Source organism: Bos taurus, chromosome X (genome assembly GCF_002263795.3).
Source record: "Bos taurus isolate L1 Dominette 01449 registration number 42190680 breed Hereford chromosome X, ARS-UCD2.0, whole genome shotgun sequence".
Lineage (NCBI taxonomy): Eukaryota > Metazoa > Chordata > Mammalia > Artiodactyla > Bovidae > Bos > Bos taurus.
The window spans coordinates 37,878,856-37,946,548 of NC_037357.1; the positions used below are offsets into that span (position 1 = coordinate 37,878,856).

General features: G+C 50.5%; 7 protein-coding genes and 1 non-coding gene across 18 annotated transcripts; all 8 read right to left on the bottom strand.

Moving 5' to 3' along the window:
* Window positions 1–6,852: 6,852 nt before the first annotated feature.
* On the bottom strand, window positions 6,853–9,123 carry LOC100847713 (EKC/KEOPS complex subunit LAGE3-like). The gene is made up of 3 exons (XM_024988678.2): window positions 8,595–9,123; window positions 7,977–8,102; window positions 6,853–7,761 (listed from the first exon to the last, which is right to left on the bottom strand). The coding sequence occupies exons 1-3, from the start codon at window positions 8,933–8,935 to the stop codon at window positions 7,632–7,634; spliced, it is 597 nt and encodes a 198-aa protein (XP_024844446.1). The 5' UTR covers window positions 8,936–9,123; the 3' UTR covers window positions 6,853–7,631.
* Window positions 9,124–12,689: 3,566 nt separating this feature from the next.
* On the bottom strand, window positions 12,690–14,461 carry LOC112445106 (cancer/testis antigen 1-like). The gene is made up of 4 exons (XM_059883944.1): window positions 14,276–14,461; window positions 13,821–14,181; window positions 13,203–13,328; window positions 12,690–12,987 (listed from the first exon to the last, which is right to left on the bottom strand). The coding sequence occupies exons 1-4, from the start codon at window positions 14,367–14,369 to the stop codon at window positions 12,858–12,860; spliced, it is 711 nt and encodes a 236-aa protein (XP_059739927.1). The 5' UTR covers window positions 14,370–14,461; the 3' UTR covers window positions 12,690–12,857.
* Window positions 14,462–17,939: 3,478 nt separating this feature from the next.
* Window positions 17,940–20,288, bottom strand: LOC112445100 (EKC/KEOPS complex subunit LAGE3-like). The gene is made up of 3 exons (XM_024988636.2): window positions 19,070–20,288; window positions 18,452–18,577; window positions 17,940–18,236 (listed from the first exon to the last, which is right to left on the bottom strand). The coding sequence occupies exons 1-3, from the start codon at window positions 19,408–19,410 to the stop codon at window positions 18,107–18,109; spliced, it is 597 nt and encodes a 198-aa protein (XP_024844404.1). The 5' UTR covers window positions 19,411–20,288; the 3' UTR covers window positions 17,940–18,106.
* Window positions 20,289–23,164: 2,876 nt separating this feature from the next.
* On the bottom strand, window positions 23,165–26,226 carry LOC112445067 (EKC/KEOPS complex subunit LAGE3-like). Its single transcript, XM_059883593.1, has 4 exons — window positions 24,751–26,226; window positions 24,296–24,656; window positions 23,678–23,803; window positions 23,165–23,462 (listed from the first exon to the last, which is right to left on the bottom strand). Exons 1-4 carry the CDS (start codon window positions 24,842–24,844, stop codon window positions 23,333–23,335), a joined length of 711 nt encoding a protein of 236 aa, XP_059739576.1. The 5' UTR covers window positions 24,845–26,226; the 3' UTR covers window positions 23,165–23,332.
* A 2,185-nt stretch (window positions 26,227–28,411) lies between these two features.
* Window positions 28,412–31,444, bottom strand: LOC132344268 (cancer/testis antigen 1-like). Its single transcript, XM_059883592.1, has 3 exons — window positions 29,541–31,444; window positions 28,923–29,048; window positions 28,412–28,707 (listed from the first exon to the last, which is right to left on the bottom strand). The coding sequence occupies exons 1-3, from the start codon at window positions 29,879–29,881 to the stop codon at window positions 28,443–28,445; spliced, it is 732 nt and encodes a 243-aa protein (XP_059739575.1). The 5' UTR covers window positions 29,882–31,444; the 3' UTR covers window positions 28,412–28,442.
* A 2,452-nt stretch (window positions 31,445–33,896) lies between these two features.
* Window positions 33,897–56,593, bottom strand: LOC783509 (cancer/testis antigen 2-like). Of its 11 annotated transcripts, XR_009493461.1 has the most exons (12): window positions 56,384–56,593; window positions 55,929–56,289; window positions 55,311–55,436; window positions 50,662–55,094; window positions 50,018–50,143; window positions 45,371–49,803; window positions 44,727–44,852; window positions 40,080–44,512; window positions 39,436–39,561; window positions 34,791–39,221; window positions 34,147–34,272; window positions 33,897–33,932 (listed from the first exon to the last, which is right to left on the bottom strand). It is a non-coding gene; the product is annotated as a cancer/testis antigen 2-like (transcript). The 11 variants fall into 11 exon arrangements; XR_009493462.1 differs by lacking the exon at window positions 56,384–56,593 and having other exon boundaries at window positions 50,018–50,140; window positions 55,929–56,365; XR_009493463.1 differs by lacking the exon at window positions 56,384–56,593 and having other exon boundaries at window positions 44,727–44,849; window positions 55,929–56,365.
* A 3,447-nt stretch (window positions 56,594–60,040) lies between these two features.
* Window positions 60,041–62,409, bottom strand: LOC107132012 (EKC/KEOPS complex subunit LAGE3-like). The gene is made up of 4 exons (XM_059883594.1): window positions 61,632–62,409; window positions 61,177–61,537; window positions 60,559–60,684; window positions 60,041–60,343 (listed from the first exon to the last, which is right to left on the bottom strand). The coding sequence occupies exons 1-4, from the start codon at window positions 61,723–61,725 to the stop codon at window positions 60,214–60,216; spliced, it is 711 nt and encodes a 236-aa protein (XP_059739577.1). The 5' UTR covers window positions 61,726–62,409; the 3' UTR covers window positions 60,041–60,213.
* Window positions 62,410–64,935: 2,526 nt separating this feature from the next.
* LOC783472 (EKC/KEOPS complex subunit LAGE3-like) lies at window positions 64,936–66,871 on the bottom strand. The gene is made up of 3 exons (XM_015461535.3): window positions 66,419–66,871; window positions 65,799–65,924; window positions 64,936–65,583 (listed from the first exon to the last, which is right to left on the bottom strand). The coding sequence occupies exons 1-3, from the start codon at window positions 66,757–66,759 to the stop codon at window positions 65,454–65,456; spliced, it is 597 nt and encodes a 198-aa protein (XP_015317021.1). The 5' UTR covers window positions 66,760–66,871; the 3' UTR covers window positions 64,936–65,453.
* Between the last annotated feature and the right edge of the window lie 822 nt (window positions 66,872–67,693).

The window sequence follows — 67,693 nt, forward strand, 5'->3', positions numbered from 1 at the left end:
CATCTATGAAGGAGCTATGTCTAAGGACACACACACACGTGCACAACACACACACAAACAATTTGTCCTAGGGGTCCTCACCCAGACTCTTCCCTAAAACAAAAAGGCCCGTAAGGATCCAACCAATGCACTCCCAGTGGCAACTCAACTGCCCTTGCTGTCTCCAGCCACTCTCCCCAAAGCAGGCCCTCCATTCATCTCTGTCTGGTTCTTCTTTCCTCCTGGGGAAGCAGGAGTGGCTGACTGAGAAGGTAAGTCACAAGGAGAGCCACAGCTCGTCCCTTCTACATTCTGTGGTGACCAGACAGCCCTGCAAATAAGTCATGTCCTTACTACCCCAGGCTGGAGCTCCTTGTCAAAGGTAACCAGTATGGTTTTAACCTTGGTTTTAACCACTGAGGGAGGCTGCAGTGCGTGATTCCCCATATTGCCTCTGGTCTTGTTGACAGATGTATTTCCAATGCTACCTACAGAAACCAGAAGCCATGGGGAGAGGAAACCGAACTGTCATCTCAGAATTCCTCCTCCTGGGACTGTCAGAGGTGCCCAAACATCAGCCCCTTCTCTTCTGTCTGTTCCTGTCCATGCTGTGGTGGGGAACGTACTCATCATGCTTGCCATTGGCTCGACCTCCAACCTCTACACCCCCATGTACTGTCTACCAGATGGATGTGATCAGATGCCCAGCTCGGCCCCAAATTTCTGCTGTCCTCACACCCATCTGCTCACTCAGCCACTCATCACTGAGTGACTCTCGTGTGCCAGGCCATGGGCGGAAAGGTGGGACAGCCTGTCTTCAGTTCAGTTCAGTCGCTGAGTCATGCCCGACTCTTTTTGACCCCATGAACTGCAGCACACCAGGCCTCCCTGTCCATCACCAACTCCCAGCGACCACCCAAACCCATGTCCATTGAGTCGGTGATGCCATCCAACCATCTCATCTTCTGTCGTCCCCTTCTCCCCCTGCCCTCAGTCTTTCCCACTATCAGGGCCTTTTCAAATGAGTCAGCTCTTCACATCAGGTGGCCAAAGTACTGGAGTTTCAGCTTCAACATCAGTCCTTCCAAAGAATTCCCAGGCCTGATCTCCTTCAGAATGGACTGGTTGGATCTCCTTGCACTCCAAGGGACTCTTATGTGTGAAAATTAGATACATCTAAATTACGTTGAATTGGTTCATGGTGCATTTCAGTTCTACTATTTCGTTCTACATTAGTGTATATTCATTCCATTAATTTTTCAGAGTTTGATATTGAAAGTCCAACTAAAATCCTTATCTCTGTACTGAAAATTAATTGTGATATATGTTGCAGAACTATATGTACCTTTGTTCTGTATTTTCCAAGTCTCTTGTAAAAAGATTATCATGCTTTCATAATTAAAAAAATAAAGAAGAGACAAAGAAAGAATGGTGGCCAACATTTGCATGATACTGACTTCATATGTACCCTAATTTTACCCACTTAATTCATGCTCACCAGTCAGTTCTCATGACAACCCTGCCAGGTAGGTACTCTTACTAACTTGAGGTACCAGACCACAAAGCCAAGGTCCAGAGCAAATACCTATGGGAGTGCAAATCAAAACCCCAATGTGATATCATCAAAGTCTTTCAGAGTGGCTGTCACCAGGCAGACAACAAATAACAAGTGTTGGTGTGGATGTGGAGAAAGGGAAGCCTTGTACGTTGCTGGTGGGAATGTAAAGTGATGCAATCACTATGGAAAACAGTATAGAGGTTTCTCAAAACGTTAAAAATTGAACGGTCATATGATCCAGCAATCTCACATGTGAGTATTTATTCAAAGAAAACAAAAGCACTAATGTGAAAAGATATATGAAGTCCAATGTTTGTTGCAGTGCTATTTACAGTAGCCAAGAAGTGGAAGCAACAGAAGGATCTGCTAACAGATGAATGAAAAACAAAATGTGGTGCATGTATCGGTTCAGTTTAGTTCACTCGCTCAGTCATGTCCGACTCTTTGTGACCCCATGGACTGCAGCACACCAGGCCTCCCTGTCCATCACCAACTCCTGGAGTTTACTCAAACTCGTGTCCATTGAGTCAGTGATGCCATCCAACCATCTCATCCTCGGTACATGTATATCTCAGCCATAAAATATGAAATCTTGCCATTTTGACAACATGAATGAATCTAGAGGGTATTTTGCTGAGCAAAATAAGCCAGACAGAGGAAGACAAATACTGCATGCTCTCCCTTATATGTGGACCCCCCCCCCAAAAAAAAAAAAGGAAAGCAGAATCATAGAGACAGAACAAATGAGTGTCTTGCAGAAGGGTGGGGTGTGGGGAAAATAGGTGTAGGAGATGAAGAACTATAAAATCTCCAGTTATGTAAAAAGTAAGTCACAGGTATGTATACAAGTTAGCCCAGCAATTGTACCCAGCTGACTGTCTGGAGAGAGAGTTTCCTGGTGGAAGCCAATGAATACCTGGTGTTTAGGAGATGGCACTGAAATTCGAAGGCCCTAGAGTTGGTGGGCAGAAGATGGGAGTGAAGGGACAAAGAGTGGGAGAGAAGCCTGCGTATGGAGAGAGGATCCCCCTGGAGTCTGCCACAGACCATTGACCTCCACAGGACTGTGAAGAAAGTACTCAAGGTTAAGGAAAGGGCCACTGGAGAAGATAAATGGTAACTCTGACCAGTACCCAAGCTGGACAGGGACTGGTGGCTGTCCCCACCGATCACAGTGAGAAACCTCATAATTTCAGGAGGCCTGGGGCAGAGAGCTCTCTCGCCTGAGTAGTGTGGGGAAAATATGAATCCTACACTGAAAGGAAGGATGTGAGAGTTGGACTATAAGGAAAGCTGAGCGCCAAAGAATTGATGCTTTTGAACTGTGGTGTTGGAGAAGACTCTTGAGAGTCCCTCGGACTGCAAAGACATCCAAGCAGTCCATCCTAAAGGAAATGAGTCCTGAATATTCATGGGATGGACTGATGTTGAAGCTGAAACTCCAATACTTTGGCGGCCTGATGCGGAGAACTGACTCATTTTAAAGACCCTGATGCAGGGAAAGATTGAAGGCAGGAGGAAAAGGGGACAACTGAGGACGAGATGGTTAGATGGCATCACCGATTCAATGGGCAAGAGTTTGAGTAAACTCTGGGAGTTGGTGACAGACAGGGAGCCTGCTCTGCTGTAGTCCATGGGGCCATAAAGAGTCGGACATCACTGGGTGACTGAACTGACGCTGAAAGGTGCTCTGGCCCCACCTAGCAAATCTTCAAAGCAAATATCAAAAGCTTCCAACTATTTCAAAGTCACTTCACAGCATCTCAGATCAAAGCTTATGCATATATTTCAGAATACAAAGAATACCCAGAACCCTGGGTGAAATCGTAATGCCTGATAGCCAATCTAAATTAACCAGGCATGCAGAAAACTGGGAGAGTCCAACCCATAATGAGAGAAATGGAGCAATAAGATGCACCCAGATTGTAGAGAAAGAAGAAAAACTGTGTTTATTTGCAGACATGTACACCCATACAGAAAATCTGATGGAGTCTCCAAAAGAAGGACTAGTCTAATGACGGAGTTTAGCAAGTTTGCAGGATGCACCACATTGTAGAAAGAGCTACTGTAAGAATGCACACAAATTAAAACTAAGAGGCTCAATATTCCCTGTTGAAAATAAGGGGAGAGGTGGCCCCTCCTTTCCTTAAATCATTTGTTTAGAAACGTATAAGTTGTTTCTGTGTCTCCCTTTGAAACTATGCATATAATTTCATTTTGTTTTTTCATGTTTTGTCTGCAGCATGAAGGAGGAAATGGGAACCCACTCCAGTATGTTTGCCTGGAGAATCCCAAGGATAAAGGAGTCTGGTGGGCTACAGTCCAGAGGGTCACAGAGAGTCGAATATGACTGAGCGACTGAGCACACACACACACACTGCACCATGATCTGCAGTCAGGATCTTGCTTTCCTGACCAGAGATCGAACTAGTACGCCCTGCAGTTGAAGCTCAGAAGCCTAACCACTGGACTGCCAGCAAAGTCCCTGAGAGTATGACTATAATTTTCAAGGCCATAAAAGCCTCCTGTTCAGCTTTACAACCCAGAAATGTCTTTTTCAAGGACCTAGCAAACATCTCTTTGAAATGTAAACATCAATCAGGAGAGCACTTTCTTTCTTCCAGTTTCCATTGGAGGGGAGACACCTAACTTCAGTGGGCACCTGGCTCCCAATTGCAAAACTGGCTCCTGTCATAAAGATGAGAGGCTAGTATTTCACTCGTATAAACCAATTGGCTTAGTATGCTTTAGATGCTGTAACAAGATGCCGAATCACTCCCCTGATCCACACTGGGTGGGCTAAAGAACTGAAACTTATTTTCTCACAGTTCTGGAGGCTACAAGTTCACAATCAGGGAGCCAGTAAATTTGGCTTCCAGTGAGGACCCTTTTTCTAGGCTGTAGACAGCCACCATTTATATAGCCTTGTGGCCTTTCCTCAGTGCACATGTGGAGACAGAGAGATAAGAAAGGTGGGGGCACGGTGAGAGGGAGAGAGAGAATGCATGTGCTCTCAGATGTCCTCTTATAAGGACACGGAAGTGTTTGTTTATGTGTGCATGTGCAAGTGTGCACAGTCGAATGGTTGTGAGACCAGGGCCTCATTCTTTTGGTAGAAATTTGAAGCATATTTGATTTACAATGTTGTGCTGTTTTCTGCTGTACAGCAAATAATTCAGTTATATATATTTTCTCATATTATTTTCCATTATAGCTAATTATAAGCTACTGAATATAGCTTTATGCACTCTACAGTAGAAACTAATTGTTTTTCTATTTCATATACAGCAGTCTGTAACTGCTAATCCCAAACTCCAAATGTATCCCTACCCAGCCTTTCCTCTTTGGTAATCATGAGTTTGTTTTCTATACATGCAAGCTTCTGTTTCTGCTTTGTGAATAAATTCTTTTGTATCGCATTTTAGATTCCACATATTAGTAATATCACATGATACTCATCTTTCTGTCTCACTTTCCTTCGTATGATCATCTCTAGGGCAGGGCTCCATTCATAGGACTTCATGTAACATTAATCATGTTCTTGAGAGCCCTCTCTGAGCCCACCATGGAGGCACCACCGTCAGGAGCTCATCTAGACCCTAGTACATCTCAAAGGCCCATCTCCAAACTCCAGCCCCTGGGGCTTAGGGCTTCAATATGGGAACTGAGGGTGGAAGAGGGACTCGGACACTCAGTCCACAGGCCAGTGTTACTGGCTTCCCTATCTATGCTTACATGAGCCTTTTCAGTAAGGAGACAGTGACTGATCAAACCAAGCATAGAAACCACATCTCTCCTGCCTAATAATCCACCTTAGCTATACAGACAGGTGTGACAGCCAAGGCCTCACAGGTCTCCAGCTGAGGGACAGATGGAAACAGGAAAGTAAGACTTCCTGACATAACAGCATTAAAGCAAGACAAAGCCATGCGTCCTAAGGAAGTTCCTGGAATCAGAGGAGCTGTGGAGGTGACACCAGCTGTGGTGACCTATGGTCACTCTACTTTCTCTCCAGTTCCACTCAGGGGTGCCCTCCCCTCCTTGTGTTCCCTTTTGTGTGGGCGGGCCCAGGCTTCCCCAGCTGTCCTGGCCAGTGGTGTGGACCCTCCCTCTCCTGAGCCAACAACACCCCTCTCATCTCAAGGCCCAGAGATGACAGGGCCTCTCTAAGATCCTCTCACCTATTTCCAGGCCACTCCTCCACTTGAGGGGCTGGTTCCCTCTGTCCCCAGCCCTGCGCTCCCCCAGAGGCTGCGCAGAGGTGCAGGTGTCACTCAAGAGGCTCCCACCCTCGGGCTTCTGGTGGCACTGTTGGAGCTTTAACAATCGGATCTCCACACACAGAAGGGGACCTGCCTTTGTTGATCTCTGTGCTGCACACTCCCAGGACAGTTGACTATAGGCCACCAACAAAAAGCCACCACCACCGAGTGCCTGGCTGCAGAAAAGATGCTCCCGGTCAGCTGCCATAAGCAGAGAACCCCCAGGGCTGCAACCTGCCTCTCCCCACACACAGGCACTCTACTCTGAGTCTCTGTGCCTCCCAGGAGGGGCACCGAGACTCCCATCTCATTTGCCTCCCACACCACGCACAAGGGTAACTAGCTGGCTCAACCTGGACCCATCTAGAGTGTGCATTCCACAATGCAACTTTGACTTCTCCAGCATACACCACAGAAGGGGCTCACTAGACAAAGATAGCAGATGGTGAGGGGCCGAACCACACAACCCACCAGCATCTTCCCTCTGCCTGTTGCTGTTCATTTAGTCATGTCCAACTCTTTACAAACCCAAGGACTGCAGCACTCCAGTCTTCACTGTCCTTTACCATCCCCTGAAACTTGTTCAAATTCATGTCTATGGAGTCGTTGATGCCATCCACCATCTCATCCTCCATCGTCCCCTTCTCTTCCTGCCTTCAAACGTTCCCAGCATCAGGGTCTTTGCCAAGAGTCACCTCTTCAAATCAGGTGGCCAAAGTGTTGGAGCTTTCATTTTAACAGAAATCCGTTAAAATGCATCAGTTGGAAAGAAATGTGTATTTATTTACAGACAAAAAGATTGTCTATGTACGAAGTCCAATGGGACTTAGAAAAGAGGTACTACAATTAATTAGTGAGTTTAGCAAGGTTTCAGGATACAAGGATACTCTTGAGAGAACTGGACTGCAAGAACAGACCAGTCGATCCTAAAGGAAATCAACCCTGAAAATTCATTGGATGGTCTCATGCTGATCCTGAAGCTCCTAAACTTTGGCTACCTGATGTGAAGGGCCAACTACCTGGAAGAGACCCTGATACTGGAGAAGACTGAAGGCAACAGGAGAAGGGGGAGACAGAGGATGAGATGGTTAGATAGCATAACCCACTCAATGGACATGAATTTGAGTAAATTCCAGGAGATAGTGGAGGACAAAGGAGACTGGTATGCTACAGTCCATGGGGGCACAAATAGTTGGCCATGAACTATAGACTGAAAAACATCATTCAGGTGTTATATGAAAAGTGAAAAGTGCACTTGCTCTGTGGAGTCCAACTCCTTGCAACCCCATGAATTGTAGCCTGCAAGCTCCCCTTTCCAGGATTTCTCCAGGTAAAAATACTGGAGTGGATTGCCATTACCTTCTCCGGAGGATATTCCCAATCCAGAGATTGAACCTGGTCTACCACACTGCAGGCAGATTCTTTACCATCTGAGCCACCAGGGAAGACGTCTGGTAATTTATCTTAACATTTAATATAACTATAAAATGAGAAAATTTTCCAAAATTAATACCGAATGACAGTATACAACTTTCTTATTCTCCCACTTCTTACATTGTCTTCAATTATGTTGTAGTCCTCGAATACCTGGATCTCAGAACCTCCCCTCCAACTGAAAGACAAATGCAGTATGAGGAAGTGCAGAAGCCAAAAATAAAGTCAGAGACAGCACAAAAGCTTAGTTTTATTTTCTGCAGTTAACAATCACCAAACAACTATGTAGACACTGAGCCCCCAAAAGCAGCACAGACATGAGATGAAGCCCGATCAAAGTACTGCAGAAAGCAATGCCCTGGGGAACGACACCTGAAGCTACGGCACACAGGGTAGGTTTAAACCCCTCTTCCGTGCCGAGAAACGGGGGCCCCATAGTGCTGCAAGGACCGTATCACCAGGGAAAGCTGCTCCAGACAGAAACCGATGGACCTCTGGAGCAGGCCAGGGTCTTCAGCAGTCAATCGGCTAAAAGGGAGGGAAAATGAAATTCAACTTTCTGCCGAGAAGGAGGAAGAGGAGCATGTCCTCCCTCTGTTCCCGCACACCGACAAGCCCAGAGCACCACACTTTTCCTTTAGGCTTAACCCGTCCATTATGGCTCCTCCTGGGCCCAGACTGGCCTTGGCCACCACCCAGCACCCACCACCCTCTCCCCGGCCCTGGACCCCTTTAGAACTCACAGAACCATCATGCGGCCATTAACGTAGAGCTCCTTCCGAATCCGCCCTCGCAACTGAGTACGTGTAGTCAGGAAGTGGCGGGCAAGGTCCGCTTCCGCGTGTGATGAGAAAGGCACACTGAGGCTTCTGGTGGACATATGGTTAAGGCACCATCCGCATTTCTCATTTTGCCTGTACATCAGGATCCTTGCTCCCTGAGGCCTGCCTTCTCGCACAAGGAGGCCGCCTAGAAAGTCCGGACCTTGCAGCCTATACTCTGAGTACACCCTGGATATCACTGCACAACCCTCTGGATCCCTTCAGGTTGCTTTTCCTCACTACCATCTGCACTACACATTTTGCCTGTATGACAGGCTCCCTGCTCACGGAAACATGCCTTCTACCACAAGGCCACTGCCAGACACCCTGGATATCACTGCCCGACTCTGTGGTTCCTTTCAGGTTGCTTTTCCTCAATATCTTCCACTGGCAGCCAGACCACCCCTGACCCATATCCTCCAGCCCCCCAGAGTACCCTCCTCCTACACTTTAGAACCACTTGCAACCCCCCAAACCACCCCTAGTCCACACCCGGCCCCCTCGGCTGCCTGACCCACCATGGTTCCTGGAATAGGATACAACTGGAGGATTCGGTTACTCAGAACTGCAGCTCCAGGTGCAGCGCCTTCACCAGGCCCTGGAGCGTGTGATGGCCCCGGGATCTGCGGAATGGCGCCGGCTGCACCACCTGACTCTCCTGCAGCGCTGGGGCTTCTGGGACCAGCCAGGACACGAGCGCCTCCATGAACTCCACGACTCACAGAGGAATCAGGGCAAGCTGGGTCTCTAGGGTCATCCTGGCCACCAGCGCCACCCGGCTCGCTGCAGCTGCCCTGTGCTGTGCCCGTTGCAAATTCCACGGCACCTGGGTCTTCATCTGCTGGCCTGCTGGCTCCTCCACTGTGCGTGTCGGACTCCATCTTGAACCCTCTCCCCCAACCTGTGGAGTGGGAAGGACTGAACCCCCCCTACAGAACCCAGGTGTGTACTGCGACCTGCAGCTCAGCATAGGCAGAGCGCCTGCGCACACTCAGCCTGGTCCTGCCCCTCGATTGGTTCCCACCGAACAGTTGTTCCCGCGATGACTGCAGGCTCTCGGGCAATGGACGCCCCCTGCTGAAATTTCATGTGTTAGTGTGCCGTGTCACCCCCTTCCGCTTGTGCGGACACACACCCATGTGGTCTGGGTGCTCTAAGTCAGCCCTGCCTAGGCCCAGAGTCCTGGTAAACGGCTTAGTGGTGATGCCTCTCGGGGCATGGGGGTGGGGGGTGGGGGGTGGGCAGCTCCTCAGTCCGCATGCTCAAGCAGACACTGCCACACTCCACAGCGCACGTGACTGTTTCTGGGCCAAGCCTGCAAACCCCAAGTGAGCCCTTGTCACTGTGCACCTCCAAGTCTGTGCCGTTGCCAACCTGGCCACGCTCACAGGTGACCATCCTGCTGAGCGCAGGTCCTTGTCATCAACTTCCGGAAGGCAGTGGGGCCCCTTTGGGTCACGCCTGGTCTGTCCCTCTTGTGTCCACACATAGCTCATGTGCGGATTTGTGTGTCTTTAAGTAGGTGCAACACATGGGCATCTTCCTGTCCAAGTCTGTATGTGTGTGTGCCCGAGAAAGATAGTGCCTACGCACATGTGTGTGTACCTGTGTGTGAGAGAGCATGTGGTCAGGTGCATGCACATGGGAGTATAAGTGTGTTTGTGTACAGGGTCATGCACTTGGGTGTGTGTGTGTGTGTGTGACAGAGAGCACGTGTCAGAGGCATGCAGATTGGCATCTCTGTGTGCTTTGTTCATGCACAGGCACCTTTGCAAGGTGGTGGATGGGGAACCGGTCCTGGAGTCCTGAGACTAGGGATGCAGAGTGGACTGTGCTTGGCCGCCTGAGGAGGGAAGCGAGGACTACTGTTGGACTCACTGGAGACGGCATGGGGCTGGGCCTCTTGGGGCTGTAGGCACACAGACGGCATGGAATCCAGGCTAGGGGCTTACCCATGCCCGCCAGAAGCACCGGTGCGAACAGCCTCACACAAGGGCTGCTGGAAGGACCATGGCCCCCAGGAAACCCCTAGTCGCATGGCCTCTGCTGGCACATCTCTCTCGGGCCTTCCGTCTCCAGGAACAAGGTCTTCTAGCTCTCTGGAGGGCTGTAGCTGCCAGGTGCCCTCAACTGGGAGGTGACCCTGTGTTTGCTGGCATGCTGGGTGCGAGTCTATTTCTGTGTCTGGAAGGGGTCAACAGACACAGTGCTGCTATGGGCGATGACGGGGCTCGGGCGCCACTATCTGATAGGGGGTGTGTGTCTGCTGGGGAACCACTGGTGCCACAGGAGGTGAGTGGAATAGGGCTACTGCCCAAGGAGGGGACAGGTACTTCAATCGGTCTGCTTGATCCTCACTGCCTAGCTGGATAGGCCTCTCGGTGGCCTCCAAAACGAAGGCCAGCAGCCTTCCCCACCCACAGTTGTAGGGATTAGATTTTCCTCCATTATCACCTTTAGTTGGAGGAGTTTTGTAGGTGACCTTGATCAGACTAAGAAAGTCTGTTTGTAGTCCTAGGTTTCCAAGAGTTTTTAAGATAGTGGTTCTCGAATATTGTCAAATGCTTTTGTGGCATCTATCCAAATGAACATATGGTTTTTCTCCTGTGGTTTCTTCATTGATGAATAATGCTGGTTGAAGATATGTTAATGCATAACCAATCTTTCATTCTTGGGATAGATCTCTTTTGGTCCTAATGCTTTATATATTGCTGGATTAAATTTGCTAACATTTCATTTTTTTGCTTAATGAAGAATAAGTTCTATAGTTTTCTTTTCTTGCAATGTCTTCAACCAGTTTTGGTATTTTGGAAGGCTGGCCTCATAATTATTTGAGAACTGTTTAATCTCCTCTACGTTATGAAAGAATTTGTATGGAATTGGTGATATTTCTCCTTTATGTGTTTCATAGCATTCACTACTTAAGTCACATGGGCCTGTAGTTTTCTGTTCCAAATCTTTGATAGACCTAGGGATATCTAGGGTTTTTACTTTCTTCTTGAGTTAGTTTTGGGCATTTTGGTCATTCAAGGAATTTGTTGATTTCATCTATTTCTGCAAATTTTTTTGGCTTTCCTCTTTTTACATTTATTTATTTATTTTAATCGGAGGCTCATTACTTTAGAATATTGTTCTGGTTTTTGCCATACATTGACATGAATCAGCCATGTGTGTACATGTGTCCCACATTCTGAATCCCACTCCCACTTCCCTCCCTATCCAATTCCTCAGGGTCATCCCGGTGCACCGGCCCTGAGCTCCCTGTCTTATGCATCGAACCTGGACTGACAATCTATTTCTCTTGTGGTAATATATATGTTTCAAAGCTATTGTCTCAAATCATCCCACCCTCACCTTCTCCCAAACAGTCCAAAAGCATATTCTTTATCTCTGTGTGTCTTTTGCTTTCTTGCATATAGGGTCATCGTTACCATCTTTCTAAATTCGATACATGTGCATTATTATACCGTATTGGCATTTTTCTTTGTGACTTACTTCACCCTGTATAAAAGGCTCCAGTTTCATCCACCTCGTTAGAACTGATTCCAATGTGTTCTTTTTAATAGCCATCCAACTGTCTCATCCTCCATCGTCCCCTTATCTTCCTGCCTTCAAACGTTCCCAGCATTAGGGGCTTTGCCAATGAGCCACCTCTTCAAATCAGGTGGCCAAAGTGTTGGAGCTTTCATTTTAAAAGAAATCAGTGAAAACGCATAAATTGGAAAGAAAGAAAGAAATGTGTATTTATTTACAGACAAAATGACTGTCTACGTATGAAGTCCAGTGGGACATAGAAAAGAGCTATTACAATTAATTAGTGAGTATAGCAAGGTTTCAGGGTACACGGATACTCTTGAGAGGACTTGGACTGCAAGGAGAACAGACCAGTCAATCCTAAAGGAAATCAACCCTGAATATTCATTGGACAGACTCAAGCTGATCCTGAAGCTCCTATACTTTGGCTACCTGATGTGAAGGGCCAACTACCTGGAAGAGACCCTGATGCTGGGGAAGACTGAAGGCAACAGGAGAAGGGGGAGTCAGAGGATGAGATGATTAGATAGCAGAACCCACTCAATGGACATGAATTTGAGCGAATTCCAGGAGATAGTGGAGGACAAAGGAGACTGGTATGCTACAGTCCATGGGGGCACAAATAGTTGGCCATGAATTATAGACTGAAAAACAGCATCATTCAGGTGTTATATGAAAAGTGAAAAGTGCACTTGCTCTGTGGAGTCCAACTCCTTGCAACCCCATGAATTGTAGCCTGCAAGCTCCTCTGTCCAGGATTTCTCCAGGCAAAAATACTGGAGTGGATTGCCATTACCTTCTCCAGAGGATATTCACAACCCAGAGTTTGAACCCAGTCTGCCACACTGCAGGCAGATTCTTTACCATCTGAGCCACCAGGGAAGGCCTCTGGTAATTTGTCTTAACATTTAATATAACTATAAAATGAGAGAATATTCCAATATTAATACCGAATGACAGTATACAACTTTCTTATTCTCCCACTTCTTACATTGTCTTCAATTACGGTGTAGTCCTCAAATATCTGAATCTCAGAACCTCCCCTCCAACTGAAAGACAAATGCAGTATGAGGAAGTGCAGAAGCTAAAAATAAAGTCAGAGACAGCACAAAAGCTCAGTTTTATTTTCTGCAGGTAACAATCACCAAACAACTATGTAGACACTGAGCCCCCCAAAGCAGCACAGACGTAAGATGAAGCCCGATCAAAGTACTGCAGAAAGCAATGCCCTGGGGAACGACACCTGAAGCTACGGCACACAGGGTAGGTTTAAACCCCTCTTCTGTGCCGAGAAACGGGGGCCCCATAGTCCTGCAAGGACCGCATCACCAGGGAAAGCTGCTCCAGACAGAAGACGATGGAGTTCTGGAGCAGGCCAGGGTCTTCAGCAGTCAATCGGCTAAAAGGGAGGGAAAATGAAATTCAACTTTCTGCCGAGAAGGAGGAAGAGGAGCATGTCCTCCCTCTGTTCCCGCACACCGACAAGCCCAGAGCACCACACTTTTCCTTTAGGCTTAACCCGTCCATTATGGCTCCTCCTGGGCCCAGACTGGCCTTGGCCACCACCCAGCACCCACCACCCTCTCCCCGGCCCTGGACCCCTTTAGAACTCACAGAACCATCATGCGGCCATTAACGTAGAGCTCCTTCCGAATCCGCCCTCGCAATTGAGTACGTGTAGTCAGGAAGTGGCGGGCAAGGTCCGCTTCCGCGTGTGATGAGAAAGGCACACTGAGGCTTCTGGTGGACATATGGTTAAGGCACCATCCGCATTTCTCATTTTGCCTGTACGTCAGGATCCTTGCTCCCTGAGGCCTGCCTTCTCGCACAAGGAGGCCGCCTAGAAAGTCCGGACCTTTCAGCCTATACTCTGAGTACACCCTGGATATCACTGCACAACCCTCTGGATCCCTTCAGGTTGCTTTTCCTCACTACCATCTGCACCACACATTTTGCCTGTACGACAGGCTCCCTGCTCACGGAAACATGCCTTCTACCACAAGGCCACTGCCAGACACCCTGGATATCACTGCCCGACTCTGTGGTTCCTTTCAGGTTGCTTTTCCTCAATATCTTCCACTGGCAGCCAGACCACCCCTGACCCATATCCTCCAGCCCCCCAGAGTACCCTCCTCCTACACTTTAGAACCACTTGCAACCCCCCAAACCACCCCTAGTCCACACCCGGCCCCCTCGGCTGCCTGGCCCACCATGGTTCCTGGAATAGGATACAACTGGAGGATTCGGTTACTCAGAACTGCAGCTCCAGGTGCAGCGCCTTCACCAGGCCCTGGAGCGTGTGATGGCCCCGGGATCTGCGGAATGGCGCCGGCTGCGCCACCTGACTCTCCTGCAGCGCTGGGGCTTCTGGGACCAGCCAGGACACGAGCGCCTCCATGAACTCTACGACTCACGGCGTAACCAGGGCAAGCTGGGTCTCTAGGGTCATCCTGGCCACCAGCGCCACCAGGCTTGCTGCAGCTGCCCTGTGCTGTGCCCGTTGCAAATTCCACGGCACCTGGGTCTTCATCTGCTGGACTGCTGGCTCCTCCACCGTGCGCGTCAGACTCCATCTTGAACCCTCTCCCCCAACCTGCGGAGCGGGAAAGACTGAACCCTCTCTACAGAACCCAAGCATGTACTGAGACCTGCAGCTCAGCATAGGCAGAGCGCCTGCGCACACTCACCCTGGTCCTGCTTCTCGATTGGTTCCCACCGAGCATTCGTTCCCATGATGACTGCAGGCTCTCGGGCAATGGACGCCCCCTGCTGAAATTTCATGCGTTAGTGTGCCGTGTCGCCCCCTTCCGCCTGTGCAGACACACACCCATGTGGTCTGGGTGCTCTAAGTCAGCCCTGCCTTGGCCCGGAGACCTGGTAAACGGCTTAGTGGTGATGCCTCAGGGGGCGTGGGGGAGGGGCGGGGGGCAGCTCCTCAGTCCGCATGCTCAAGCAGACACTGCCACACTTTGCAGCCCACGTGACTGTTTCTGGTCCAAGCCTGCAAACCCCAAGTGAGCCCTGGTCCCTGTGCACCTCCAAGTCTGTGCCGTTGCCAACCTGGCCACCCTCACAGGTGACCATCCTGCTGAGCGCAGGTCCTTGTCATGAACTTCTGGAAGGCAGTGGGGCCCCCTTGTGTCACGCCTGGTCTGTCCCTCTGGTGTCCACACGAAGCTCATGTGCGAATTTGTATGTCTCTAAGTAAGTGCAACACATGGGCATCTTCCTGTCCATGTCTGTATGTGTGTGTGCCCGAGAAAGATAGTGCCTATGCACAGGTGCTAGCACATGTGTGTGTACCTGTGTGTGAGAGAGCATGTGGTCAGGTGCATGCACATGGGAGTATAAGTGTGTTTGTGTACAGGGTCATGCACTTGGGGTGTGTGTGTGTGTGTGTGTGTGTGTGTGTGTGAGAGACAGAGAGCACGTGTCAGAGGCATGCAGATTGGCATCTCTGTGTGCTTTGTTCATGCACAGGTGCCTTTGCAAGGTGGTGGATGGGGAACCGGTCCTGGAGTCCTGAGACTAGGGATGCAGAGTGGACTGTGCTTGGCCGCCTGAGGAGGGAAGCGAGGACTACTGTTGGACTCACTGGAGACGGCATGGGGCTGGGCCTCTTGGGGCTGTAGGCACACAGACGGCATGGAATCCAGGCTAGGGGCTTACCCATGCCCGCCAGAAGCACCGGTGTGAACAGCCTCACACAAGGGCTGCTGGAAGGACCATGGCCCTCAGGAAACCCCTAGTCGCATGGCCTCTGCTGGCACAACTCTCACGGGCCTTCCACCTCCAGGAACAAGGTCTTCTAGCTCTCTGGAGGGCTGTAGCTGCCAGGTGCCCTCAACTGGGAGGTGACCCTGTGTCTGCTGGCATGCTGGGTGCTGGTCTATTTCTGTGTCTGGAAGGGGTCAAGTCAACAGACACAGTGCTGCTGGGGGCGATGACGGGGCTCGGGTACCACCATCTGATTGATGGTGTGCATCTGCCGGGGAACCATTGGTGCCACGGGAAGTGAGTGGATCAGGGCCACTGCCCAAGGAGGCGACAGGTACTTCAATCAGTCCACTTGATTCTCACTGCCTGGCTGGATAGGCCTCTCAGTGGCCTCCAAATCGAAGGCCAGCAGCCTTCCCCACCCACAGTTGTAGGGATTAGATTTTCCTCCATTATCACCTTTAGTTGGAGGAGTTTTGTAGGTGACCTTGATCAGACTAAGAAAGTCTGTTTTTAGTCCTAGGTTTCCAAGAGATTTTAAGATAGTGGTTCTCGAATATTGTCAAATGCTTTTGTGGCATCTATCCAAATGATCATGTGGTTTTTCTCCTGTGTTCTTCATATGATGAATAATGCTGGTTGAAGATATGTTAATGCATAACCAATCTTTCATTCTTGGGATAGATCTCTTTTGGTCTTAATGATTTATATATTGCTGGATTAAATTTGCTAACATTTCATTTTTTTGCTTAATGAAGAATAAGTTCTATAGTTTTCTTTTCTTGCAATGCCTTCATCCAGTTTTGGTATTTTGGAAGGCTGGCCTCATAATGATTTGAGAACTGTTTAATCTCCTCTACATTAGGAAAGAATTTGTATGGTTTTGGTGATGTTTCTCCCTTATGTGTTTCATAGCATTCCCTACTTAAGTCACATGGGCCTGGAGTTTTCTGTTCCAAACCCTTGATAGACCTAGGGATATCTAGGGTTTTCACTTTCTTCTTGAGTTCGTTTTGGGAATTTTGGTCATTCAAGGAATTTGTTGATTTCATCTACTTTTGCAAACTTTTTTTAGCTTTCCTCTTTTTACATTTATATATTTAATTGGAGGCTCATTAATTTACAATAGTGTTCTGGTTTTTGCGGTACATTGACATGAATCAGCCATGTGTGTACATGTGTCCCACATTCTGAATCCCACTCCCACTTCCCTCCCTATCCAATTCCTCAGGGTCATCCCGGCCCACCGGCCCTGAGTGCCCTGTCTCATGCATCGAACCTGAACTGACGATCAATTTCTCGTGTGGTAATACACATGTTTCAATGCTATTGTCTCAAATCATCCCACCCTCGCCTTCTCCCAAACAGTCCAACAGCCTGTTCTTTATCTCTGTGTCTCCTTTGCTTTCTTGCATATAGGGTCATGGTTACCATCTTTCTAAATTCGATATATATGCATTATTATACCGTATTGGCGTTTTTCTTTGTGACTTACTTCACCCTGTATAAAAGGCTCCAGTTTCATCCACCTCGTTAGAACTGATTCCAATGTGTTCTTTTTAATAGCCATCCAACCATCTCATCCTCCATCGTCCCCTTATCTTCCTGCCTTCAAACGTTCCCAGCATTAGGGGCTTTGCCAATGAGCCACCTCTTCAAATCAGGTGGCCAAAGTGTTGGAGCTTTCATTTTAAAAGAAATCAGTGAAAACGCATAAATTGGAAAGAAAGAAAGAAATGTGTATTTATTTACAGACAAAATGACTGTCTACGTATGAAGTCCAGTGGGACGTAGAAAAGAGCTATTACAATTAATTAGTGAGTATAGCAAGGTTTCAGGGTACACGGATACTCTTGAGAGGACTTGGACTGCAAGGAGAACAGACCAGTCAATCCTAAAGGAAATCAACCCTGAATATTCATTGGACGGACTCAAGCTGATCCTGAAGCTCCTATACTTTGGCTACCTGATGTGAAGGGCCAACTACCTGGAAGAGACCCTGATGCTGGGGAAGACTGAAGGCAACAGGAGAAGGGGGAGACAGAGGATGAGATGGTTAGATAGCATAACCCACTCAATGGACATGAATTTGAGTAAATTCCAGGAGATAGTGGAGGACAAAGGAGACTGGTATGCTACAGTCCATGGGGGCACAAATAGTTGGCCATGAACTATAGACTGAAAAACATCATTCAGGTGTTATATGAAAAGTGAAAAGTGCACTTGCTCTGTGGAGTCCAACTCCTTGCAACCCCATGAATTGTAGCCTGCAAGCTCCCCTTTCCAGGATTTCTCCAGGTAAAAATACTGGAGTGGATTGCCATTACCTTCTCCGGAGGATATTCCCAATCCAGAGATTGAACCTGGTCTACCACACTGCAGGCAGATTCTTTACCATCTGAGCCACCAGGGAAGACGTCTGGTAATTTATCTTAACATTTAATATAACTATAAAATGAGAAAATTTTCCAAAATTAATACCGAATGACAGTATACAACTTTCTTATTCTCCCACTTCTTACATTGTCTTCAATTATGTTGTAGTCCTCGAATACCTGGATCTCAGAACCTCCCCTCCAACTGAAAGACAAATGCAGTATGAGGAAGTGCAGAAGCCAAAAATAAAGTCAGAGACAGCACAAAAGCTTAGTTTTATTTTCTGCAGTTAACAATCACCAAACAAACTATGTAGACACTGAGCCCCCAAAAGCAGCACAGACATGAGATGAAGCCCGATCAAAGTACTGCAGAAAGCAATGCCCTGGGGAATGACACCTGAAGCTACGGCACACAGGGTAGGTTTAAACCCCTCTTCCGTGCCGAGAAACGGGGGCCCCATAGTGCTGCAAGGACCGTATCACCAGGGAAAGCTGCTCCAGACAGAAACCGATGGACCTCTGGAGCAGGCCAGGGTCTTCAGCAGTCAATCGGCTAAAAGGGAGGGAAAATGAAATTCAACTTTCTGCCGAGAAGGAGGAAGAGGAGCATGTCCTCCCTCTGTTCCCGCACACCGACAAGCCCAGAGCACCACACTTTTCCTTTAGGCTTAACCCGTCCATTATGGCTCCTCCTGGGCCCAGACTGGCCTTGGCCACCACCCAGCACCCACCACCCTCTCCCCGGCCCTGGACCCCTTTAGAACTCACAGAACCATCATGCGGCCATTAACGTAGAGCTCCTTCCGAATCCGCCCTCGCAATTGAGTACGTGTAGTCAGGAAGTGGCGGGCAAGGTCCGCTTCCGCGTGTGATGAGAAAGGCACACTGAGGCTTCTGGTGGACATATGGTTAAGGCACCATCCGCATTTCTCATTTTGCCTGTACGTCAGGATCCTTGCTCCCTGAGGCCTGCCTTCTCGCACAAGGAGGCCGCCTAGAAAGTCCGGACCTTTCAGCCTATACTCTGAGTACACCCTGGATATCACTGCACAACCCTCTGGATCCCTTCAGGTTGCTTTTCCTCACTACCATCCGCACTACACATTTTGCCTGTACGACAGGCTCCCTGCTCACGGAAACATGCCTTCTACCACAAGGCCACTGCCAGACACCCTGGATATCACTGCCCGACTCTGTGGTTCCTTTCAGGTTGCTTTTCCTCAATATCTTCCACTGGCAGCCAGACCACCCCTGACCCATATCCTCCAGCCCCCCAGAGTACCCTCCTCCTACACTTTAGAACCACTTGCAACCCCCCAAACCACCCCTAGTCCACACCCGGCCCCCTCGGCTGCCTGACCCACCATGGTTCCTGGAATAGGATACAACTGGAGGATTCGGTTACTCAGAACTGCAGCTCCAGGTGCAGCGCCTTCACCAGGCCCTGGAGCGTGTGATGGCCCCGGGATCTGCGGAATGGCGCCGGCTGCGCCACCTGACTCTCCTGCAGCGCTGGGGCTTCTGGGACCAGCCAGGACACGAGCGCCTCCATGAACTCCACGACTCACAGAGGAATCAGGGCAAGCTGGGTCTCTAGGGTCATCCTGGCCACCAGCGCCACCCGGCTCGCTGCAGCTGCCCTGTGCTGTGCCCGTTGCAAATTCCACGGCACCTGGGTCTTCATCTGCTGGCCTGCTGGCTCCTCCACTGTGCGTGTCGGACTCCATCTTGAACCCTCTCCCCCAACCTGTGGAGTGGGAAGGACTGAACCCCCCCTACAGAACCCAGGCGTGTACTGCGACCTGCAGCTCAGCATAGGCAGAGCGCCTGCGCACACTCAGCCTGGTCCTGCCCCTCGATTGGTTCCCACCGAACAGTTGTTCCCGCGATGACTGCAGGCTCTCGGGCAATGGACGCCCCCTGCTGAAATTTCATGTGTTAGTGTGCCGTGTCACCCCCTTCCGCTTGTGCGGACACACACCCATGTGGTCTGGGTGCTCTAAGTCAGCCCTGCCTAGGCCCGGAGACCTGGTAAACGGCTTAGTGGTGATGCCTCTCGGGGCATGGGGGTGGGGGGTGGGGGGTGGGCAGCTCCTCAGTCCGCATGCTCAAGCAGACACTGCCACACTCCACAGCGCACGTGACTGTTTCTGGGCCAAGCCTGCAAACCCCAAGTGAGCCCTTGTCACTGTGCACCTCCAAGTCTGTGCCGTTGCCAACCTGGCCACGCTCACAGGTGACCATCCTGCTGAGCGCAGGTCCTTGTCATCAACTTCCGGAAGGCAGTGGGGCCCCTTTGGGTCACGCCTGGTCTGTCCCTCTTGTGTCCACACATAGCTCATGTGCGGATTTGTGTGTCTTTAAGTAGGTGCAACACATGGGCATCTTCCTGTCCAAGTCTGTATGTGTGTGTGCCCGAGAAAGATAGTGCCTACGCACATGTGTGTGTACCTGTGTGTGAGAGAGCATGTGGTCAGGTGCATGCACATGGGAGTATAAGTGTGTTTGTGTACAGGGTCATGCACTTGGGTGTGTGTGTGTGTGTGTGACAGAGAGCACGTGTCAGAGGCATGCAGATTGGCATCTCTGTGTGCTTTGTTCATGCACAGGCACCTTTGCAAGGTGGTGGATGGGGAACCGGTCCTGGAGTCCTGAGACTAGGGATACAGAGTGGACTGTGCTTGGCCGCCTGAGGAGGGAAGCGAGGACTACTGTTGGACTCACTGGAGACGGCATGGGGCTGGGCCTCTTGGGGCTGTAGGCACACAGACGGCATGGAATCCAGGCTAGGGGCTTACCCATGCCCGCCAGAGGCACCGGTGCGAACAGCCTCACACAAGGGCTGCTGGAAGGACCATGGCCCCCAGGAAACCCCTAGTCGCATGGCCTCTGCTGGCACATCTCTCTCGGGCCTTCCGTCTCCAGGAACAAGGTCTTCTAGCTCTCTGGAGGGCTGTAGCTGCCAGGTGCCCTCAACTGGGAGGTGACCCTGTGTTTGCTGGCATGCTGGGTGCGAGTCTATTTCTGTGTCTGGAAGGGGTCAACAGACACAGTGCTGCTATGGGCGATGACGGGGCTCGGGCGCCACTATCTGATAGGGGGTGTGTGTCTGCTGGGGAACCACTGGTGCCACAGGAGGTGAGTGGAATAGGGCTACTGCCCAAGGAGGGGACAGGTACTTCAATCGGTCTGCTTGATCCTCACTGCCTAGCTGGATAGGCCTCTCGGTGGCCTCCAAAACGAAGGCCAGCAGCCTTCCCCACCCACAGTTGTAGGGATTAGATTTTCCTCCATTATCACCTTTAGTTGGAGGAGTTTTGTAGGTGACCTTGATCAGACTAAGAAAGTCTGTTTGTAGTCCTAGGTTTCCAAGAGTTTTTAAGATAGTGGTTCTCGAATATTGTCAAATGCTTTTGTGGCATCTATCCAAATGAACATATGGTTTTTCTCCTGTGGTTTCTTCATTGATGAATAATGCTGGTTGAAGATATGTTAATGCATAACCAATCTTTCATTCTTGGGATAGATCTCTTTTGGTCCTAATGCTTTATATATTGCTGGATTAAATTTGCTAACATTTCATTTTTTTGCTTAATGAAGAATAAGTTCTATAGTTTTCTTTTCTTGCAATGTCTTCAACCAGTTTTGGTATTTTGGAAGGCTGGCCTCATAATTATTTGAGAACTGTTTAATCTCCTCTACGTTATGAAAGAATTTGTATGGAATTGGTGATATTTCTCCTTTATGTGTTTCATAGCATTCACTACTTAAGTCACATGGGCCTGTAGTTTTCTGTTCCAAATCTTTGATAGACCTAGGGATATCTAGGGTTTTTACTTTCTTCTTGAGTTAGTTTTGGGCATTTTGGTCATTCAAGGAATTTGTTGATTTCATCTATTTCTGCAAAATTTTTTGGCTTTCCTCTTTTTACATTTATTTATTTATTTTAATCGGAGGCTCATTACTTTAGAATATTGTTCTGGTTTTTGCCATACATTGACATGAATCAGCCATGTGTGTACATGTGTCCCACATTCTGAATCCCACTCCCACTTCCCTCCCTATCCAATTCCTCAGGGTCATCCCGGTGCACCGGCCCTGAGCTCCCTGTCTTATGCATCGAACCTGGACTGACAATCTATTTCTCTTGTGGTAATATATATGTTTCAAAGCTATTGTCTCAAATCATCCCACCCTCACCTTCTCCCAAACAGTCCAAAAGCATATTCTTTATCTCTGTGTGTCTTTTGCTTTCTTGCATATAGGGTCATCGTTACCATCTTTCTAAATTCGATACATGTGCATTATTATACCGTATTGGCATTTTTCTTTGTGACTTACTTCACCCTGTATAAAAGGCTCCAGTTTCATCCACCTCGTTAGAACTGATTCCAATGTGTTCTTTTTAATAGCCATCCAACCGTCTCATCCTCCATCGTCCCCTTATCTTCCTGCCTTCAAACGTTCCCAGCATTAGGGGCTTTGCCAATGAGCCACCTCTTCAAATCAGGTGGCCAAAGTGTTGGAGCTTTCATTTTAAAAGAAATCAGTGAAAACGCATAAATTGGAAAGAAAGAAAGAAATGTGTATTTATTTACAGACAAAATGACTGTCTACGTATGAAGTCCAGTGGGACATAGAAAAGAGCTATTACAATTAATTAGTGAGTATAGCAAGGTTTCAGGGTACACGGATACTCTTGAGAGGACTTGGACTGCAAGGAGAACAGACCAGTCAATCCTAAAGGAAATCAACCCTGAATATTCATTGGACAGACTCAAGCTGATCCTGAAGCTCCTATACTTTGGCTACCTGATGTGAAGGGCCAACTACCTGGAAGAGACCCTGATGCTGGGGAAGACTGAAGGCAACAGGAGAAGGGGGAGTCAGAGGATGAGATGATTAGATAGCAGAACCCACTCAATGGACATGAATTTGAGCGAATTCCAGGAGATAGTGGAGGACAAAGGAGACTGGTATGCTACAGTCCATGGGGGCACAAATAGTTGGCCATGAATTATAGACTGAAAAACAGCATCATTCAGGTGTTATATGAAAAGTGAAAAGTGCACTTGCTCTGTGGAGTCCAACTCCTTGCAACCCCATGAATTGTAGCCTGCAAGCTCCTCTGTCCAGGATTTCTCCAGGCAAAAATACTGGAGTGGATTGCCATTACCTTCTCCAGAGGATATTCACAACCCAGAGTTTGAACCCAGTCTGCCACACTGCAGGCAGATTCTTTACCATCTGAGCCACCAGGGAAGGCCTCTGGTAATTTGTCTTAACATTTAATATAACTATAAAATGAGAGAATATTCCAATATTAATACCGAATGACAGTATACAACTTTCTTATTCTCCCACTTCTTACATTGTCTTCAATTACGGTGTAGTCCTCAAATATCTGAATCTCAGAACCTCCCCTCCAACTGAAAGACAAATGCAGTATGAGGAAGTGCAGAAGCTAAAAATAAAGTCAGAGACAGCACAAAAGCTCAGTTTTATTTTCTGCAGGTAACAATCACCAAACAACTATGTAGACACTGAGCCCCCCAAAGCAGCACAGACGTAAGATGAAGCCCGATCAAAGTACTGCAGAAAGCAATGCCCTGGGGAACGACACCTGAAGCTACGGCACACAGGGTAGGTTTAAACCCCTCTTCTGTGCCGAGAAACGGGGGCCCCATAGTCCTGCAAGGACCGCATCACCAGGGAAAGCTGCTCCAGACAGAAGACGATGGAGTTCTGGAGCAGGCCAGGGTCTTCAGCAGTCAATCGGCTAAAAGGGAGGGAAAATGAAATTCAACTTTCTGCCGAGAAGGAGGAAGAGGAGCATGTCCTCCCTCTGTTCCCGCACACCGACAAGCCCAGAGCACCACACTTTTCCTTTAGGCTTAACCCGTCCATTATGGCTCCTCCTGGGCCCAGACTGGCCTTGGCCACCACCCAGCACCCACCACCCTCTCCCCGGCCCTGGACCCCTTTAGAACTCACAGAACCATCATGCGGCCATTAACGTAGAGCTCCTTCCGAATCCGCCCTCGCAATTGAGTACGTGTAGTCAGGAAGTGGCGGGCAAGGTCCGCTTCCGCGTGTGATGAGAAAGGCACACTGAGGCTTCTGGTGGACATATGGTTAAGGCACCATCCGCATTTCTCATTTTGCCTGTACGTCAGGATCCTTGCTCCCTGAGGCCTGCCTTCTCGCACAAGGAGGCCGCCTAGAAAGTCCGGACCTTTCAGCCTATACTCTGAGTACACCCTGGATATCACTGCACAACCCTCTGGATCCCTTCAGGTTGCTTTTCCTCACTACCATCTGCACCACACATTTTGCCTGTACGACAGGCTCCCTGCTCACGGAAACATGCCTTCTACCACAAGGCCACTGCCAGACACCCTGGATATCACTGCCCGACTCTGTGGTTCCTTTCAGGTTGCTTTTCCTCAATATCTTCCACTGGCAGCCAGACCACCCCTGACCCATATCCTCCAGCCCCCCAGAGTACCCTCCTCCTACACTCTAGAACCACTTGCAACCCCCCAAACCACCCCTAGTCCACACCCGGCCCCCTCGGCTGCCTGGCCCACCATGGTTCCTGGAATAGGATACAACTGGAGGATTCGGTTACTCAGAACTGCAGCTCCAGGTGCAGCGCCTTCACCAGGCCCTGGAGCGTGTGATGGCCCCGGGATCTGCGGAATGGCGCCGGCTGCGCCACCTGACTCTCCTGCAGCGCTGGGGCTTCTGGGACCAGCCAGGACACGAGCGCCTCCATGAACTCCACGACTCACGGCGTAACCAGGGCAAGCTGGGTCTCTAGGGTCATCCTGGCCACCAGCGCCACCAGGCTTGCTGCAGCTGCCCTGTGCTGTGCCCGTTGCAAATTCCACGGCACCTGGGTCTTCATCTGCTGGACTGCTGGCTCCTCCACCGTGCGCGTCAGACTCCATCTTGAACCCTCTCCCCCAACCTGCGGAGCGGGAAAGACTGAACCCTCTCTACAGAACCCAAGCATGTACTGAGACCTGCAGCTCAGCATAGGCAGAGCGCCTGCGCACACTCACCCTGGTCCTGCTTCTCGATTGGTTCCCACCGAGCATTCGTTCCCATGATGACTGCAGGCTCTCGGGCAATGGACGCCCCCTGCTGAAATTTCATGCGTTAGTGTGCCGTGTCGCCCCCTTCCGCCTGTGCAGACACACACCCATGTGGTCTGGGTGCTCTAAGTCAGCCCTGCCTTGGCCCGGAGACCTGGTAAACGGCTTAGTGGTGATGCCTCAGGGGGCGTGGGGGAGGGGCGGGGGGCAGCTCCTCAGTCCGCATGCTCAAGCAGACACTGCCACACTTTGCAGCCCACGTGACTGTTTCTGGTCCAAGCCTGCAAACCCCAAGTGAGCCCTGGTCCCTGTGCACCTCCAAGTCTGTGCCGTTGCCAACCTGGCCACCCTCACAGGTGACCATCCTGCTGAGCACAGGTCCTTGCCATGAACTTCTGGAAGGCAGTGGGGCCCCCTTGTGTCACGCCTGGTCTGTCCCTCTGGTGTCCACACGAAGCTCATGTGCGAATTTGTATGTCTCTAAGTAAGTGCAACACATGGGCATCTTCCTGTCCATGTCTGTATGTGTGTGTGCCCGAGAAAGATAGTGCCTATGCACAGGTGCTAGCACATGTGTGTGTACCTGTGTGTGAGAGAGCATGTGGTCAGGTGCATGCACATGGGAGTATAAGTGTGTTTGTGTACAGGGTCATGCACTTGGGTGTGTGTGTGTGTGTGTGTGTGTGTGTGTGTGAGACAGAGAGCACGTGTCAGAGGCATGCAGATTGGCATCTCTGTGTGCTTTGTTCATGCACAGGTGCCTTTGCAAGGTGGTGGATGGGGAACCGGTCCTGGAGTCCTGAGACTAGGGATGCAGAGTGGACTGTGCTTGGCCGCCTGAGGAGGGAAGCGAGGACTACTGTTGGACTCACTGGAGACGGCATGGGGCTGGGCCTCTTGGGGCTGTAGGCACACAGACGGCATGGAATCCAGGCTAGGGGCTTACCCATGCCCGCCAGAAGCACCGGTGTGAACAGCCTCACACAAGGGCTGCTGGAAGGACCATGGCCCTCAGGAAACCCCTAGTCGCATGGCCTCTGCTGGCACAACTCTCACGGGCCTTCCACCTCCAGGAACAAGGTCTTCTAGCTCTCTGGAGGGCTGTAGCTGCCAGGTGCCCTCAACTGGGAGGTGACCCTGTGTCTGCTGGCATGCTGGGTGCTGGTCTATTTCTGTGTCTGGAAGGGGTCAAGTCAACAGACACAGTGCTGCTGGGGGCGATGACGGGGCTCAGGTACCACCATCTGATTGATGGTGTGCATCTGCCGGGGAACCATTGGTGCCACGGGAAGTGAGTGGATCAGGGCCACTGCCCAAGGAGGCGACAGGTACTTCAATCAGTCCACTTGATTCTCACTGCCTGGCTGGATAGGCCTCTCAGTGGCCTCCAAATCGAAGGCCAGCAGCCTTCCCCACCCACAGTTGTAGGGATTAGATTTTCCTCCATTATCACCTTTAGTTGGAGGAGTTTTGTAGGTGACCTTGATCAGACTAAGAAAGTCTGTTTGTAGTCCTAGGTTTCCAAGAGATTTTAAGATAGTGGTTCTCGAATATTGTCAAATGCTTTTGTGGCATCTATCCAAATGATCATGTGGTTTTTCTCCTGTGTTCTTCATATGATGAATAATGCTGGTTGAAGATATGTTAATGCATAACCAATCTTTCATTCTTGGGATAGATCTCTTTTGGTCTTAATGATTTATATATTGCTGGATTAAATTTGCTAACATTTCATTTTTTTGCTTAATGAAGAATAAGTTCTATAGTTTTCTTTTCTTGCAATGCCTTCATCCAGTTTTGGTATTTTGGAAGGCTGGCCTCATAATGATTTGAGAACTGTTTAATCTCCTCTACATTAGGAAAGAATTTGTATGGTTTTGGTGATGTTTCTCCCTTATGTGTTTCATAGCATTCCCTACTTAAGTCACATGGGCCTGGAGTTTTCTGTTCCAAACCCTTGATAGACCTAGGGATATCTAGGGTTTTCACTTTCTTCTTGAGTTCGTTTTGGGAATTTTGGTCATTCAAGGAATTTGTTGATTTCATCTACTTTTGCAAACTTTTTTAAGCTTTCCTCTTTTTACATTTATATATTTAATTGGAGGCTCATTAATTTACAATAGTGTTCTGGTTTTTGCCGTACATTGACATGAATCAGCCATGTGTGTACATGTGTCCCACATTCTGAATCCCACTCCCACTTCCCTCCCTATCCAATTCCTCAGGGTCATCCCGGCCCACCGGCCCTGAGTGCCCTGTCTCATGCATCGAACCTGAACTGACGATCAATTTCTCGTGTGGTAATACACATGTTTCAATGCTATTGTCTCAAATCATCCCACCCTCGCCTTCTCCCAAACAGTCCAACAGCCTGTTCTTTATCTCTGTGTCTCCTTTGCTTTCTTGCATATAGGGTCATGGTTACCATCTTTCTAAATTCGATATATATGCATTATTATACCGTATTGGCGTTTTTCTTTGTGACTTACTTCACCCTGTATAAAAGGCTCCAGTTTCATCCACCTCGTTAGAACTGATTCCAATGTGTTCTTTTTAATAGCCATCCAACCATCTCATCCTCCATCGTCCCCTTATCTTCCTGCCTTCAAACGTTCCCAGCATTAGGGGCTTTGCCAATGAGCCACCTCTTCAAATCAGGTGGCCAAAGTGTTGGAGCTTTCATTTTAAAAGAAATCAGTGAAAACGCATAAATTGGAAAGAAAGAAAGAAATGTGTATTTATTTACAGACAAAATGACTGTCTACGTATGAAGTCCAGTGGGACGTAGAAAAGAGCTATTACAATTAATTAGTGAGTATAGCAAGGTTTCAGGGTACACGGATACTCTTGAGAGGACTTGGACTGCAAGGAGAACAGACCAGTCAATCCTAAAGGAAATCAACCCTGAATATTCATTGGACGGACTCAAGCTGATCCTGAAGCTCCTATACTTTGGCTACCTGATATGAAGGGCCAACTACCTGGAAGAGACCCTGATGCTGGGGAAGACTGAAGGCAACAGGAGAAGGGGGAGACAGAGGATGAGATGGTTAGATAGCATAACCCACTCAATGGACATGAATTTGAGTAAATTCCAGGAGATAGTGGAGGACAAAGGAGACTGGTATGCTACAGTCCATGGGGGCACAAATAGTTGGCCATGAACTATAGACTGAAAAACATCATTCAGGTGTTATATGAAAAGTGAAAAGTGCACTTGCTCTGTGGAGTCCAACTCCTTGCAACCCCATGAATTGTAGCCTGCAAGCTCCCCTTTCCAGGATTTCTCCAGGTAAAAATACTGGAGTGGATTGCCATTACCTTCTCCGGAGGATATTCCCAATCCAGAGATTGAACCTGGTCTACCACACTGCAGGCAGATTCTTTACCATCTGAGCCACCAGGGAAGACGTCTGGTAATTTATCTTAACATTTAATATAACTATAAAATGAGAAAATTTTCCAAAATTAATACCGAATGACAGTATACAACTTTCTTATTCTCCCACTTCTTACATTGTCTTCAATTATGTTGTAGTCCTCGAATACCTGGATCTCAGAACCTCCCCTCCAACTGAAAGACAAATGCAGTATGAGGAAGTGCAGAAGCCAAAAATAAAGTCAGAGACAGCACAAAAGCTTAGTTTTATTTTCTGCAGTTAACAATCACCAAACAAACTATGTAGACACTGAGCCCCCAAAAGCAGCACAGACATGAGATGAAGCCCGATCAAAGTACTGCAGAAAGCAATGCCCTGGGGAATGACACCTGAAGCTACGGCACACAGGGTAGGTTTAAACCCCTCTTCCGTGCCGAGAAACGGGGCCCCATAGTGCTGCAAGGACCGTATCACCAGGGAAAGCTGCTCCAGACAGAAACCGATGGACCTCTGGAGCAGGCCAGGGTCTTCAGCAGTCAATCGGCTAAAAGGGAGGGAAAATGAAATTCAACTTTCTGCCGAGAAGGAGGAAGAGGAGCATGTCCTCCCTCTGTTCCCGCACACCGACAAGCCCAGAGCACCACACTTTTCCTTTAGGCTTAACCCGTCCATTATGGCTCCTCCTGGGCCCAGACTGGCCTTGGCCACCACCCAGCACCCACCACCCTCTCCCCGGCCCTGGACCCCTTTAGAACTCACAGAACCATCATGCGGCCATTAACGTAGAGCTCCTTCCGAATCCGCCCTCGCAATTGAGTACGTGTAGTCAGGAAGTGGCGGGCAAGGTCCGCTTCCGCGTGTGATGAGAAAGGCACACTGAGGCTTCTGGTGGACATATGGTTAAGGCACCATCCGCATTTCTCATTTTGCCTGTACGTCAGGATCCTTGCTCCCTGAGGCCTGCCTTCTCGCACAAGGAGGCCGCCTAGAAAGTCCGGACCTTTCAGCCTATACTCTGAGTACACCCTGGATATCACTGCACAACCCTCTGGATCCCTTCAGGTTGCTTTTCCTCACTACCATCCGCACTACACATTTTGCCTGTACGACAGGCTCCCTGCTCACGGAAACATGCCTTCTACCACAAGGCCACTGCCAGACACCCTGGATATCACTGCCCGACTCTGTGGTTCCTTTCAGGTTGCTTTTCCTCAATATCTTCCACTGGCAGCCAGACCACCCCTGACCCATATCCTCCAGCCCCCCAGAGTACCCTCCTCCTACACTCTAGAACCACTTGCAACCCCCCAAACCACCCCTAGTCCACACCCGGCCCCCTCGGCTGCCTGGCCCACCATGGTTCCTGGAATAGGATACAACTGGAGGATTCGGTTACTCAGAACTGCAGCTCCAGGTGCAGCGCCTTCACCAGGCCCTGGAGCGTGTGATGGCCCCGGGATCTGCGGAATGGCGCCGGCTGCGCCACCTGACTCTCCTGCAGCGCTGGGGCTTCTGGGACCAGCCAGGACACGAGCGCCTCCATGAACTCCACGACTCACAGAGGAATCAGGGCAAGCTGGGTCTCTAGGGTCATCCTGGCCACCAGCGCCACCCGGCTCGCTGCAGCTGCCCTGTGCTGTGCCCGTTGCAAATTCCACGGCACCTGGGTCTTCATCTGCTGGCCTGCTGGCTCCTCCACTGTGCGTGTCGGACTCCATCTTGAACCCTCTCCCCCAACCTGTGGAGTGGGAAGGACTGAACCCCCCCTACAGAACCCAGGCGTGTACTGCGACCTGCAGCTCAGCATAGGCAGAGCGCCTGCGCACACTCAGCCTGGTCCTGCCCCTCGATTGGTTCCCACCGAACAGTTGTTCCCGCGATGACTGCAGGCTCTCGGGCAATGGACGCCCCCTGCTGAAATTTCATGTGTTAGTGTGCCGTGTCACCCCCTTCCGCTTGTGCGGACACACACCCATGTGGTCTGGGTGCTCTAAGTCAGCCCTGCCTAGGCCCGGAGACCTGGTAAACGGCTTAGTGGTGATGCCTCTCGGGGCATGGGGGTGGGGGGTGGGGGGTGGGCAGCTCCTCAGTCCGCATGCTCAAGCAGACACTGCCACACTCCACAGCGCACGTGACTGTTTCTGGGCCAAGCCTGCAAACCCCAAGTGAGCCCTTGTCACTGTGCACCTCCAAGTCTGTGCCGTTGCCAACCTGGCCACGCTCACAGGTGACCATCCTGCTGAGCGCAGGTCCTTGTCATCAACTTCCGGAAGGCAGTGGGGCCCCTTTGGGTCACGCCTGGTCTGTCCCTCTTGTGTCCACACATAGCTCATGTGCGGATTTGTGTGTCTTTAAGTAGGTGCAACACATGGGCATCTTCCTGTCCAAGTCTGTATGTGTGTGTGCCCGAGAAAGATAGTGCCTACGCACATGTGTGTGTACCTGTGTGTGAGAGAGCATGTGGTCAGGTGCATGCACATGGGAGTATAAGTGTGTTTGTGTACAGGGTCATGCACTTGGGTGTGTGTGTGTGTGTGTGACAGAGAGCACGTGTCAGAGGCATGCAGATTGGCATCTCTGTGTGCTTTGTTCATGCACAGGCACCTTTGCAAGGTGGTGGATGGGGAACCGGTCCTGGAGTCCTGAGACTAGGGATACAGAGTGGACTGTGCTTGGCCGCCTGAGGAGGGAAGCGAGGACTACTGTTGGACTCACTGGAGACGGCATGGGGCTGGGCCTCTTGGGGCTGTAGGCACACAGACGGCATGGAATCCAGGCTAGGGGCTTACCCATGCCCGCCAGAAGCACCGGTGCGAACAGCCTCACACAAGGGCTGCTGGAAGGACCATGGCCCCCAGGAAACCCCTAGTCGCATGGCCTCTGCTGGCACATCTCTCTCGGGCCTTCCGTCTCCAGGAACAAGGTCTTCTAGCTCTCTGGAGGGCTGTAGCTGCCAGGTGCCCTCAACTGGGAGGTGACCCTGTGTTTGCTGGCATGCTGGGTGCGAGTCTATTTCTGTGTCTGGAAGGGGTCAACAGACACAGTGCTGCTATGGGCGATGACGGGGCTCGGGCGCCACTATCTGATAGGGGGTGTGTGTCTGCTGGGGAACCACTGGTGCCACAGGAGGTGAGTGGAATAGGGCTACTGCCCAAGGAGGGGACAGGTACTTCAATCGGTCTGCTTGATCCTCACTGCCTAGCTGGATAGGCCTCTCGGTGGCCTCCAAAACGAAGGCCAGCAGCCTTCCCCACCCACAGTTGTAGGGATTAGATTTTCCTCCATTATCACCTTTAGTTGGAGGAGTTTTGTAGGTGACCTTGATCAGACTAAGAAAGTCTGTTTGTAGTCCTAGGTTTCCAAGAGTTTTTAAGATAGTGGTTCTCGAATATTGTCAAATGCTTTTGTGGCATCTATCCAAATGAACATATGGTTTTTCTCCTGTGGTTTCTTCATTGATGAATAATGCTGGTTGAAGATATGTTAATGCATAACCAATCTTTCATTCTTGGGATAGATCTCTTTTGGTCCTAATGCTTTATATATTGCTGGATTAAATTTGCTAACATTTCATTTTTTTGCTTAATGAAGAATAAGTTCTATAGTTTTCTTTTCTTGCAATGTCTTCAACCAGTTTTGGTATTTTGGAAGGCTGGCCTCATAATTATTTGAGAACTGTTTAATCTCCTCTACGTTATGAAAGAATTTGTATGGAATTGGTGATATTTCTCCTTTATGTGTTTCATAGCATTCACTACTTAAGTCACATGGGCCTGTAGTTTTCTGTTCCAAATCTTTGATAGACCTAGGGATATCTAGGGTTTTTACTTTCTTCTTGAGTTAGTTTTGGGCATTTTGGTCATTCAAGGAATTTGTTGATTTCATCTATTTCTGCAAAATTTTTTGGCTTTCCTCTTTTTACATTTATTTATTTATTTTAATCGGAGGCTCATTACTTTAGAATATTGTTCTGGTTTTTGCCATACATTGACATGAATCAGCCATGTGTGTACATGTGTCCCACATTCTGAATCCCACTCCCACTTCCCTCCCTATCCAATTCCTCAGGGTCATCCCGGTGCACCGGCCCTGAGCTCCCTGTCTTATGCATCGAACCTGGACTGACAATCTATTTCTCTTGTGGTAATATATATGTTTCAAAGCTATTGTCTCAAATCATCCCACCCTCACCTTCTCCCAAACAGTCCAAAAGCATATTCTTTATCTCTGTGTGTCTTTTGCTTTCTTGCATATAGGGTCATCGTTACCATCTTTCTAAATTCGATACATGTGCATTATTATACCGTATTGGCATTTTTCTTTGTGACTTACTTCACCCTGTATAAAAGGCTCCAGTTTCATCCACCTCGTTAGAACTGATTCCAATGTGTTCTTTTTAATAGCCATCCAACCGTCTCATCCTCCATCGTCCCCTTATCTTCCTGCCTTCAAACGTTCCCAGCATTAGGGGCTTTGCCAGTGAGCCACCTCTTCAAATCAGGTGGCCAAAGTGTTGGAGCTTTCATTTTAAAAGAAATCAGTGAAAACGCATAAATTGGAAAGAAAGAAAGAACTGTGTATTTATTTACAGACAAAATGACTGTCTACGTATGAAGTCCAGTGGGACATAGAAAAGAGCTATTACAATTAATTAGTGAGTATAGCAAGGTTTCAGGGTACACGGATACTCTTGAGAGGACTTGGACTGCAAGGAGAACAGACCAGTCAATCCTAAAGGAAATCAACCCTGAATATTCATTGGACGGACTCATGCTGATCCTGAAGCTCCTATACTTTGGCTACCTGATGTGAAGGGCCAACTACCTGGAAGATACCCTGATGCTGGGGAAGACTGAAGGCAACAGGAGAAGGGGGAGACAGAGGATGAGAAGGGTAGATAGCATAACCCACTCAATGGACATGAATTTGAGCAAATTCCAGGAGATAGTGGAGGACAAAGGAGTCTGGTATGCTACAGTCCATGGGGGCACAAATAGTTGGCCATGAATTACAGACTGAAAAACAACATCCTTCAGGTGTTATATGAAAAGTGAAAAGTGCACTTGCTCTGTGGAGTCCAACTCCTTGCAAGCCCATGAATTGTAGCCTGCAAGCTCCACTGTCCAGGATTTCTCCAGGCAAAAATACTGGAGTGGATTGCCATTACCTTCTCCAGAGGATATTCCCAACCCAGAGATTGAACCCGGTCTGCCACACTGCAGGCAGATTCTTTACCATCTGAGCCACCAGGGAAGGCCTCTGGTAATTTATCTTAACATTTAATATAACTATAAAATCATAAAATATTCCAAAATTAATACCAAATGACAGTATACAACTTTCTTATTCTCCCACTTCTTACATTGTCTTCAATTACGTTGTAGTCCTCGAATATCTGGATCTCAGAACCTCCCCTCCAACTGAAAGACACATGCAGTATGAGGAAGTGCAGAAGCTAAAAATAAAGTCAGAGACAGCACAAAAGCTCAGTTTTATTTTCTGCAGTTAACAATCACCAAACAACTATGTAGACACTGAGCCCCAAAAGCAGCACAGACATAAGATGAAGCCCGATCAAAGTACTGCAGAAAGCAATGCCCTGGGGAAAGACCACCTGAAGCTAGGGCACATAGGCTAGGTTTAAACCCCTCTTCTGTGCCGAGAAACAGGGGCCCCAAAGTGCTGCAAGGACCGCATCACCAGGGAAAGCTGCTCCAGACAGAAGCGATGGACCTCTGGAGCAGGCCAGGGTCTTCAGCAGTCAATCGGCTGAAAGGGAGGGAAAATGTCATTCAACTTTCCTCCGAGAAGGAGGAAGAGGAGCACGTCCTCCCTCCGTTCCCGCACACCGACAAGCCCAGAGCACCACACTTTTCCTTTAGGCTTAACCGTCCGTTATGGCTCCTCCTGGGCCCAGACTGGCCTTGGCCACCACCCACCACCCACCACCCTCTCCCCGGCCCTGGACCCCTTTAGAACTCACAGAACCAGCATGCGGCCATTAACGTCGAGCTCCTTCCGAATCGGCCCTCGCAGTTGGGTACGTACAGTCAGGAAGTGGCGGGCAAGGCCCGCATCCACGTATGATGCGAAAGGCACAGTGAGGCTGCTGGTGGACATGAGGTTAAGGCACCAACCGCATTTCTCATTTTGCCTGTACGTCGGGATCCCTGCCCACTGAGACCCGCTTTCTCCCACAAGGAGGCCGCCTAGAAAGTCCGGACCTCTCAGCCTATACCCTGAGTTACACCCCGGATATCACTGCACGACCCTCTGGGACCCTTCAGGTTGCTTTTCCTCACCACCATCCACACTATTCATTTTGCCTGTACCACAGGCTCCCTGCTCACGGAAACACGCATTCTACCACAAGGCCACTGGCAGACACCGTGGATATCACCTCCCGACTCTCTGGTTCCCTTCAGGGTGCTTTTCCTCACTGTCTTCCCCTCACAGCCAGACCACCCCTCACCCATATCCTCCAGCCCCCCAGAGTTCGCTCCTCCTACACTTTAGCACCACTTGTAACCGCCCCCCCACCCCGCCCCCGCCCCCGCCAAACCACCCCTAGCTCACATCCTGGCCCCCGCGGCCGCCTGGCCCGCTGGGGTTCCTGGAATAGGATACAACTGGATGGCTCGATTACTCAGAACTGCGGCTCCAGGTGGAGTATCTCCACCAGGCCCTGGAGCGTGTGATGGCCCCGGGATGTGCGGAATGGCAGCAGCTGCACCACCTGACTCTCCTGCAGCGCTGGGGCCTCTGGGACCAGCCAGGTCACCAGCGCCTCCATGAACTCCACGGCTGACGGCATCACCAGGGCCAGCTGGGTCGTCAGGGTCATCCTGGCCACCAGCACCACCCGGCTGGCTGCAGCTACCACGTGCTGTGCCCACTGCAAATTCCACGGCACCTGGGTGTTCATCGGCTGCCCTGCTGGCTCCTCCACCGTGCGCGTCGGACTCCATCTTGAACCCTCTCCCGCTCCCTCCGCAGCCGGAAAGACTGAACCCTCCCTACAGAACCCAGGCGTGTACTGCGACCTGCAGCTCAGCATAGGCAGAGCGCCTGCGCACACTCACCCTGGTCCTGCCTCTCGATTGGTTCCCACCGAACATTCGTTCCCGCGGTGACTGCAGGCTCTCGGGCAATGGACGCCCCCGGCTAAAATTTCATGCGTTAGTGTGCCGTGTCGCCCCCTTCCGCCTGTGCGGACACACACCCATGTGGTCTGGGTGCTCTAAGTCAGCCCTGCCTTGGCCCGGAGACCTGGTAAACGGCTTAGTGGTGATGCCTCTGGGTGTGTGTGTGGGGGAGGGGGGTGGGGGGCACCTCCTTAGTGCGCATGGTCAGGCAGACACTGCCACACTCTGCAGCGCACGTGACTGTTTCTGGTCCAAGCCTGCAAACCCCAAGTGAGCCCTGGTCCCTGTGCACCTCCAAGTCTGTGCCGTTGCCAACCTGGCCACGCTCACAGGTGACCATCCTGCTGAGCGCAGATCCTTGTCATCAACTTCCGGAAGGCAGTGGGGCCCCTTTGTGTCACGCCTGGTCTGTCCCTCTGGTGTCCCACACGGAGCTGACGTGTGCATTCGTGTGTCTCTAGGTAGGTGCAACACATGGGCATCTGCCTGTCCATGTCTGTGTGTGTGTGTGTGTGCCCGAGAAAGATAGGCAGTGCCTATGCACAGGTGCTAGCACATGTGTGTGTACCTGTGTGTGAGAGAGCATGTGGTCAGGTGCATGCACATGGGAGTATAAGTGTGTTTGTGCACAGGGTCATGCACATGGGGGGGGTGTGCGTGTGTGTGTGTGAGACAGAGAGCACGTGTCAGAGGCATGCAGATTGGCATCTCTGTGTGCTTTGTTCATGCGCAGGTGCCTTTGCATGGTGGTGGATGGGGAACCGGTCCTGGAGTCCTGAGACTAGGGATGCGGAGTGGACTGTGCTTAGCTGCCTGAGGAGGGAAGCGAGGACTACTGTTGGACTCACTGGAGATGGCATGGGGCTGGGCCTCTTGGGGCTGCAGGCACACAGACGGCATGGAGTCCAGGCTAGGGGCTTACCCAGACCCGCCAGAAGCACCGGTGCGAACAGCCTCACACAGGGCTGCCGGAAGGACAGTGGCCTCCAGGAAACCCCTAGTCGCATGGCCTCTGCTGGCACAACTCTCACGGGCCTTCCCTCTCCAGGAACAAGGTCGTGTAGCTCTCCGGAGGGCTGTAGCTGCCAGGTGCCCTCAACTGGAAGGTGACCCTGTGTCTGCTGGCCTGCTGGGTGCTGGTCTATGTCTGTGTCTGGAAGGGGTCAAGTCAACAGACACAGTGCTGCTGGGGGCGATGACGGGGCTCGGGCGCCACTATCTGATAGGGGGTGTGCGTCTGCCGGGGAACCACTGGTGCCACGGGAGGCGAGTGGATCAGGGCCACTGCCCGAGGAGGGGACAGGTTACTTCAATCAGTCCGCTTGATCCTCACTGCCTGGCTGGATAGGCCTCTCGGTGGCCTCCAAATCGAAGGCCAGCAGCCGTCCCCACCCACAGTGTAGGGATTCGATTTTCCTCCATTATCACCTTTAGTTGTAGGAGTTTTGTAGGTGACCTTGATCAGATTAAGAAAGTCTGTTTGTAGTCCTAGGTTTCCAAGAGTTTTTAAGATAGTGGTTCTCGAATATCGTCAAATGCTTTTGCGGCATCTATCCAAATGATCATATGGGTTTTCTCCTGTGTTTTCTTCATGTGATGAATAACGCTGGTTGAAGATATTTTAATGCATAACCAATCCTTCATTCTTGGGATAGATCTTTTTTGGTCCTAATGCTTTATATATTGCTGGATTAATTTTGCTAACATTTCATTTTTTTTTTTTTTTTTGCTTAATGAAGAATATTGTTCTATAATTTTCTTTTCTTGCAGTGTCTTCATCCAATTTTGGTATTGTGGAAGGCTGGCCCCATAATGATTTGAGAACTGTTAAATCTCCTCTATGAAAGAATTTGTATGGGTTTGGTGATATTTCTCCTTTATGTATTTCATAGGATTCACTACTTAAGTCACATGGGCCTGGAGTTTTCTGTTCCAAATCTTTGATAGACCTAGGGATTATCTAGGGTTTTCACTTTCTTTTTGAGTTAGTTTTGGGAATTTTGGTCATTCAAGGAATTTGTTGATTTCATCTATTTTTGCAAATGTTTTTGGCTTTCCTCTTTTTACATTTATTTATTTATTTAAATTGGAGGCTCATTACTTTACAATATTGTTCTGGTTTTTGCCATACATTGACATGAGTCAGCCATGTGTGTACATGTGTCCCACATTCTGAATCCCACTCCCACTTCCCTCCCTATCCAATTCCTCAGGGTCATCCCGGTGCACCGGCCCTGAGCGCCCTGTCTCACGCATCGAACCTGGACTGACGATCTATTTCTCGTGTGGTAATATACATGTTTCAATGCGATTGTCTCAAATCATCCCACCCTCGCCTTCTCCCAAACAGCCCAACAGCCTGTTCTTTATCTCGGTGTCTCTTTTGCTGTCTTGCATATAGGGTCATCCTTACCATCTTGCTAAATTCGACATATATGCATTACTATACCGTATTGGCGTTTTTCTTTGTGACTTACTTCACCCTGTATAAAAGGCTCCAGTTTCATCCACCTCGTTAGAGCTGATTCCAGTGTGTTCTTTTTAATAGCCATCCAACCATCTCATCCTCCATCGTCCCCTTATCTTCCTGCCTTCAATCGTTCCCAGCATTAGGGGCTTTGCCAGTGAGTCACCTCTTCAAATCAGGTGGCCAAAGTGTTGGAGCTTTCATTTTAAAAGAAATCAGTTAAAACGCATAAATTGGAAAGAAAGAAAGAACTGTGTATTTATTTACAGACAAAATGATTGTCTATGGATGAAGTCCAGTGGGACGTAGAAAAGAGCTATTACAATTAATTAGTGAGTAGAGCAAGGTTTCAGGGTTCACGGATACCCTTGAGAGGACTTGGACTGCAAGGAGAACAGACCAGTCAATCCTAAAGGAAGTCAACCCTGAATATTCATTGGACGGACTCATGCTGATCCTGAAGCTCCTATACTTTGGCTACCTGATGTGAAGGGCCAACTACCTGGAAGAGACCCTGATGCTGGGGAAGACTGAAGGCAACAGGAGAAGGGGGAGACAGAGGATGAGATGGGTAGATAGCATAACCCACTCAATGGACATGAACTGGAGTAAATTCCAGGAGATAGTGGAGGACAAAGGAGTCTGGTATGCTACAGTCCATGGGGGCACAAATAGTTGGCCATGAATTATAGACTGAAGAAACAACATCCTTCAGGTGTTAAATGAAAAGTGAAAAGTGCACTTGCTCTGTGGAGTCCAACTCCTTGCAAGCCCATGAATTGTAGCCTGCAAGCTCCACTGTCCAGGATTTCTCCAGGCAAAAATACTGGAGTGGATTGCCATTACCTTCTCCAGAGGATATTCACAACCCGGAGTTTGAACCCGGTCTACCACACTGCAGGCAGATTCTTTACCATCTGAGCCACCAGGGAAGGCCTCTGGTAACTCTTAACATTTAATATAACTATAAAATCATAAAATACTCCAAAATTATTACCGAATGACAGTATACAACTTTCTTATTCTCCCACTTCTTACATTGTCTTCAATTACGTTGTAGTCCTCGAACACTTGGATCTCAGAACCTCCCCTCCAACTGAAAGACACATGCAGTATGAGGAAGTGCAGAAGCTAAAAATAAAGTCAGAGACAGCACAAAAGCTCAGTTTTATTTTCCGCAGTTAACAATCACCAAACAACTATGTAGACACTGAGCCCCCAAAAGCAGCACAGACATAAGATGAAGCCCGATCAAAGTACTGCAGAAAGCAACGCCCTGGGGAACGACGCCTGAAGCTAGGGCACATAGGCTAGGTTTAAACCCCTCTTCTGTGCCGAGAAACACGGCCCCCAAAGTGCTGCAAGGACCGCATCACCAGGGAAAGCTGCTCCAGACAGAAGACGATGGAGTTCTGGAGCAGGCCAGGGTCTTCAGCAGTCAATCGGCTGAAAGGGAGGGAAAATGTCATTCAACTTTCCTCCGAGAAGGAGGAAGAGGAGCACGTCCTCCCTCCGTTCCCGCACACCGACAAGCCCAGAGCACCACACTTTTCCTTTAGGCTTAACCGTCCGTTATGGCTCCTCCTGGGCCCAGACTGGCCTTGGCCACCACCCACCACCCACCACCCTCTCCCCGGCCCTGGACCCCTTTAGAACTCACAGAACCAGCATGCGGCCATTAACGTCGAGCTCCTTCCGAATCGGCCCTCGCAGTTGGGTACGTACAGTCAGGAAGTGGCGGGCAAGGCCCGCATCCACGTATGATGCGAAAGGCACAGTGAGGCTGCTGGTGGACATGAGGTTAAGGCACCAACCGCATTTCTCATTTTGCCTGTACGTCGGGATCCCTGCCCACTGAGACCCGCTTTCTCCCACAAGGAGGCCGCCTAGAAAGTCCGGACCTCTCAGCCTATACCCTGAGTTACACCCCGGATATCACTGCACGACCCTCTGGGACCCTTCAGGTTGCTTTTCCTCACCACCATCCACACTATTCATTTTGCCTGTACCACAGGCTCCCTGCTCACGGAAACACGCATTCTACCACAAGGCCACTGGCAGACACCGTGGATATCACCTCCCGACTCTCTGGTTCCCTTCAGGGTGCTTTTCCTCACTGTCTTCCCCTCACAGCCAGACCACCCCTCACCCATATCCTCCAGCCCCCCAGAGTTCGCTCCTCCTACACTTTAGCACCACTTGTAACCGCCCCCCCACCCCGCCCCCGCCCCCGCCAAACCACCCCTAGCTCACATCCTGGCCCCCGCGGCCGCCTGGCCCGCTGGGGTTCCTGGAATAGGATACAACTGGATGGCTCGATTACTCAGAACTGCGGCTCCAGGTGGAGTATCTCCACCAGGCCCTGGAGCGTGTGATGGCCCCGGGATGTGCGGAATGGCAGCAGCTGCACCACCTGACTCTCCTGCAGCGCTGGGGCCTCTGGGACCAGCCAGGTCACCAGCGCCTCCATGAACTCCACGGCTGACGGCATCACCAGGGCCAGCTGGGTCGTCAGGGTCATCCTGGCCACCAGCACCACCCGGCTGGCTGCAGCTACCACGTGCTGTGCCCACTGCAAATTCCACGGCACCTGGGTGTTCATCGGCTGCCCTGCTGGCTCCTCCACCGTGCGCGTCGGACTCCATCTTGAACCCTCTCCCGCTCCCTCCGCAGCCGGAAAGACTGAACCCTCCCTACAGAACCCAGGCGTGTACTGCGACCTGCAGCTCAGCATAGGCAGAGCGCCTGCGCACACTCACCCTGGTCCTGCCTCTCGATTGGTTCCCACCGAACATTCGTTCCCGCGATGACTGCAGGCTCTCGGGCAATGGACGCCCCCGGCTAAAATTTCATGCGTTAGTGTGCCGTGTCGCCCCCTTCCGCCTGTGCGGACACACACCCATGTGGTCTGGGTGCTCTAAGTCAGCCCTGCCTTGGCCCGGAGACCTGGTAAACGGCTTAGTGGTGATGCCTCTGGGTGTGTGTGTGGGGGAGGGGGGTGGGGGGGCACCTCCTTAGTGCGCATGGTCAGGCAGACACTGCCACACTCTGCAGCGCACGTGACTGTTTCTGGTCCAAGCCTGCAAACCCCAAGTGAGCCCTGGTCCCTGTGCACCTCCAAGTCTGTGCCGTTGCCAACCTGGCCACGCTCACAGGTGACCATCCTGCTGAGCGCAGATCCTTGTCATCAACTTCCGGAAGGCAGTGGGGCCCCTTTGTGTCACGCCTGGTCTGTCCCTCTGGTGTCCCACACGGAGCTGACGTGTGCATTCGTGTGTCTCTAGGTAGGTGCAACACATGGGCATCTGCCTGTCCATGTCTGTGTGTGTGTGTGTGTGCCCGAGAAAGATAGGCAGTGCCTATGCACAGGTGCTAGCACATGTGTGTGTACCTGTGTGTGAGAGAGCATGTGGTCAGGTGCATGCACATGGGAGTATAAGTGTGTTTGTGCACAGGGTCATGCACATGGGGGGGGGTGTGCGTGTGTGTGTGTGAGACAGAGAGCACGTGTCAGAGGCATGCAGATTGGCATCTCTGTGTGCTTTGTTCATGCGCAGGTGCCTTTGCATGGTGGTGGATGGGGAACCGGTCCTGGAGTCCTGAGACTAGGGATGCGGAGTGGACTGTGCTTAGCTGCCTGAGGAGGGAAGCGAGGACTACTGTTGGACTCACTGGAGATGGCATGGGGCTGGGCCTCTTGGGGCTGCAGGCACACAGACGGCATGGAGTCCAGGCTAGGGGCTTACCCAGACCCGCCAGAAGCACCGGTGCAAACAGCCTCACACAGGGCTGCCGGAAGGACAGTGGCCTCCAGGAAACCCCTAGTCGCATGGCCTCTGCTGGCACAACTCTCACGGGCCTTCCCTCTCCAGGAACAAGGTCGTGTAGCTCTCCGGAGGGCTGTAGCTGCCAGGTGCCCTCAACTGGAAGGTGACCCTGTGTCTGCTGGCCTGCTGGGTGCTGGTCTATGTCTGTGTCTGGAAGGGGTCAAGTCAACAGACACAGTGCTGCTGGGGGCGATGACGGGGCTCGGGCGCCACTATCTGATAGGGGGTGTGCGTCTGCCGGGGAACCACTGGTGCCACGGGAGGCGAGTGGATCAGGGCCACTGCCCGAGGAGGGGACAGGTTACTTCAATCAGTCCGCTTGATCCTCACTGCCTGGCTGGATAGGCCTCTCGGTGGCCTCCAAATCGAAGGCCAGCAGCCGTCCCCACCCACAGTGTAGGGATTCGATTTTCCTCCATTATCACCTTTAGTTGTAGGAGTTTTGTAGGTGACCTTGATCAGATTAAGAAAGTCTGTTTGTAGTCCTAGGTTTCCAAGAGTTTTTAAGATAGTGGTTCTCGAATATCGTCAAATGCTTTTGCGGCATCTATCCAAATGATCATATGGGTTTTCTCCTGTGTTTTCTTCATGTGATGAATAACGCTGGTTGAAGATATTTTAATGCATAACCAATCCTTCATTCTTGGGATAGATCTTTTTTGGTCCTAATGCTTTATATATTGCTGGATTAATTTTGCTAACATTTCATTTTTTTTTTTTTTTTTGCTTAATGAAGAATATTGTTCTATAATTTTCTTTTCTTGCAGTGTCTTCATCCAATTTTGGTATTGTGGAAGGCTGGCCCCATAATGATTTGAGAACTGTTAAATCTCCTCTATGAAAGAATTTGTATGGGTTTGGTGATATTTCTCCTTTATGTATTTCATAGGATTCACTACTTAAGTCACATGGGCCTGGAGTTTTCTGTTCCAAATCTTTGATAGACCTAGGGATTATCTAGGGTTTTCACTTTCTTTTTGAGTTAGTTTTGGGAATTTTGGTCATTCAAGGAATTTGTTGATTTCATCTATTTTTGCAAATGTTTTTGGCTTTCCTCTTTTTACATTTATTTATTTATTTAAATTGGAGGCTCATTACTTTACAATATTGTTCTGGTTTTTGCCATACATTGACATGAGTCAGCCATGTGTGTACATGTGTCCCACATTCTGAATCCCACTCCCACTTCCCTCCCTATCCAATTCCTCAGGGTCATCCCGGTGCACCGGCCCTGAGCGCCCTGTCTCACGCATCGAACCTGGACTGACGATCTATTTCTCGTGTGGTAATATACATGTTTCAATGCGATTGTCTCAAATCATCCCACCCTCGCCTTCTCCCAAACAGCCCAACAGCCTGTTCTTTATCTCGGTGTCTCTTTTGCTGTCTTGCATATAGGGTCATCCTTACCATCTTGCTAAATTCGACATATATGCATTACTATACCGTATTGGCGTTTTTCTTTGTGACTTACTTCACCCTGTATAAAAGGCTCCAGTTTCATCCACCTCGTTAGAGCTGATTCCAGTGTGTTCTTTTTAATAGCCATCCAACCATCTCATCCTCCATCGTCCCCTTATCTTCCTGCCTTCAATCGTTCCCAGCATTAGGGGCTTTGCCAGTGAGTCACCTCTTCAAATCAGGTGGCCAAAGTGTTGGAGCTTTCATTTTAAAAGAAATCAGTTAAAACGCATAAATTGGAAAGAAAGAAAGAACTGTGTATTTATTTACAGACAAAATGATTGTCTATGGATGAAGTCCAGTGGGACGTAGAAAAGAGCTATTACAATTAATTAGTGAGTAGAGCAAGGTTTCAGGGTTCACGGATACCCTTGAGAGGACTTGGACTGCAAGGAGAACAGACCAGTCAATCCTAAAGGAAGTCAACCCTGAATATTCATTGGACGGACTCATGCTGATCCTGAAGCTCCTATACTTTGGCTACCTGATGTGAAGGGCCAACTACCTGGAAGAGACCCTGATGCTGGGGAAGACTGAAGGCAACAGGAGAAGGGGGAGACAGAGGATGAGATGGGTAGATAGCATAACCCACTCAATGGACATGAACTGGAGTAAATTCCAGGAGATAGTGGAGGACAAAGGAGTCTGGTATGCTACAGTCCATGGGGGCACAAATAGTTGGCCATGAATTATAGACTGAAGAAACAACATCCTTCAGGTGTTAAATGAAAAGTGAAAAGTGCACTTGCTCTGTGGAGTCCAACTCCTTGCAAGCCCATGAATTGTAGCCTGCAAGCTCCACTGTCCAGGATTTCTCCAGGCAAAAATACTGGAGTGGATTGCCATTACCTTCTCCAGAGGATATTCACAACCCGGAGTTTGAACCCGGTCTACCACACTGCAGGCAGATTCTTTACCATCTGAGCCACCAGGGAAGGCCTCTGGTAACTCTTAACATTTAATATAACTATAAAATCATAAAATACTCCAAAATTATTACCGAATGACAGTATACAACTTTCTTATTCTCCCACTTCTTACATTGTCTTCAATTACGTTGTAGTCCTCGAACACTTGGATCTCAGAACCTCCCCTCCAACTGAAAGACACATGCAGTATGAGGAAGTGCAGAAGCTAAAAATAAAGTCAGAGACAGCACAAAAGCTCAGTTTTATTTTCCGCAGTTAACAATCACCAAACAACTATGTAGACACTGAGCCCCCAAAAGCAGCACAGACATAAGATGAAGCCCGATCAAAGTACTGCAGAAAGCAACGCCCTGGGGAACGACGCCTGAAGCTAGGGCACATAGGCTAGGTTTAAACCCCTCTTCTGTGCCGAGAAACACGGCCCCCAAAGTGCTGCAAGGACCGCATCACCAGGGAAAGCTGCTCCAGACAGAAGACGATGGAGTTCTGGAGCAGGCCAGGGTCTTCAGCAGTCAATCGGCTGAAAGGGAGGGAAAATGTCATTCAACTTTCCTCCGAGAAGGAGGAAGAGGAGCACGTCCTCCCTCCGTTCCCGCACACCGACAAGCCCAGAGCACCACACTTTTCCTTTAGGCTTAACCGTCCGTTATGGCTCCTCCTGGGCCCAGACTGGCCTTGGCCACCACCCACCACCCACCACCCTCTCCCCGGCCCTGGACCCCTTTAGAACTCACAGAACCAGCATGCGGCCATTAACGTCGAGCTCCTTCCGAATCGGCCCTCGCAGTTGGGTACGTACAGTCAGGAAGTGGCGGGCAAGGCCCGCATCCACGTATGATGCGAAAGGCACAGTGAGGCTGCTGGTGGACATGAGGTTAAGGCACCAACCGCATTTCTCATTTTGCCTGTACGTCGGGATCCCTGCCCACTGAGACCCGCTTTCTCCCACAAGGAGGCCGCCTAGAAAGTCCGGACCTCTCAGCCTATACCCTGAGTTACACCCCGGATATCACTGCACGACCCTCTGGGACCCTTCAGGTTGCTTTTCCTCACCACCATCCACACTATTCATTTTGCCTGTACCACAGGCTCCCTGCTCACGGAAACACGCATTCTACCACAAGGCCACTGGCAGACACCGTGGATATCACCTCCCGACTCTCTGGTTCCCTTCAGGGTGCTTTTCCTCACTGTCTTCCCCTCACAGCCAGACCACCCCTCACCCATATCCTCCAGCCCCCCAGAGTTCGCTCCTCCTACACTTTAGCACCACTTGTAACCGCCCCCCCACCCCGCCCCCGCCCCCGCCAAACCACCCCTAGCTCACATCCTGGCCCCCGCGGCCGCCTGGCCCGCTGGGGTTCCTGGAATAGGATACAACTGGATGGCTCGATTACTCAGAACTGCGGCTCCAGGTGGAGTATCTCCACCAGGCCCTGGAGCGTGTGATGGCCCCGGGATGTGCGGAATGGCAGCAGCTGCACCACCTGACTCTCCTGCAGCGCTGGGGCCTCTGGGACCAGCCAGGTCACCAGCGCCTCCATGAACTCCACGGCTGACGGCATCACCAGGGCCAGCTGGGTCGTCAGGGTCATCCTGGCCACCAGCACCACCCGGCTGGCTGCAGCTACCACGTGCTGTGCCCACTGCAAATTCCACGGCACCTGGGTGTTCATCGGCTGCCCTGCTGGCTCCTCCACCGTGCGCGTCGGACTCCATCTTGAACCCTCTCCCGCTCCCTCCGCAGCCGGAAAGACTGAACCCTCCCTACAGAACCCAGGCGTGTACTGCGACCTGCAGCTCAGCATAGGCAGAGCGCCTGCGCACACTCACCCTGGTCCTGCCTCTCGATTGGTTCCCACCGAACATTCGTTCCCGCGATGACTGCAGGCTCTCGGGCAATGGACGCCCCCGGCTAAAATTTCATGCGTTAGTGTGCCGTGTCGCCCCCTTCCGCCTGTGCGGACACACACCCATGTGGTCTGGGTGCTCTAAGTCAGCCCTGCCTTGGCCCGGAGACCTGGTAAACGGCTTAGTGGTGATGCCTCTGGGTGTGTGTGTGGGGGAGGGGGGTGGGGGGGCACCTCCTTAGTGCGCATGGTCAGGCAGACACTGCCACACTCTGCAGCGCACGTGACTGTTTCTGGTCCAAGCCTGCAAACCCCAAGTGAGCCCTGGTCCCTGTGCACCTCCAAGTCTGTGCCGTTGCCAACCTGGCCACGCTCACAGGTGACCATCCTGCTGAGCGCAGATCCTTGTCATCAACTTCCGGAAGGCAGTGGGGCCCCTTTGTGTCACGCCTGGTCTGTCCCTCTGGTGTCCCACACGGAGCTGACGTGTGCATTCGTGTGTCTCTAGGTAGGTGCAACACATGGGCATCTGCCTGTCCATGTCTGTGTGTGTGTGTGTGTGCCCGAGAAAGATAGGCAGTGCCTATGCACAGGTGCTAGCACATGTGTGTGTACCTGTGTGTGAGAGAGCATGTGGTCAGGTGCATGCACATGGGAGTATAAGTGTGTTTGTGCACAGGGTCATGCACATGGGGGGGGGTGTGCGTGTGTGTGTGTGAGACAGAGAGCACGTGTCAGAGGCATGCAGATTGGCATCTCTGTGTGCTTTGTTCATGCGCAGGTGCCTTTGCATGGTGGTGGATGGGGAACCGGTCCTGGAGTCCTGAGACTAGGGATGCGGAGTGGACTGTGCTTAGCTGCCTGAGGAGGGAAGCGAGGACTACTGTTGGACTCACTGGAGATGGCATGGGGCTGGGCCTCTTGGGGCTGCAGGCACACAGACGGCATGGAGTCCAGGCTAGGGGCTTACCCAGACCCGCCAGAAGCACCGGTGCGAACAGCCTCACACAGGGCTGCCGGAAGGACAGTGGCCTCCAGGAAACCCCTAGTCGCATGGCCTCTGCTGGCACAACTCTCACGGGCCTTCCCTCTCCAGGAACAAGGTCGTGTAGCTCTCCGGAGGGCTGTAGCTGCCAGGTGCCCTCAACTGGAAGGTGACCCTGTGTCTGCTGGCCTGCTGGGTGCTGGTCTATGTCTGTGTCTGGAAGGGGTCAAGTCAACAGACACAGTGCTGCTGGGGGCGATGACGGGGCTCGGGCGCCACTATCTGATAGGGGGTGTGCGTCTGCCGGGGAACCACTGGTGCCACGGGAGGCGAGTGGATCAGGGCCACTGCCCGAGGAGGGGACAGGTTACTTCAATCAGTCCGCTTGATCCTCACTGCCTGGCTGGATAGGCCTCTCGGTGGCCTCCAAATCGAAGGCCAGCAGCCGTCCCCACCCACAGTGTAGGGATTCGATTTTCCTCCATTATCACCTTTAGTTGTAGGAGTTTTGTAGGTGACCTTGATCAGATTAAGAAAGTCTGTTTGTAGTCCTAGGTTTCCAAGAGTTTTTAAGATAGTGGTTCTCGAATATCGTCAAATGCTTTTGCGGCATCTATCCAAATGATCATATGGGTTTTCTCCTGTGTTTTCTTCATGTGATGAATAACGCTGGTTGAAGATATTTTAATGCATAACCAATCCTTCATTCTTGGGATAGATCTTTTTTGGTCCTAATGCTTTATATATTGCTGGATTAATTTTGCTAACATTTCATTTTTTTTTTTTTTTTTGCTTAATGAAGAATATTGTTCTATAATTTTCTTTTCTTGCAGTGTCTTCATCCAATTTTGGTATTGTGGAAGGCTGGCCCCATAATGATTTGAGAACTGTTAAATCTCCTCTATGAAAGAATTTGTATGGGTTTGGTGATATTTCTCCTTTATGTATTTCATAGGATTCACTACTTAAGTCACATGGGCCTGGAGTTTTCTGTTCCAAATCTTTGATAGACCTAGGGATTATCTAGGGTTTTCACTTTCTTTTTGAGTTAGTTTTGGGAATTTTGGTCATTCAAGGAATTTGTTGATTTCATCTATTTTTGCAAATGTTTTTGGCTTTCCTCTTTTTACATTTATTTATTTATTTAAATTGGAGGCTCATTACTTTACAATATTGTTCTGGTTTTTGCCATACATTGACATGAGTCAGCCATGTGTGTACATGTGTCCCACATTCTGAATCCCACTCCCACTTCCCTCCCTATCCAATTCCTCAGGGTCATCCCGGTGCACCGGCCCTGAGCGCCCTGTCTCACGCATCGAACCTGGACTGACGATCTATTTCTCGTGTGGTAATATACATGTTTCAATGCGATTGTCTCAAATCATCCCACCCTCGCCTTCTCCCAAACAGCCCAACAGCCTGTTCTTTATCTCGGTGTCTCTTTTGCTGTCTTGCATATAGGGTCATCCTTACCATCTTGCTAAATTCGACATATATGCATTACTATACCGTATTGGCGTTTTTCTTTGTGACTTACTTCACCCTGTATAAAAGGCTCCAGTTTCATCCACCTCGTTAGAGCTGATTCCAGTGTGTTCTTTTTAATAGCCATCCAACCATCTCATCCTCCATCGTCCCCTTATCTTCCTGCCTTCAATCGTTCCCAGCATTAGGGGCTTTGCCAGTGAGTCACCTCTTCAAATCAGGTGGCCAAAGTGTTGGAGCTTTCATTTTAAAAGAAATCAGTTAAAACGCATAAATTGGAAAGAAAGAAAGAACTGTGTATTTATTTACAGACAAAATGATTGTCTATGGATGAAGTCCAGTGGGACGTAGAAAAGAGCTATTACAATTAATTAGTGAGTAGAGCAAGGTTTCAGGGTTCACGGATACCCTTGAGAGGACTTGGACTGCAAGGAGAACAGACCAGTCAATCCTAAAGGAAGTCAACCCTGAATATTCATTGGACGGACTCATGCTGATCCTGAAGCTCCTATACTTTGGCTACCTGATGTGAAGGGCCAACTACCTGGAAGAGACCCTGATGCTGGGGAAGACTGAAGGCAACAGGAGAAGGGGGAGACAGAGGATGAGATGGGTAGATAGCATAACCCACTCAATGGACATGAACTGGAGTAAATTCCAGGAGATAGTGGAGGACAAAGGAGTCTGGTATGCTACAGTCCATGGGGGCACAAATAGTTGGCCATGAATTATAGACTGAAGAAACAACATCCTTCAGGTGTTAAATGAAAAGTGAAAAGTGCACTTGCTCTGTGGAGTCCAACTCCTTGCAAGCCCATGAATTGTAGCCTGCAAGCTCCACTGTCCAGGATTTCTCCAGGCAAAAATACTGGAGTGGATTGCCATTACCTTCTCCAGAGGATATTCACAACCCGGAGTTTGAACCCGGTCTACCACACTGCAGGCAGATTCTTTACCATCTGAGCCACCAGGGAAGGCCTCTGGTAACTCTTAACATTTAATATAACTATAAAATCATAAAATACTCCAAAATTATTACCGAATGACAGTATACAACTTTCTTATTCTCCCACTTCTTACATTGTCTTCAATTACGTTGTAGTCCTCGAACACTTGGATCTCAGAACCTCCCCTCCAACTGAAAGACACATGCAGTATGAGGAAGTGCAGAAGCTAAAAATAAAGTCAGAGACAGCACAAAAGCTCAGTTTTATTTTCCGCAGTTAACAATCACCAAACAACTATGTAGACACTGAGCCCCCAAAAGCAGCACAGACATAAGATGAAGCCCGATCAAAGTACTGCAGAAAGCAACGCCCTGGGGAACGACGCCTGAAGCTAGGGCACATAGGCTAGGTTTAAACCCCTCTTCTGTGCCGAGAAACACGGCCCCCAAAGTGCTGCAAGGACCGCATCACCAGGGAAAGCTGCTCCAGACAGAAGACGATGGAGTTCTGGAGCAGGCCAGGGTCTTCAGCAGTCAATCGGCTGAAAGGGAGGGAAAATGTCATTCAACTTTCCTCCGAGAAGGAGGAAGAGGAGCACGTCCTCCCTCCGTTCCCGCACACCGACAAGCCCAGAGCACCACACTTTTCCTTTAGGCTTAACCGTCCGTTATGGCTCCTCCTGGGCCCAGACTGGCCTTGGCCACCACCCACCACCCACCACCCTCTCCCCGGCCCTGGACCCCTTTAGAACTCACAGAACCAGCATGCGGCCATTAACGTCGAGCTCCTTCCGAATCGGCCCTCGCAGTTGGGTACGTACAGTCAGGAAGTGGCGGGCAAGGCCCGCATCCACGTATGATGCGAAAGGCACAGTGAGGCTGCTGGTGGACATGAGGTTAAGGCACCAACCGCATTTCTCATTTTGCCTGTACGTCGGGATCCCTGCCCACTGAGACCCGCTTTCTCCCACAAGGAGGCCGCCTAGAAAGTCCGGACCTCTCAGCCTATACCCTGAGTTACACCCCGGATATCACTGCACGACCCTCTGGGACCCTTCAGGTTGCTTTTCCTCACCACCATCCACACTATTCATTTTGCCTGTACCACAGGCTCCCTGCTCACGGAAACACGCATTCTACCACAAGGCCACTGGCAGACACCGTGGATATCACCTCCCGACTCTCTGGTTCCCTTCAGGGTGCTTTTCCTCACTGTCTTCCCCTCACAGCCAGACCACCCCTCACCCATATCCTCCAGCCCCCCAGAGTTCGCTCCTCCTACACTTTAGCACCACTTGTAACCGCCCCCCCACCCCGCCCCCGCCCCCGCCAAACCACCCCTAGCTCACATCCTGGCCCCCGCGGCCGCCTGGCCCGCTGGGGTTCCTGGAATAGGATACAACTGGATGGCTCGATTACTCAGAACTGCGGCTCCAGGTGGAGTATCTCCACCAGGCCCTGGAGCGTGTGATGGCCCCGGGATGTGCGGAATGGCAGCAGCTGCACCACCTGACTCTCCTGCAGCGCTGGGGCCTCTGGGACCAGCCAGGTCACCAGCGCCTCCATGAACTCCACGGCTGACGGCATCACCAGGGCCAGCTGGGTCGTCAGGGTCATCCTGGCCACCAGCACCACCCGGCTGGCTGCAGCTACCACGTGCTGTGCCCACTGCAAATTCCACGGCACCTGGGTGTTCATCGGCTGCCCTGCTGGCTCCTCCACCGTGCGCGTCGGACTCCATCTTGAACCCTCTCCCGCTCCCTCCGCAGCCGGAAAGACTGAACCCTCCCTACAGAACCCAGGCGTGTACTGCGACCTGCAGCTCAGCATAGGCAGAGCGCCTGCGCACACTCACCCTGGTCCTGCCTCTCGATTGGTTCCCACCGAACATTCGTTCCCGCGATGACTGCAGGCTCTCGGGCAATGGACGCCCCCGGCTAAAATTTCATGCGTTAGTGTGCCGTGTCGCCCCCTTCCGCCTGTGCGGACACACACCCATGTGGTCTGGGTGCTCTAAGTCAGCCCTGCCTTGGCCCGGAGACCTGGTAAACGGCTTAGTGGTGATGCCTCTGGGTGTGTGTGTGGGGGAGGGGGGTGGGGGGGCACCTCCTTAGTGCGCATGGTCAGGCAGACACTGCCACACTCTGCAGCGCACGTGACTGTTTCTGGTCCAAGCCTGCAAACCCCAAGTGAGCCCTGGTCCCTGTGCACCTCCAAGTCTGTGCCGTTGCCAACCTGGCCACGCTCACAGGTGACCATCCTGCTGAGCGCAGATCCTTGTCATCAACTTCCGGAAGGCAGTGGGGCCCCTTTGTGTCACGCCTGGTCTGTCCCTCTGGTGTCCCACACGGAGCTGACGTGTGCATTCGTGTGTCTCTAGGTAGGTGCAACACATGGGCATCTGCCTGTCCATGTCTGTGTGTGTGTGTGTGTGCCCGAGAAAGATAGGCAGTGCCTATGCACAGGTGCTAGCACATGTGTGTGTACCTGTGTGTGAGAGAGCATGTGGTCAGGTGCATGCACATGGGAGTATAAGTGTGTTTGTGCACAGGGTCATGCACATGGGGGGGGGTGTGCGTGTGTGTGTGTGAGACAGAGAGCACGTGTCAGAGGCATGCAGATTGGCATCTCTGTGTGCTTTGTTCATGCGCAGGTGCCTTTGCATGGTGGTGGATGGGGAACCGGTCCTGGAGTCCTGAGACTAGGGATGCGGAGTGGACTGTGCTTAGCTGCCTGAGGAGGGAAGCGAGGACTACTGTTGGACTCACTGGAGATGGCATGGGGCTGGGCCTCTTGGGGCTGCAGGCACACAGACGGCATGGAGTCCAGGCTAGGGGCTTACCCAGACCCGCCAGAAGCACCGGTGCGAACAGCCTCACACAGGGCTGCCGGAAGGACAGTGGCCTCCAGGAAACCCCTAGTCGCATGGCCTCTGCTGGCACAACTCTCACGGGCCTTCCCTCTCCAGGAACAAGGTCGTGTAGCTCTCCGGAGGGCTGTAGCTGCCAGGTGCCCTCAACTGGAAGGTGACCCTGTGTCTGCTGGCCTGCTGGGTGCTGGTCTATGTCTGTGTCTGGAAGGGGTCAAGTCAACAGACACAGTGCTGCTGGGGGCGATGACGGGGCTCGGGCGCCACTCTCTGATAGGGGGTGTGCGTCTGCCGGGGAACCACTGGTGCCACGGGAGGCGAGTGGATCAGGGCCACTGCCCGAGGAGGGGACAGGTTACTTCAATCAGTCCGCTTGATCCTCACTGCCTGGCTGGATAGGCCTCTCGGTGGCCTCCAAATCGAAGGCCAGCAGCCGTCCCCACCCACAGTGTAGGGATTCGATTTTCCTCCATTATCACCTTTAGTTGTAGGAGTTTTGTAGGTGACCTTGATCAGATTAAGAAAGTCTGTTTGTAGTCCTAGGTTTCCAAGAGTTTTTAAGATAGTGGTTCTCGAATATCGTCAAATGCTTTTGCGGCATCTATCCAAATGATCATATGGGTTTTCTCCTGTGTTTTCTTCATGTGATGAATAACGCTGGTTGAAGATATTTTAATGCATAACCAATCCTTCATTCTTGGGATAGATCTTTTTTGGTCCTAATGCTTTATATATTGCTGGATTAATTTTGCTAACATTTCATTTTTTTTTTTTTTTTTGCTTAATGAAGAATATTGTTCTATAATTTTCTTTTCTTGCAGTGTCTTCATCCAATTTTGGTATTGTGGAAGGCTGGCCCCATAATGATTTGAGAACTGTTAAATCTCCTCTATGAAAGAATTTGTATGGGTTTGGTGATATTTCTCCTTTATGTATTTCATAGGATTCACTACTTAAGTCACATGGGCCTGGAGTTTTCTGTTCCAAATCTTTGATAGACCTAGGGATTATCTAGGGTTTTCACTTTCTTTTTGAGTTAGTTTTGGGAATTTTGGTCATTCAAGGAATTTGTTGATTTCATCTATTTTTGCAAATGTTTTTGGCTTTCCTCTTTTTACATTTATTTATTTATTTAAATTGGAGGCTCATTACTTTACAATATTGTTCTGGTTTTTGCCATACATTGACATGAGTCAGCCATGTGTGTACATGTGTCCCACATTCTGAATCCCACTCCCACTTCCCTCCCTATCCAATTCCTCAGGGTCATCCCGGTGCACCGGCCCTGAGCGCCCTGTCTCACGCATCGAACCTGGACTGACGATCTATTTCTCGTGTGGTAATATACATGTTTCAATGCGATTGTCTCAAATCATCCCACCCTCGCCTTCTCCCAAACAGCCCAACAGCCTGTTCTTTATCTCGGTGTCTCTTTTGCTGTCTTGCATATAGGGTCATCCTTACCATCTTGCTAAATTCGACATATATGCATTACTATACCGTATTGGCGTTTTTCTTTGTGACTTACTTCACCCTGTATAAAAGGCTCCAGTTTCATCCACCTCGTTAGAGCTGATTCCAGTGTGTTCTTTTTAATAGCCATCCAACCATCTCATCCTCCATCGTCCCCTTATCTTCCTGCCTTCAATCGTTCCCAGCATTAGGGGCTTTGCCAGTGAGTCACCTCTTCAAATCAGGTGGCCAAAGTGTTGGAGCTTTCATTTTAAAAGAAATCAGTTAAAACGCATAAATTGGAAAGAAAGAAAGAACTGTGTATTTATTTACAGACAAAATGATTGTCTATGGATGAAGTCCAGTGGGACGTAGAAAAGAGCTATTACAATTAATTAGTGAGTAGAGCAAGGTTTCAGGGTTCACGGATACCCTTGAGAGGACTTGGACTGCAAGGAGAACAGACCAGTCAATCCTAAAGGAAGTCAACCCTGAATATTCATTGGACGGACTCATGCTGATCCTGAAGCTCCTATACTTTGGCTACCTGATGTGAAGGGCCAACTACCTGGAAGAGACCCTGATGCTGGGGAAGACTGAAGGCAACAGGAGAAGGGGGAGACAGAGGATGAGATGGGTAGATAGCATAACCCACTCAATGGACATGAACTGGAGTAAATTCCAGGAGATAGTGGAGGACAAAGGAGTCTGGTATGCTACAGTCCATGGGGGCACAAATAGTTGGCCATGAATTATAGACTGAAGAAACAACATCCTTCAGGTGTTAAATGAAAAGTGAAAAGTGCACTTGCTCTGTGGAGTCCAACTCCTTGCAAGCCCATGAATTGTAGCCTGCAAGCTCCACTGTCCAGGATTTCTCCAGGCAAAAATACTGGAGTGGATTGCCATTACCTTCTCCAGAGGATATTCACAACCCGGAGTTTGAACCCGGTCTACCACACTGCAGGCAGATTCTTTACCATCTGAGCCACCAGGGAAGGCCTCTGGTAACTCTTAACATTTAATATAACTATAAAATCATAAAATACTCCAAAATTATTACCGAATGACAGTATACAACTTTCTTATTCTCCCACTTCTTACATTGTCTTCAATTACGTTGTAGTCCTCGAACACTTGGATCTCAGAACCTCCCCTCCAACTGAAAGACACATGCAGTATGAGGAAGTGCAGAAGCTAAAAATAAAGTCAGAGACAGCACAAAAGCTCAGTTTTATTTTCCGCAGTTAACAATCACCAAACAACTATGTAGACACTGAGCCCCCAAAAGCAGCACAGACATAAGATGAAGCCCGATCAAAGTACTGCAGAAAGCAACGCCCTGGGGAACGACGCCTGAAGCTAGGGCACATAGGCTAGGTTTAAACCCCTCTTCTGTGCCGAGAAACACGGGCCCCAAAGTGCTGCAAGGACCGCATCACCAGGGAAAGCTGCTCCAGACAGAAGACGATGGAGTTCTGGAGCAGGCCAGGGTCTTCAGCAGTCAATCGGCTGAAAGGGAGGGAAAATGAAATTCAACTTTCCTGCCGAGAAGGAGGAAGAGGAGCATGTCCTCCCTCTGTTCCCGCACACCGACAAGCCCAGAGCACTACACTTTTCCTTTAGGCTTAACCCGTCCATTATGGCTCCTCCTGGGCCCAGACTGGCCTTGGCCACCACCCAGCACCCACCACCCTCTCCCCGGCCCTGGACCCCTTTAGAACTCACAGAACCATCATGCGGCCATTAACGTAGAGCTCCTTCCGAATCCGCCCTCGCAATTGAGTACGTGTAGTCAGGAAGTGGCGGGCAAGGTCCGCTTCCGCGTGTGATGAGAAAGGCACACTGAGGCTTCTGGTGGACATATGGTTAAGGCACCATCCGCATTTCTCATTTTGCCTGTACGTCAGGATCCTTGCTCCCTGAGGCCTGCCTTCTCGCACAAGGAGGCCGCCTAGAAAGTCCGGACCTTTCAGCCTATACTCTGAGTACACCCTGGATATCACTGCACAACCCTCTGGATCCCTTCAGGTTGCTTTTCCTCACTACCATCTGCACCACACATTTTGCCTGTACGACAGGCTCCCTGCTCACGGAAACATGCCTTCTACCACAAGGCCACTGCCAGACACCCTGGATATCACTGCCCGACTCTGTGGTTCCTTTCAGGTTGCTTTTCCTCAATATCTTCCACTGGCAGCCAGACCACCCCTGACCCATATCCTCCAGCCCCCCAGAGTACCCTCCTCCTACACTCTAGAACCACTTGCAACCCCCCAAACCACCCCTAGTCCACACCCGGCCCCCTCGGCTGCCTGGCCCACCATGGTTCCTGGAATAGGATACAACTGGAGGATTCGGTTACTCAGAACTGCAGCTCCAGGTGCAGCGCCTTCACCAGGCCCTGGAGCGTGTGATGGCCCCGGGATCTGCGGAATGGCGCCGGCTGCACCACCTGACTCTCCTGCAGCGCTGGGGCTTCTGGGACCAGCCAGGACACGAGCGCCTCCATGAACTCCACGACTCACGGCGTAACCAGGGCAAGCTGGGTCTCTAGGGTCATCCTGGCCACCAGCGCCACCAGGCTTGCTGCAGCTGCCCTGTGCTGTGCCCGTTGCAAATTCCACGGCACCTGGGTCTTCATCTGCTGGACTGCTGGCTCCTCCACCGTGCGCGTCAGACTCCATCTTGAACCCTCTCCCCCAACCTGCGGAGCGGGAAAGACTGAACCCTCTCTACAGAACCCAAGCATGTACTGAGACCTGCAGCTCAGCATAGGCAGAGCGCCTGCGCACACTCACCCTGGTCCTGCTTCTCGATTGGTTCCCACCGAGCATTCGTTCCCATGATGACTGCAGGCTCTCGGGCAATGGACGCCCCCTGCTGAAATTTCATGCGTTAGTGTGCCGTGTCGCCCCCTTCCGCCTGTGCAGACACACACCCATGTGGTCTGGGTGCTCTAAGTCAGCCCTGCCTTGGCCCGGAGACCTGGTAAACGGCTTAGTGGTGATGCCTCAGGGGGCGTGGGGAGGGGCGGGGGGCAGCTCCTCAGTCCGCATGCTCAAGCAGACACTGCCACACTTTGCAGCCCACGTGACTGTTTCTGGTCCAAGCCTGCAAACCCCAAGTGAGCCCTGGTCCCTGTGCACCTCCAAGTCTGTGCCGTTGCCAACCTGGCCACCCTCACAGGTGACCATCCTGCTGAGCACAGGTCCTTGCCATGAACTTCTGGAAGGCAGTGGGGCCCCCTTGTGTCACGCCTGGTCTGTCCCTCTGGTGTCCACACGAAGCTCATGTGCGAATTTGTATGTCTCTAAGTAAGTGCAACACATGGGCATCTTCCTGTCCATGTCTGTATGTGTGTGTGCCCGAGAAAGATAGTGCCTATGCACAGGTGCTAGCACATGTGTGTGTACCTGTGTGTGAGAGAGCATATGGTCAGGTGCATGCACATGGGAGTATAAGTGTGTTTGTGTACAGGGTCATGCACTTGGGTGTGTGTGTGTGTGTGTGTGTGTGTGTGAGACAGAGAGCACGTGTCAGAGGCATGCAGATTGGCATCTCTGTGTGCTTTGTTCATGCACAGGTGCCTTTGCAAGGTGGTGGATGGGGAACCGGTCCTGGAGTCCTGAGACTAGGGATGCAGAGTGGACTGTGCTTGGCCGCCTGAGGAGGGAAGCAAGGACTACTGTTGGACTCACTGGAGACGGCATGGGGCTGGGCCTCTTGGGGCTGTAGGCACACAGACGGCATGGAATCCAGGCTAGGGGCTTACCCATGCCCGCCAGAAGCACCGGTGTGAACAGCCTCACACAAGGGCTGCTGGAAGGACCATGGCCCTCAGGAAACCCCTAGTCGCATGGCCTCTGCTGGCACAACTCTCACGGGCCTTCCACCTCCAGGAACAAGGTCTTCTAGCTCTCTGGAGGGCTGTAGCTGCCAGGTGCCCTCAACTGGGAGGTGACCCTGTGTCTGCTGGCATGCTGGGTGCTGGTCTATTTCTGTGTCTGGAAGGGGTCAAGTCAACAGACACAGTGCTGCTGGGGGCGATGACGGGGCTCGGGTACCACCATCTGATTGATGGTGTGCATCTGCCGGGGAACCATTGGTGCCACGGGAAGTGAGTGGATCAGGGCCACTGCCCAAGGAGGGGACAGGTACTTCAATCAGTCCACTTGATTCTCACTGCCTGGCTGGATAGGCCTCTCAGTGGCCTCCAAATCGAAGGCCAGCAGCCTTCCCCACCCACAGTTGTAGGGATTAGATTTTCCTCCATTATCACCTTTAGTTGGAGGAGTTTTGTAGGTGACCTTGATCAGACTAAGAAAGTCTGTTTGTAGTCCTAGGTTTCCAAGAGTTTTTAAGATAGTGGTTCTCGAATATTGTCAAATGCTTTTGTGGCATCTATCCAAATGAACATATGGTTTTTCTCCTGTGGTTTCTTCATTGATGAATAATGCTGGTTGAAGATATGTTAATGCATAACCAATCTTTCATTCTTGGGATAGATCTCTTTTGGTCCTAATGCTTTATATATTGCTGGATTAAATTTGCTAACATTTCATTTTTTTGCTTAATGAAGAATAAGTTCTATAGTTTTCTTTTCTTGCAATGTCTTCAACCAGTTTTGGTATTTTGGAAGGCTGGCCTCATAATTATTTGAGAACTGTTTAATCTCCTCTACTTTATGAAAGAATTTGTATGGAATTGGTGATATTTCTCCTTTATGTGTTTCATAGCATTCACTACTTAAGTCACATGGGCCTGTAGTTTTCTGTTCCAAATCTTTGATAGACCTAGGGATATCTAGGGTTTTTACTTTCTTCTTGAGTTAGTTTTGGGCATTTTGGTCATTCAAGGAATTTGTTGATTTCATCTATTTCTGCAAATTTTTTTGGCTTTCCTCTTTTTACATTTATTTATTTATTTTAATCGGAGGCTCATTACTTTAGAATATTGTTCTGGTTTTTGCCATACATTGACATGAATCAGCCATGTGTGTACATGTGTCCCACATTCTGAATCCCACTCCCACTTCCCTCCCTATCCAATTCCTCAGGGTCATCCCGGTGCACCGGCCCTGAGCTCCCTGTCTTATGCATCGAACCTGGACTGACAATCTATTTCTCTTGTGGTAATATATATGTTTCAAAGCTATTGTCTCAAATCATCCCACCCTCACCTTCTCCCAAACAGTCCAAAAGCATATTCTTTATCTCTGTGTGTCTTTTGCTTTCTTGCATATAGGGTCATCGTTACCATCTTTCTAAATTCGATACATGTGCATTATTATACCGTACTGGCATTTTTCTTTGTGACTTACTTCACCCTGTATAAAAGGCTCCAGTTTCATCCACCTCGTTAGAACTGATTCCAATGTGTTCTTTTTAATAGCCATCCAACCGTCTCATCCTCCATCGTCCCCTTATCTTCCTGCCTTCAAACGTTCCCAGCATTAGGGGCTTTGCCAATGAGCCACCTCTTCAAATCAGGTGGCCAAAGTGTTGGAGCTTTCATTTTAAAAGAAATCAGTGAAAACGCATAAATTGGAAAGAAAGAAAGAAATGTGTATTTATTTACAGACAAAATGACTGTCTACGTATGAAGTCCAGTGGGACATAGAAAAGAGCTATTACAATTAATTAGTGAGTATAGCAAGGTTTCAGGGTACACGGATACTCTTGAGAGGACTTGGACTGCAAGGAGAACAGACCAGTCAATCCTAAAGGAAATCAACCCTGAATATTCATTGGACAGACTCAAGCTGATCCTGAAGCTCCTATACTTTGGCTACCTGATGTGAAGGGCCAACTACCTGGAAGAGACCCTGATGCTGGGGAAGACTGAAGGCAACAGGAGAAGGGGGAGTCAGAGGATGAGATGATTAGATAGCAGAACCCACTCAATGGACATGAATTTGAGCGAATTCCAGGAGATAGTGGAGGACAAAGGAGACTGGTATGCTACAGTCCATGGGGGCACAAATAGTTGGCCATGAATTATAGACTGAAAAACAGCATCATTCAGGTGTTATATGAAAAGTGAAAAGTGCACTTGCTCTGTGGAGTCCAACTCCTTGCAACCCCATGAATTGTAGCCTGCAAGCTCCTCTGTCCAGGATTTCTCCAGGCAAAAATACTGGAGTGGATTGCCATTACCTTCTCCAGAGGATATTCACAACCCAGAGTTTGAACCCAGTCTGCCACACTGCAGGCAGATTCTTTACCATCTGAGCCACCAGGGAAGGCCTCTGGTAATTTGTCTTAACATTTAATATAACTATAAAATGAGAGAATATTCCAATATTAATACCGAATGACAGTATACAACTTTCTTATTCTCCCACTTCTTACATTGTCTTCAATTACGGTGTAGTCCTCAAATATCTGAATCTCAGAACCTCCCCTCCAACTGAAAGACAAATGCAGTATGAGGAAGTGCAGAAGCTAAAAATAAAGTCAGAGACAGCACAAAAGCTCAGTTTTATTTTCTGCAGGTAACAATCACCAAACAACTATGTAGACACTGAGCCCCCCAAAGCAGCACAGACATAAGATGAAGCCCGATCAAAGTACTGCAGAAAGCAATGCCCTGGGGAACGACACCTGAAGCTACGGCACACAGGGTAGGTTTAAACCCCTCTTCTGTGCCGAGAAACGGGGGCCCCATAGTCCTGCAAGGACCGCATCACCAGGGAAAGCTGCTCCAGACAGAAGACGATGGAGTTCTGGAGCAGGCCAGGGTCTTCAGCAGTCAATCGGCTAAAAGGGAGGGAAAATGAAATTCAACTTTCTGCCGAGAAGGAGGAAGAGGAGCATGTCCTCCCTCTGTTCCCGCACACCGACAAGCCCAGAGCACTACACTTTTCCTTTAGGCTTAACCCGTCCATTATGGCTCCTCCTGGGCCCAGACTGGCCTTGGCCACCACCCAGCACCCACCACCCTCTCCCCGGCCCTGGACCCCTTTAGAACTCACAGAACCATCATGCGGCCATTAACGTAGAGCTCCTTCCGAATCCGCCCTCGCAATTGAGTACGTGTAGTCAGGAAGTGGCGGGCAAGGTCCGCTTCCGCGTGTGATGAGAAAGGCACACTGAGGCTTCTGGTGGACATATGGTTAAGGCACCATCCGCATTTCTCATTTTGCCTGTACGTCAGGATCCTTGCTCCCTGAGGCCTGCCTTCTCGCACAAGGAGGCCGCCTAGAAAGTCCGGACCTTTCAGCCTATACTCTGAGTACACCCTGGATATCACTGCACAACCCTCTGGATCCCTTCAGGTTGCTTTTCCTCACTACCATCTGCACCACACATTTTGCCTGTACGACAGGCTCCCTGCTCACGGAAACATGCCTTCTACCACAAGGCCACTGCCAGACACCCTGGATATCACTGCCCGACTCTGTGGTTCCTTTCAGGTTGCTTTTCCTCAATATCTTCCACTGGCAGCCAGACCACCCCTGACCCATATCCTCCAGCCCCCCAGAGTACCCTCCTCCTACACTCTAGAACCACTTGCAACCCCCCAAACCACCCCTAGTCCACACCCGGCCCCCTCGGCTGCCTGGCCCACCATGGTTCCTGGAATAGGATACAACTGGAGGATTCGGTTACTCAGAACTGCAGCTCCAGGTGCAGCGCCTTCACCAGGCCCTGGAGCGTGTGATGGCCCCGGGATCTGCGGAATGGCGCCGGCTGCACCACCTGACTCTCCTGCAGCGCTGGGGCTTCTGGGACCAGCCAGGACACGAGCGCCTCCATGAACTCCACGACTCACGGCGTAACCAGGGCAAGCTGGGTCTCTAGGGTCATCCTGGCCACCAGCGCCACCAGGCTTGCTGCAGCTGCCCTGTGCTGTGCCCGTTGCAAATTCCACGGCACCTGGGTCTTCATCTGCTGGACTGCTGGCTCCTCCACCGTGCGCGTCAGACTCCATCTTGAACCCTCTCCCCCAACCTGCGGAGCGGGAAAGACTGAACCCTCTCTACAGAACCCAAGCATGTACTGAGACCTGCAGCTCAGCATAGGCAGAGCGCCTGCGCACACTCACCCTGGTCCTGCTTCTCGATTGGTTCCCACCGAGCATTCGTTCCCATGATGACTGCAGGCTCTCGGGCAATGGACGCCCCCTGCTGAAATTTCATGCGTTAGTGTGCCGTGTCGCCCCCTTCCGCCTGTGCAGACACACACCCATGTGGTCTGGGTGCTCTAAGTCAGCCCTGCCTTGGCCCGGAGACCTGGTAAACGGCTTAGTGGTGATGCCTCAGGGGGCGTGGGGGAGGGGCGGGGGGCAGCTCCTCAGTCCGCATGCTCAAGCAGACACTGCCACACTTTGCAGCCCACGTGACTGTTTCTGGTCCAAGCCTGCAAACCCCAAGTGAGCCCTGGTCCCTGTGCACCTCCAAGTCTGTGCCGTTGCCAACCTGGCCACCCTCACAGGTGACCATCCTGCTGAGCACAGGTCCTTGCCATGAACTTCTGGAAGGCAGTGGGGCCCCCTTGTGTCACGCCTGGTCTGTCCCTCTGGTGTCCACACGAAGCTCATGTGCGAATTTGTATGTCTCTAAGTAAGTGCAACACATGGGCATCTTCCTGTCCATGTCTGTATGTGTGTGTGCCCGAGAAAGATAGTGCCTATGCACAGGTGCTAGCACATGTGTGTGTACCTGTGTGTGAGAGAGCATGTGGTCAGGTGCATGCACATGGGAGTATAAGTGTGTTTGTGTACAGGGTCATGCACTTGGGTGTGTGTGTGTGTGTGTGTGTGTGAGACAGAGAGCACGTGTCAGAGGCATGCAGATTGGCATCTCTGTGTGCTTTGTTCATGCACAGGTGCCTTTGCAAGGTGGTGGATGGGGAACCGGTCCTGGAGTCCTGAGACTAGGGATGCAGAGTGGACTGTGCTTGGCCGCCTGAGGAGGGAAGCGAGGACTACTGTTGGACTCACTGGAGACGGCATGGGGCTGGGCCTCTTGGGGCTGTAGGCACACAGACGGCATGGAATCCAGGCTAGGGGCTTACCCATGCCCGCCAGAAGCACCGGTGTGAACAGCCTCACACAAGGGCTGCTGGAAGGACCATGGCCCTCAGGAAACCCCTAGTCGCATGGCCTCTGCTGGCACAACTCTCACGGGCCTTCCACCTCCAGGAACAAGGTCTTCTAGCTCTCTGGAGGGCTGTAGCTGCCAGGTGCCCTCAACTGGGAGGTGACCCTGTGTCTGCTGGCATGCTGGGTGCTGGTCTATTTCTGTGTCTGGAAGGGGTCAAGTCAACAGACACAGTGCTGCTGGGGGCGATGACGGGGCTCAGGTACCACCATCTGATTGATGGTGTGCATCTGCCGGGGAACCATTGGTGCCACGGGAAGTGAGTGGATCAGGGCCACTGCCCAAGGAGGCGACAGGTACTTCAATCAGTCCACTTGATTCTCACTGCCTGGCTGGATAGGCCTCTCAGTGGCCTCCAAATCGAAGGCCAGCAGCCTTCCCCACCCACAGTTGTAGGGATTAGATTTTCCTCCATTATCACCTTTAGTTGGAGGAGTTTTGTAGGTGACCTTGATCAGACTAAGAAAGTCTGTTTGTAGTCCTAGGTTTCCAAGAGATTTTAAGATAGTGGTTCTCGAATATTGTCAAATGCTTTTGTGGCATCTATCCAAATGATCATGTGGTTTTTCTCCTGTGGTTTCTTCATATGATGAATAATGCTGGTTGAAGATATGTTAATGCATAACCAATCTTTCATTCTTGGGATAGATCTCTTTTGGTCTTAATGATTTATATATTGCTGGATTAAATTTGCTAACATTTCATTTTTTTGCTTAATGAAGAATAAGTTCTATAGTTTTCTTTTCTTGCAATGCCTTCATCCAGTTTTGGTATTTTGGAAGGCTGGCCTCATAATGATTTGAGAACTGTTTAATCTCCTCTACATTAGGAAAGAATTTGTATGGTTTTGGTGATGTTTCTCCCTTATGTGTTTCATAGCATTCCCTACTTAAGTCACATGGGCCTGGAGTTTTCTGTTCCAAACCCTTGATAGACCTAGGGATATCTAGGGTTTTCACTTTCTTCTTGAGTTCGTTTTGGGAATTTTGGTCATTCAAGGAATTTGTTGATTTCATCTACTTTTGCAAACTTTTTTTAGCTTTCCTCTTTTTACATTTATATATTTAATTGGAGGCTCATTAATTTACAATAGTGTTCTGGTTTTTGCCGTACATTGACATGAATCAGCCATGTGTGTACATGTGTCCCACATTCTGAATCCCACTCCCACTTCCCTCCCTATCCAATTCCTCAGGGTCATCCCGGCCCACCGGCCCTGAGTGCCCTGTCTCATGCATCGAACCTGAACTGACGATCAATTTCTCGTGTGGTAATACACATGTTTCAATGCTATTGTCTCAAATCATCCCACCCTCGCCTTCTCCCAAACAGTCCAACAGCCTGTTCTTTATCTCTGTGTCTCCTTTGCTTTCTTGCATATAGGGTCATGGTTACCATCTTTCTAAATTCGATATATATGCATTATTATACCGTATTGGCGTTTTTCTTTGTGACTTACTTCACCCTGTATAAAAGGCTCCAGTTTCATCCACCTCGTTAGAACTGATTCCAATGTGTTCTTTTTAATAGCCATCCAACCATCTCATCCTCCATCGTCCCCTTATCTTCCTGCCTTCAAACGTTCCCAGCATTAGGGGCTTTGCCAATGAGCCACCTCTTCAAATCAGGTGGCCAAAGTGTTGGAGCTTTCATTTTAAAAGAAATCAGTGAAAACGCATAAATTGGAAAGAAAGAAAGAAATGTGTATTTATTTACAGACAAAATGACTGTCTACGTATGAAGTCCAGTGGGACGTAGAAAAGAGCTATTACAATTAATTAGTGAGTATAGCAAGGTTTCAGGGTACACGGATACTCTTGAGAGGACTTGGACTGCAAGGAGAACAGACCAGTCAATCCTAAAGGAAATCAACCCTGAATATTCATTGGACGGACTCATGCTGATCCTGAAGCTCCTATACTTTGGCTACCTGATATGAAGGGCCAACTACCTGGAAGAGACCCTGATGCTGGGGAAGACTGAAGGCAACAGGAGAAGGGGGAGACAGAGGATGAGATGGTTAGATAGCATAACCCACTCAATGGACATGAATTTGAGTAAATTCCAGGAGATAGTGGAGGACAAAGGAGACTGGTATGCTACAGTCCATGGGGGCACAAATAGTTGGCCATGAATTATAGACTGAAAAACAACATCATTCAGGTGTTATATGAAAAGTGAAAAGTGCACTTGCTCTGTGGAGTCCAACTCCTTGCAACCCCATGAATTGTAGCCTGCAAGCTCCACTGTCCAGGATTTCTCCAGGCAAAAATACTGGAGTGGATTGCCATTACCTTCTCCAGAGGATATTCACAACCCAGAGTTTGAACCCAGTCTACCACACTGCAGGCAGATTCTTTACCATCTGAGCCACCAGGGAAGGCCTCTGGTAACTCTTAACATTTAATATAACTATAAAATCATAAAATATTCCAAAATTAATGCCGAATGACAGTATACAACTTTCTTATTCTCCCACTTCTTACATTGTCTTCAATTACGGTGTAGTCCTCAAATATCTGGATCTCAGGACCTCCCCTCCAACTGAAAGACAAATGCAGTATGAGGAAGTGCAGAAGCTAAAAATAAAGTCAAGAGACAGCACAAAAGCTCAGTTTTATTTTCTGCAGGTAACAATCACCAAACAACTATGTAGACACTGAGCCCCCAAAAGCAGCACAGACATAAGATGAAGCCCGATCAAAGTACTGCAGAAAGCAATGCCCTGGGGAACGACACCTGAAGCTAGGGCACATAGGCTAGGTTTAAACCCCTCTTCTGTGCCGAGAAACAGGGCCCCCAAAGTGCTGCAAGGACCGCATCGCCAGGGAAAGCTGCTCCAGACAGAAGACGATGGAGTTCTGGAGCAGGCCAGGGTCTTCAGCAGTCAATCGGCTAAAAGGGAGGGAAAATGAAATTCAACTTTCTGCCGAGAAGGAGGAAGAGGAGCATGTCCTCCCTCTGTTCCCGCACACCGACAAGCCCAGAGCACCACACTTTTCCTTTAGGCTTAACCCGTCCATTATGGCTCCTCCTGGGCCCAGACTGGCCTTGGCCACCACCCAGCACCCACCACCCTCTCCCCGGCCCTGGACCCCTTTAGAACTCACAGAACCAGCATGCGGCCATTAACGTCGAGCTCCTTCCGAATCGGCCCTCGCAATTGAGTATGTGCAGTCAGGAAGTGGCGGGCAAGGCCTGCATCCACGTGTGATGTGAAAGGCACAGTGAGGCTGCTGGTGGACATAAGGTTAAGGCACCATTCGCGTTTCTCATTTTGCCTGTACGTCAGGATCCCTGCCCACTGAGACCCGCCTTCTCCCACAAGGAGGCCGCCTAGAAAGTCCGGACCTCTCAGCCTATACCCTGAGTACACCCTGGATGTTACCGCACTACCCTCTGGGACCCTTCAGGTTGGTTTTCCTCACCACCATCCACACTATTCATTTTGCCTGTACGACAGGCTCCCTGCTCACAGAAACACGCATTCCACCACAAGGCCACCGGCAGACACCCTGGATATCACCTCCCGACTCTCTGGTTCCCTTCAGATTGCTTTTCCTCACTATCTTCCCCTCACAGCCAGACCAACCCTGACCCATATCCTCCAGCCCCCCAGAGTACCCTCCTCCTACACTTTCGCGCCACTTGCAACCCCCCCAAACCACCCCTAGCTCACATCCTGGCCCCCGCGGCCGCCTGGCCCGCTGGGGTTCCTGGAATAGGATACAACTGGACGGCTCGATTACTCAGAACTGCGGCTCCAGGTGGAGTATCTCCACCAGGCCCTGGAGGGTGTGATGGCCCCGGGATCTGCGGAATGGCACCAGCTGCACCACCTGACTCTCCTGCAGCGCTGGGGCCTCTGGGACCAGCCAGGTCACCAGCGCCTCCATGAACTCCACGGCTGACGGCATCACCAGGGCCAGCTGGGTCGCCAGGGTCATCCTGGCCACCAGCACCACCCGGCTTGCTGCAGGTACCACGTGCTGTGCCCACTGCAAATTCCACGGCACCTGGGTCTTCATCGGCTGCCCTGCTGGCTCCTCCACCGTGTGCGTCGGACTCCATCTTGAACCCTCTCCCGCTCCCTCCACAGCCGGAAAGACTGAACCCTCCCTACAGAACCCAGGCTTGTGCTGTGACCGGCAGCTCAGCATGGGCAGAGCGCCTGCGCACACTCACCCTGGTCCTGCCTCTCGATTGGTTCCTACCGAACAGTTGTTCCCGCGATGACTGCAGGCTCTCGGGCAATGGACGCCCCCTGCTAAAACTTCATGTGTTAGTGTGCCGTGTCGCCCCCTTCCGCCTGTGCGGACACTCACCCATGTGGTCTGGGTGCTCTAAGTCAGCCCTGCCTTGGCCCGGAGACCTGGTAAACGGCTTAGTGGTGATGCCTCTGGGGGTTTGTGTGTGTGTGTGTTGGGGGGGGGGGGCAGCTCCTCAGTGCTCATGCTCAAGCAGACACTGCCACTCTCCGCAGCCATGCTCACAGGTGACTATCTTGCTGAGTGCAGGTCGTTGTCATCAACTTCTGGGAGATAGTCGGGCCCCCACTATGTCAGGCCTGGTCCGTCCCTCTGTTGTCCCACACATAGCTCACATGTCTGTTTATGTGTCTCCAGGCAGGTATAGCATTTGTCCATCTGCCTGTGCATGTCTGTGTGTGTGTGTGCTCGAGAAAGATAGAGAGTGCCTGTGCACGGGTGCTAGCATATGTGTGTGTACCTGTGTGTGAGAGAGCATGTGGTCAGGTGCATGCATATGAGAGTGTAAGTGTGTTTGTGCACAGGGTCATGCACTTCGGCGTGTGTGTGTGTATGTGTGAAAGAGAGCACGTTTCAGAGGCATGCACACAGGCATCTTTATGTGCTTTGTTCATGTGCAGATGCCTTTGCATGGCAGTGTACGGGAAACCGGTCCTGGAGTCCTGAGACTAGGGATGCGGAGTGGGCTGTTCTTGGCCGCCTGGGAATGTAAGCGAGGACTGCTGTTGGACTCACTG

Bases quoted from the DNA above. Each gene is read 5' to 3' on its own strand.
- LOC100847713 (XM_024988678.2), bottom strand. From the start codon at position 8,935: ATGGAGTCCGACACGCACAGTGGAGGAGCCAGCAGGCCAGCAGATGAA. The intron at 8,103-8,594 runs GTATCCTATTCC...TATGTCCACCAG, and splicing joins AGTAACCGAATCCTCCAGTT to AAGCCTCAGTGTGCCTTTCT. The intron at 7,762-7,976 runs GTGAGTTCTAAA...CCTCCCTTTTAG, and splicing joins AATGGCCGCATGATGGTTCT to CCGATTGACTGCTGAAGACC.
- LOC112445106 (XM_059883944.1), bottom strand. From the start codon at position 14,369: ATGAAATTTCAGCAGGGGGCGTCCATTGCCCGAGAGCCTGCAGTCATC. The intron at 14,182-14,275 runs GTGAGTGTGCGC...CCCGCTCCGCAG, and splicing joins AATCGAGAAGCAGGACCAGG to GTTGGGGGAGAGGGTTCAAG. The intron at 12,988-13,202 runs GTGAGTTCTAAA...CCTCCCTTTTAG, and splicing joins AATGGCCGCATGATGGTTCT to CCGATTGACTGCTGAAGACC.
- LOC112445100 (XM_024988636.2), bottom strand. From the start codon at position 19,410: ATGGAGTCCGACACGCACAGTGGAGGAGCCAGCAGGCCAGCAGATGAA. The intron at 18,578-19,069 runs GTATCCTATTCC...TATGTCCACCAG, and splicing joins AGTAACCGAATCCTCCAGTT to AAGCCTCAGTGTGCCTTTCT. The intron at 18,237-18,451 runs GTGAGTTCTAAA...CCTCCCTTTTAG, and splicing joins AATGGCCGCATGATGGTTCT to CCGATTGACTGCTGAAGACC.
- LOC112445067 (XM_059883593.1), bottom strand. From the start codon at position 24,844: ATGAAATTTCAGCAGGGGGCGTCCATTGCCCGAGAGCCTGCAGTCATC. The intron at 23,804-24,295 runs GTATCCTATTCC...TATGTCCACCAG, and splicing joins AGTAACCGAATCCTCCAGTT to AAGCCTCAGTGTGCCTTTCT. The intron at 23,463-23,677 runs GTGAGTTCTAAA...CCTCCCTTTTAG, and splicing joins AATGGCCGCATGATGGTTCT to CCGATTGACTGCTGAAGACC.
- LOC132344268 (XM_059883592.1), bottom strand. From the start codon at position 29,881: ATGGAGTCCGACACGCACAGTGGAGGAGCCAGCAGGCCAGCAGATGAA. The intron at 29,049-29,540 runs GTATCCTATTCC...TATGTCCACCAG, and splicing joins AGTAACCGAATCCTCCAGTT to AAGCCTCAGTGTGCCTTTCT. The intron at 28,708-28,922 runs GTGAGTTCTAAA...CCTCCCTTTTAG, and splicing joins AATGGCCGCATGATGGTTCT to CCGATTGACTGCTGAAGACC.
- LOC107132012 (XM_059883594.1), bottom strand. From the start codon at position 61,725: ATGAAATTTCAGCAGGGGGCGTCCATTGCCCGAGAGCCTGCAGTCATC. The intron at 61,538-61,631 runs GTGAGTGTGCGC...CCCGCTCCGCAG, and splicing joins AATCGAGAAGCAGGACCAGG to GTTGGGGGAGAGGGTTCAAG. The intron at 60,685-61,176 runs GTATCCTATTCC...TATGTCCACCAG, and splicing joins AGTAACCGAATCCTCCAGTT to AAGCCTCAGTGTGCCTTTCT.
- LOC783472 (XM_015461535.3), bottom strand. From the start codon at position 66,759: ATGGAGTCCGACGCACACGGTGGAGGAGCCAGCAGGGCAGCCGATGAA. The intron at 65,925-66,418 runs GTATCCTATTCC...TATGTCCACCAG, and splicing joins AGTAATCGAGCCGTCCAGTT to CAGCCTCACTGTGCCTTTCA. The intron at 65,584-65,798 runs GTGAGTTCTAAA...CCTCCCTTTTAG, and splicing joins AATGGCCGCATGCTGGTTCT to CCGATTGACTGCTGAAGACC.